This window comes from Oncorhynchus masou, chromosome 17, assembly GCF_036934945.1.
Source record: "Oncorhynchus masou masou isolate Uvic2021 chromosome 17, UVic_Omas_1.1, whole genome shotgun sequence".
Classification (NCBI taxonomy): Eukaryota; Metazoa; Chordata; class Actinopteri; order Salmoniformes; family Salmonidae; genus Oncorhynchus; species Oncorhynchus masou.
The window spans coordinates 35315993-35388081 of record NC_088228.1 but is presented as its reverse complement, the minus strand read 5'-3'; the positions used below and the strand labels follow the sequence as shown (position 1 = coordinate 35388081).

General features: G+C 41.3%; 3 protein-coding genes across 6 annotated transcripts; all 3 read left to right on the top strand.

The window, feature by feature from the left end:
- Window positions 1-18301: 18301 nt before the first annotated feature.
- On the top strand, window positions 18302-39060 carry LOC135558938 (nuclear receptor ROR-beta-like). 2 transcript variants are annotated; one of them, XM_064993172.1, is made up of 9 exons: window positions 18302-18746; window positions 29170-29255; window positions 29477-29618; window positions 29758-30276; window positions 30392-30519; window positions 30620-30752; window positions 32974-33081; window positions 33422-33645; window positions 34058-39060. In XM_064993172.1, exons 1-9 carry the CDS (start codon window positions 18740-18742, stop codon window positions 34220-34222), a joined length of 1512 nt encoding a protein of 503 aa, XP_064849244.1. In that variant the 5' UTR covers window positions 18302-18739; the 3' UTR covers window positions 34223-39060. The 2 variants fall into 2 exon arrangements, with proteins under 2 accessions (XP_064849244.1, XP_064849245.1); XM_064993173.1 differs by lacking the exon at window positions 18302-18746 and adding an exon at window positions 28688-28787.
- Window positions 39061-41403: 2343 nt separating this feature from the next.
- Window positions 41404-63327, top strand: LOC135558937 (endophilin-A2-like). 2 transcript variants are annotated; one of them, XM_064993170.1, is made up of 9 exons: window positions 41404-41591; window positions 53324-53392; window positions 53500-53716; window positions 53910-54043; window positions 54151-54309; window positions 59657-59760; window positions 59891-60021; window positions 60125-60184; window positions 60622-63327. In XM_064993170.1, the coding sequence occupies exons 1-9, from the start codon at window positions 41547-41549 to the stop codon at window positions 60804-60806; spliced, it is 1104 nt and encodes a 367-aa protein (XP_064849242.1). In that variant the 5' UTR covers window positions 41404-41546; the 3' UTR covers window positions 60807-63327. The 2 variants fall into 2 exon arrangements, with proteins under 2 accessions (XP_064849242.1, XP_064849243.1); XM_064993171.1 differs by lacking the exon at window positions 60125-60184.
- Window positions 63328-63772: 445 nt separating this feature from the next.
- stap2a (signal transducing adaptor family member 2a) lies at window positions 63773-68243 on the top strand. Of its 2 annotated transcripts, XM_064991939.1 has the most exons (11): window positions 63776-63938; window positions 64876-64947; window positions 65060-65179; window positions 65267-65323; window positions 65420-65574; window positions 65669-65800; window positions 65913-65982; window positions 66063-66165; window positions 66308-66403; window positions 66482-66616; window positions 66702-68243. In XM_064991939.1, exons 1-11 carry the CDS (start codon window positions 63816-63818, stop codon window positions 66755-66757), a joined length of 1119 nt encoding a protein of 372 aa, XP_064848011.1. In that variant the 5' UTR covers window positions 63776-63815; the 3' UTR covers window positions 66758-68243. The 2 variants fall into 2 exon arrangements, with proteins under 2 accessions (XP_064848010.1, XP_064848011.1); XM_064991938.1 differs by having other exon boundaries at window positions 63773-63938; window positions 66308-66616.
- The last annotated feature ends 3846 nt before the right edge of the window (window positions 68244-72089 follow it).

Genomic DNA, 72089 nt, shown 5'->3' with positions numbered 1-72089 from the left:
AGCAGTACTACTACTCTCTGAGAGTGAGGAGGATTTACAGAAGGAGAAAAACATGATTATTTGTCTCTATGACATGAAACCATCAAGGGATAGATTTGAAGCAAATACATCTGTCAATGAACAACCCCATGCCATTATTAGATAGTGAAAAAATACACCAATCTCTTCCATAATTTCTTGAAACAATAAAATAGGTAATTTACCAACATTTATGAAAATGGCATTTTGGAATGAAACACTTCATATGTTCCTTTTGATCTGTTGTTTGCTTTGCGTGTACCCAACAACCAGCTTTGTTGAGAGAGAGAGAGAGAGAGAGAGAGAAGAGAGAGAGAGAGAGAGAGAGAGAGAGAGCGACTCAGTGTTGTCTTTTCAAGGCAGGTCTGAACAGAGAAGTACCAATAAGGGTGTGTTGTTCTATGTGTTGTTGCCTTGTTTACATCTCACTAAACAGTTATAGGCTACCTGCTTGTAGGGGGTTCATTATCGTTCAATATGTTGTTAAACTAGAAGACATTGGTAAGCAGGGTCTAGGCCTGTTTCTCAATTGTACAATATACATATTGCTGTCAGATAAGATACATGAAACTGTGGTTGAATTGAATTAAATAACCAATTCTGTTTACGTAAAATGTGTCGTTATGGCTAGTTAATGTGTAGTTACATGGCTTTGCATAAAGACCAGGGTTGGGGAGTAACGGATTACATGTAGAGAATTACAAAAAACACTAACTACAATCCGTTATGTTACCAGCAAAAATATTGTAATCAGATTACAGACACTTTTGAAAAACTAGATGATTACTTCGATGATTACTTTTAAATTCCGAAAGAATTTTGCAAAAAAAAATCTTTGACACTTCTGTTTTCTCAATGACATTCAAATCAGCTTAGAAAAAAGACACGCATTTTATTTGTTCCACCTGAGCAGGGTCTGACCACAAGTCAGAGAACACTATGACCACACAACAAATGTGTAGAAATAGGCTTTTGTAGGCTATAGTCCAAGCTATATCTTCCAATGGTGTGACTGCTGTCGACATCCAAAGATTATCCAACTTGAATAAACGTTTGGAGGTAAGAATGACAGCAGAGGTGTCTACATGGCCCATCTACATGGCGCATTGATGTGAATCCCACTGCTGCTCCCTCATTTAGCTATTTGCACCTTACAGATTGTGGATGTTGTGGATGGCTGTTCAAGAACAAAAAAGTGTATTTGAACCCAATAATGGTTCAAAAGCTCTGACAAAGACCATGAGGCAGATATGTAAAGCTTATTAAAGGGGAGTGACACTATCAAGAGCAGTGTGCAGGTTCCTTCTTTTTCTCATCTTATTCAACTATTACCATGCACCTGCAAAAGAAAATGCTCAGATGTGCTAATGCCTTTTGAATTTTGAACCCAGTGATGGTTGAATTCAAGAAGTTTAAGCTGCATATCAATCATTGTTTTTGAAACCAGTGGACAGCCAGTGAAAAATGCACTCTTTCAAAAGCTGCATAGCGCGGAACCAAGCCCATGGAATAAATGTGGGGCACATGCTCAAACTTTCACACTTTTAATAGACTTAAAGGGGCAATCTGTAGTTACTACATTAATTTTTGCACTTATAAATTATATACACTACCGTTCAAAAGTTTGGGGTCACTTAGAAATGTCCTTGTTTTTTAAACAAAGCACATTTTTTTGCCAAGAAACTGAAGATCTCGAACAACGCTGTGTAGTACTCCCTTCACAGAACAGCGCAATCTGGCTCTAACCAGAAAAGAAAGAGAAGTGGGAGGCCCCCAGTGCACAACTGAGCAAGAGGACAAGTACATTAGAGTGTCCAGTTTGAGAAACAGATGCCTCACAAGTCCTCAACTGGCAGCTTCATTAAATAGTACCCGCAAAACACCAGTCTCAACGTCAACAGTGAAGAGGCGACTTCGGGATGTTGGCCTTCTAGGCAGAGTTGCAAAGAAAAATAAACATCCCAGACTGGCAAATAAAAATAAATGATTAAGATGGGCAAAAGAACAGAACTCTGCCTAGAACAGCAACTTGTCCAAGCCCCCCCCATTTCTCCTTCACCCAAATCCAGATAGCTGATGTTCTGATAGAGCAGCAAAATCTGGACCCCTACAAATCAGACGGGCTAGACAATCTGGACCCTCTCTTTTGTTGGCATCAACTTGGGGTCATGATAGGGGCTGCACTAAATGTTTATGTATAATAATAATGTATAATAATAATTGATTATGCTTATAATGTATAAGACCCCTCCACATTTATAGGGTCTAGACTACAGATTAACAATATATATATTCATTATTAGGTTTAATATTGTTCCAGTGGACATTTACTGCTGAGCCTTTAGATAACACTGAAACTATTGTTTGTATAGCTGTGTATGCATGGGTTTGGTCTCATGAGTAGAAGGTAATGCCGTATGCTGGACTTCGGGCTTAATAAAATAACTTGGACCCTTTTCTATTTTGCAGAACTCAGGAGAGACATCAGTTGTATTTGTGATGTTCGATTTTTGACTTCTGTCTACAGCTGTATTGTAATTAAAATTATTATGATTCATAAGTGCACTTTTTGAGGGTTCCTTATTTGTTAAGCAAAAACAGAGCACAGAAAAATGGAACCAACACTCTAAAATGATCCGCCACAATTGTTGCAACGCCTATTATTAGCCTGTTCAACCTCTCTTTCATATCGTCTGAGATCCCCAAAGATTGGAATGCCCTCTACAAAGGGCTCTAGACCCATACTGTTACAGACCTATATCTATCCTACCCTGCCTTTCTAAAGTCTTTGAAAGCCAAACAAACAAATCACCTGACCATTTCGAATCCCACCGTACCTTCTCCACTATGCAATCTGGTTTCCGAGCTGGTCATGGGTGCACCTCAGCCACGCTCAAGGTCCTAAACGATATCATAACCGTCATCGATAAGAGACAATACTGTGCAGCTGTATTCATCCACCTGGCCAAGGCTTTCAACTCTGTCAATCACCACATTCTTATCGGCAGACTCAACAGCCTTGGTTTATCAAATGACTGCCTCACCTGGTTCACCAACTACTTCTCAGACAGAGTTCAATGTGTCAAATTGGAGGGCCTGTTGTCCGGAAATCTGGCAAACTGTTCAATTCTCGGGCCGACTCTTTTCACTGTATACATCAATGATGTTGCTCTTGCTGCTGGTGATTCTCTGATCCACCTCTACACAGACGACACCATTCTGTATACTTCTGGCCCTTCTTTGGACACTGTGTTAACTAACCTCCAGACGAGCTTTAATGCCATCCTTCCGTGGCCTCCAGCTGCTCTTAAATGCAAGTAGAACTAAATGCATGCTTTTCAACTGATCGCTACCTGCACCTGCCCACCCGTCCAGCATCACTACTCTGGACGGTTCTGACTTAGAATATGTGGACAACTACAAATACCTAGGTGTCTGGTTAGATTGTAAACTCTCCTTCCAGACTCACATTAAGCATCTCCAATCCAAAATTAAATCTAGAATCGGATTCCTATTTCGCAACAAAGCATTCTTCACTCATGCTGCCAAACATACCATCGTAAAACGGACTATCCTACCGATCCTTGACTTCGGCAATGTCATTTACAAAATAGCCTCCAACACTCTACTCAGCAAATTGGATGCAGTCTAGCACAGTGCCATCCATTTTGTCACCAAAGCCCCATACTACCCACCACTGAGACCTGTATGGTCTCGTTGGCAGGCCCTCGCTTCATGTTTGTCGCCAAACCCACTGGCCCCAGGTCATCTATAAGTCTTTGCTAGGTAAAGCCCCGCCTTATCTCAGCTCACTGGTCACCATAGCAGCATCGAAATGTAGCACACGCTCCAGCAGGTATATTTCCCTGGTCACCCCCAAAGCGAGTTCCTCGTTTGGCTGCCTTTCTTTCCAGTTCTCTGCTGCCAATGACAGGAACTAACTGCAAAAATCACTGAAGCTGGAGACTCATATCCCCCTCTCTAACTTTAAGCACCAGCTGTCAGAGCAGCTCACAGATCACTGCACCTGTACATAGCCCATCTGTAAATAGCCCATCCAATTACCTCAGTCCCATACTGTTATTTTATTTTTTTTGCTTCTTTTGCACCCCAGTATCTCTACTGGCACATTTATCTTTTGCACATTTATCACTCCAGTGTTTAATTTATTCAATTGTAATTATTTCACCACCAGGGCCTATTTATTGCCTTACCTCCCTTATCTTACCTCATTTGCACACACTGTATATAGACTTTTCTATTGTGTTATTGACTGTACGTTTGTTTATTCCATGTGTAACTCTGTGTTGTTGTTTGTGTCGCACTGCTTTGCTTTATCTTGGCCAGGTCGCAGTTGTAAATGAGAACTTGTTCTCAACTGGCCTACCTGGTTAAATAAAGGTGAAATAAAAAAATAGAAGGTCATCCTCGGGAGTCGCCGCTTCACTGTTGACGTTGAGACTGGTGTTGTACCAGCTCTTCAGTTTCTTGGCAATTTCTCGCATGGAATAGCTTTAATTTCTCAGAAAAATAATAGACTGATGAGTTTCAGAAGGAAGTCTTTGTTTCTGGCCATTTTGAGCCTGTAATCAAACCCACAAATGCTGATGCTCCAAATACTCAACTAGTCTAAAGAAGGCCAGTTTTATTGATTCTTTATTCAGAACAACAGCTTTCAGCTATGCTTACAGAATTGCAAAATGTTTTTCTAATGATCAATTAGTCTTTTAAAATTATAAACTTGGATTTGCTAACACAACATTCCATTGGAACACAGGAGTGATGGTTGCTGATAATGGGCCTCTGTACGCCTATGTAGATATTACATTTTTTAAATCTGCCGTTTCCAGCTAGAATAGTCATTTACATTAACAATGCCAAGAGTGTACAAAGCTGTCATCAAGGTAATGGGTGGCTATTTGAAGAATCTCAAATATAAAATATATTTTGATTTGTTTTTTGGTTACTACATGATTCCATATGTCATTTCATAGTTTTGATGTCTTCACTAGTATTCTACAATGTAGAAAATAGTACAAATAAAGAAAAACCCTTGAATAAGTAGGTGTTCTAAAACTTTTGCCCAGTAGTGTATATATATATCCATTGATTATTGAAGAATATAACTTATGCCTCATGAACTGTCACAGTCCATGAGAACCCAAAATATATACTTGTTTTTCTCCAATGTTTGTAAATATTGTAATTGTAAGTAAACACTGTATAACCTCATAACATGGTTAAAACAATCATTTTGATATCATGGATGATCAGTCCTTGCATCCATAGCTCCGTTTACATATCTGAGAGTGGTAACATTTCTCCATGCCCATCCGTCAGCTTTTTACAAAAACAGGTGGGCGACGGTTTTGTTATTGTTTCTGTTTCATCTGTGGATTTGCCCTTTAAACAGCTGCATATTATCAAGATGTCAAAGTATCACCAACAATAAGGTAAACAACAGGCCTAAATAAAATGCAGCATATGGCATTCATTTTCCACATGTAAATAGCACTTTTCAGTAGAGCTGAAAGCATGCCATTCCATAAGCGGCAGCATTTATTTTTAGTCCTTAGTTTTGGGGTTATGCTCAGGTAAAAATATTTGGTTAATCTATTCTTCCACATTTGGCAATTTGGCAAATCTGGGCTGCCGAGTGGCGCAGTGGTCTATGGCACTGCATCTCAGTGCTAGAAGTGTCACTACAGATCCTGGTTCAATTCCAGGTTGTATCACAACGGGCCGTGATTGGGAGTCACATAGGGCGGCGCACAATTAGCCCAGCGTTTTCTGGGGTAGGCCATCGTTGTAAATAAGAATTTGTTCTTAACTGACTTGCCTAGTTAAACAAAGGTTAAATAACAAAAAAATAGATATATTTCATATTTATTTCCAAGTCCTATTTTTGAAGATCAAGGGGTATAACATTTATTGGAATGACTGGAATTCTGATAGACTTTGGTTTTTAATGGAAAGATATAACTGAATCATATTATTATATGTAGTAGAAAGCGGTGGGTTAGAAGAAGCCTACATAACCAACCCATATAGTTAAATTTAACATCCAAATATGGCCATCTATGTAAAGTTTAACATTGATTTATTCTGTAATAGATGTTGTTCAATTAGTAACATACATTTTTGTCTTCTTCTAATGCCTTTTAAGTGGACAGTAACCTAAAAGTAAGTGAATGTAATCATATTACGCTACTGAGTTTGGTTAATCCCAAAATGACGTTACTGATAATAATTTTGGACAGATAACTAGTAACTGTAACGGATTACATTCAGATAGTACAGCGGCAAGAAGAAGAATGTGAACCCTTTGGAAGTTGGAATTTGTGAACCCTCTGGATTTCTGCATAAATTGGATTAACAATTTTATCTGACCTTCATCTAAGTCACAACAATAGACAAACATAGTGTGCTTAAACTAACAACACACAAATCACTGCATTGTTCTTGTCTATATTGAATACATAATTTAAGCATTCACAATGTAGATTGGAAAAAGTATGTGAACCCCTAGGCTAATGACTTCTCCAAAAGCTAATTGGAGTCAGGAGTCAGCTAACCTGGACTCCAATCAATGAGGTGAGATTGGAGATGTTGGTTAGAGCTGCCTTGCCCTATAAAAAACATTCACAACAATTGAGTTTGCTATTCACAAGAAGCATTGCCTGAAGTGAACCATGCCTCGAACAAAAGAAATCTCAGAAGACCTAAGAATAAGTATTGTTGACTTACATAAAGCTGGAAAGGGTTACAAAAGTTTCTCTAAAAGCCTTCATCAGTCCATGGTAAGACAAATTGTCTATAAATGGAGAAAGTTCAGCACTGTTGCTACTCTCCCTATGAGTGGCCGTCCTGCAAAGAGGACTGCAATCACAGCACAGAATGATCAATGAGGTTAAGAAGAATCCTAGAGTGTCAGCTACAGAAATCTCTAGAACATGCTAACATCTCTGTTGACGAGTCTAAGATACGTAAAGCACTAAACAAGAATGGTGTTCATGGGAGGACACCATGGAAGAAGCCACTGCTGTCCAAAAAAAACATTGCTGCACGTCTGAAGTTTGCAAAAGTGCACCTGGATGTTCCACAGCATAACTGGCAAAATTTTCTGTGGACAGATTAAATTATAGTTGAGTTGTTTGGAAGGAACACACAACACTATGTGTGGAGAAAAAAAGGCACAACGCCAACATCGAAACCTCATCCCAACTGTAAAGTATGGTGGAGAGAGCATCATGGTTTGGGGCTGCTTTGCTGCCTCAGGGCCTGGACAGCTTGCTATCATCATCGGAAAAATGAATTCCCAAGTTTATCAAGACATTTAGCAGGAGAATGTTAGGCTATCTGTCCGCCAATTGAAGCTCAACAGAAGGTGGATGATACAACAGGGCAACGACACAAAACACAGAAGTAAATCAACAACAGAATGGCTTCAACAGAAGAAAATACGCCTTCTGGAGTGGCCCAGTCAGAGTCCTGACCTCAACCCGATTGAGATGCTGTGGCATGACCTCAAGTGAGCAGTTCACACCACACTTCCCAATAATATTGCAAAACTTAAACAGTTGTGTAAAGAGGAATGGTCAAAATTTCCTCTTGACCATGGTGCAGGTCTGATCCGCAACTACAGAAAACGTTTGGTTGAGGTTATTGCTGCCAAAGGAAAATGTGAATGCACTGTGAATGTTTCCACAGTGTGTTCAATAAAGACATTAAATCATATAACTGTTTGTGTGTTATTAGTTTAAGCAGACTGTGTTTGTCTATTGTTGTGACCTAGATGAAGATCAGATCAAATTTTGTGACCAATTTATGCAGAAATCAAGGAATTTCCAAAAGGGTTCACATACTTTTTCTTGCCACTGTAACCTCACAACCCTGATAAAGACCATGCAAGTTTATGTAGCTGTATATGTGCAGCTTGGAGGGTGAAAGCGACCATAACAGTAACGATTCATGTGGAATAAGAATTAAGCAATCACTGCAAGGCCTTTGGCTTGAATGGGTTAGCACAATGCCAGCTCTCCAGTCCAAGGATCAAAACATTGTCCTTTGTCATAATGTTTGCAATATAAACTATTTTCAGGAGAGTAGCTATGTGGGGACACTGTGTTCTTTCCACTGACACACTGTGTGTGTGTGTGTGTGTGTGTGTGTGTGTGTGTGTGTGTGTGTGTGTGTGTGTGTGTGTGTGTGTGTGTGTGTGTGTGTGTGTGTGTGTGTGTGTGTGTGTGTGTGTGTGTGTGTGTGTGTGGGTGATTGCTGAGAGTTTGTGTTTCTATTGAGCTCAGACTGAACTCAACCCCATCCATCTGATAAATATTTATCATGGAACATTGTCTCTGAGTAAAGAGAGAGAAATTGAGGTAAGAGAAGAGGGAGATAGGAAAGAGGAAGAGAGGAGAAGGTTGGAAGAGGAGTGGAGAGGATGAAAGGAAAGACAGAAACGATCATGATGTCAGGGATGAATAAGAGAAGAGGATTGAATAATGAAAGAGGAGGAAAAGGAAGAGAGGGACAGGAAGAAGGCAGAGAAGAGGTGGAAGAAGTGAAGAAGGAGACGCAGATGGGGAGGTAGAATAAGAAGCAGTAGTGGTGCATGGGTAAAATCACTGGGGAAACCAATCCAGAAAAAAAGCCATATTACAACCTATATGTTGTGATAATTATGTTGTTTGCTCTATAGCAAAAACCAGCAACTGTAATCTGTTACATTACCAGCAAAAATATTGTAGTCAGATTACAGATACTTTTGAAAAACTAGATGATTTCATTGAGGTTTACTTTTACATTCAGAAAGGGTGTTTTTGCAAAAAAACAATCTTTGACACTTCTCTATTTTCTCAATGACATTCAAATCAGCATTGGGAAAAAGGTGCAAATTTATGTTTGTTCCACCTGAACGAGTCTGACCACAGCTCAGAGACCGTTCGCTGCCTGCACCCGCATGCCTGACTCGTATCACCACCCTGGATGGTTCCGACCTTGAATATGTGGACATCTATAAGTACCTAGGTGTCTGGCTAGACTGTAAACTCTCCTTCCAGACTCATATCAAACATCTCCAATCGAAAATCAAATCGAGTCGGCTTTCTATTCCGCAACAAAGCCTCCTTCACTCACACCGCCAAACTTACCCTAGTAAAACTGACTATCCTACCGATCCTCGAAGACGTCATCTACAAAATAGCTTCCAACACTCTACTCAGCAAACTGGATGCAATTTATCACAGTGCCATCCGTTTTGTCACTAAAGCACCTTATACCACCCACCACTGCGACCTGTATGCTCTAGTCGGCTGGCCCTCGCTACATATTCGTCGCCAGACCCACTGGTTCCAGGTCATCTACATGTCCATGCTAGGTAAAGCACCGCCTTATCTCAGTTCACTGGTCCGATGGCAACACCCACCCGTAGCACGCGCTCCAGCAGGTGTATCTCACTGTTCATCCCTAAAGCCAACACCTCATTTGGCCGCCTTTCGTTCCAGTTCTCTGCTGCCTGTGACTGGAACGAATTGCAAAAATCTCCGAAGTTGGAGACTTTTATCTCCCTCACCAACTTCAAACATCTGCTATCTGAGCAGCTAACCGATCGCTGCAGCTGTACATAGTCTTATCGGTAAATAGCCCACCCAATTTTACCTACCTCATCCCCATACTGTTTTTATTTATTTACTTTTCTGCTCTTTTGCACACCAATATCTCTACCTGTACATGACCATCTGATCATTTATCACTCCAGTGTTAATCTGCAAAATTGTAATTATTTGCCTACCTCCTCATGCCTTTTGCACACAATGTATATAGACAATTTGTTTTCTACTGTGTTATTGACTTGTTTATTGTTTACTCCATGCGTAACTCTGTGTTGCTTTCACACTGCTATGCGTTATCTTGGCCAAGTCGCAGTTGCAAATGAGAACTTGTTCTCAACTAGCCTACCTGGTTAAATAAAGGTGAAATAAAAAAATGTAAATAAAAAACTATGGTGACACACCAAATATGTTTGATGGATTGCGGGAACAGAGCAGAAATAGGCTTTTGTAGGCTACAGTCCAAACTATGTCTTCCAATAGTGCGACTGCTGTCGGCATCCAAAGATTATCCAACTTGAATAAACGCTTGGAGGTAAGGATGTCAGCAGTGATTTAGTACAGACATCACTTATTATTGATATCTACATAGCGCATTGATGTGAATCACACTGCTGCTCTCTCATTTCACTATTTGCACCTTACAGATTGTGGTTGTTGTGGATGGCTATTCACAAATCTAAGTGTATTTGAACCAAATAATAGTTGAATTCAAGAAATTTAAGCTGTCTATCAATCATTGTTTTTGAAACCAGTGGACAGCCAGTGAAAACTGCGCTCTTGCAACAGCTGCACATTGCAGATCCAAGCCCATGGAATAAAAGTGTGGCTTTTACTGCTCAATCATGCTGATAAATGTAAAAAAAATCCATAGGCCTACTGGACACATGCTCAAACTTGTACACGTTTGATAGACTTAACGTGGCAATCTGTAGTTGCTACATCCATTTTTTGGTTATCCATTGATTCCTGAACAGTATAACTTATAAATGCCTCATGAGTTTAGTTCAACTGTCACACTTCATGAGAACCCAAAATATCAACTTGTTTTACTCCAATGTTTGTAAACATTGTAAATGTAAACAAACACTGTATAGCCTCATAACATGGTTAAAACAATAATTTTGTTATCGTGGATGGTCAGTCCTTGCATACATAGCTCTCTCGCTCTATTAGTCTTGAGAGTGGTTACATTTCTCCAGGCCCATCCCTCAGCTTTTTACCGATACAGAGGCGAGGCAACCATTTTGTTATTGTTTCATCTGTGGATTTGCCCTTTAAACAGCTGCATATTATCAAGATATCAAAGTGTCACCAACAAAAAGGTAAACAATAGGCCTATAGCAAAGGCAGCATATGGCATTCATTTTCCACATGTTAATAGCACTTTTCAGTAGTGCTCAAAACATGCATTTCCATGAGTGCAGCATTTATTTTTCAACTCGATTCCATACACCCAATCAGTCCTCAATGACAACAAAATCATAAACAGCAGCGTAAGGCTGGCTAACAAGTCCTTAGTTTTGGGGTCATGCTCAGGTAAAACAATTTGGCTAATCTATACTTCCATATTTCCAAGTCCTATTCTTGAAGATCTCAGGGGTATAACATTTATTGGAATGACTGGAATTATGATATACCTTGGTTATTAATGTAAAGAGAAAATGTAATCGTATTATTATATGTAGTAGAAAGCGATGGGTTAGAAGAAGCCTACATAACCAACCCATAAAGATAAATTTAACATCCAAATTGTAACGTGCGTTGTTTGAAGGAGACCAAGGCGCAGCGTAATTTGTGGTCATCATATTTATTAAATGAGAACCAGCAACAAAATAACAAAGTGAAACCCAAATGAACGTACCGTTCCATAAGCTACAAGGAGCTGTACAAAAACAAGATCCCACAACATAGTGTAACGGTCGACATATGAAGGAGAAGAGGAGGACCAAAGTGCAGCGTGGTACGTGTCCATATTTCTTAAAATGAACACGGGAATAACAAAGAGAAACAACCGAAAACAGTTCTGGCTGGTGCAGACACACAACAGAAAACAATCACCCACGAAACACAAACCTAACCTATCTGATTGGGAACCACACTCAGCCAAACACAAAGAAATACAAAACATAGAATGCCCACCCCACATCACACCCTGACCTCACCAAATAGAGAAATAAAACGGCTCTCTAAGGTCAGGGCGGGACACAAATATGACCAGCCATGTAAACTTTAACATGGACTTATCCTGCAACAGATGTTGTTCAATTGGTAACATACATTTTTGTCTTCTTCTAATGCCTCTAAGGGGAAAGTAATCTAAAAGTAAGTGAATGTAATCAGATGACGCTACTGAGTTTGGGTAATCCCAAAATGATGTTACTGAATACAATTTTGGACAGGTAACTAATAACTGTAACGGATTACATTTAGAAAATAACCTACCCAAACCTGCATGAAACAAACAGTTACATGACCTACAGCAGCATGATCAAGAAATTTCAACATTTTCTAATCACCTCTGCTTAGTCTAATACAGTTACAAATAAAAGACACCAATAAAGGTCCAATCAACTCAAGCTAAATATGACATGGCTGTCCATGGTTCTGATTTCTGTCCGTCCGCGCGCGTGTGCTTGCGTGCAAGTAGTAAAAACATGTTGACTCACCCTACTTGTAGAGAAATGCCAATGCTATCCTCTTTCATAATGCCTAAATGGTTTCTGACTCAATTTTAGCTAGCTAGCCACTGGAGGACAACAACACAACAAGATGCAACAATTAAAAAAATGTTTTGTTAATAATGAGGTTTGGCTTGTGATGTGATTGGTCTGAAGCCAAATCCAAACTGTCTTCCCCCGACACAATCCTGTCTCAAAGTTCAACGGACAATTCCTTCGACCTCATGGCTTGGTTTTTGCGCTGACATACACTGTCAACTGTGGGACCTTGCATAGACAGGTGTGTGCCTGTCCAAATCATGTCCAATCAATTGAATTTACGACAGGTGGACTCCAGTCATGTTGTGGAAACATCTCAAGGATGATCAATGGAAACAGGATGCACCTGAGCTCAAATAATTTGAGTCTCAAAGCAAATGGTCTGAATACTTATGTAAATAAGATATTTCCTGGGATTTATTGAAAAGAAAATCAACAAATCTGTTTTTGCTTTGTCATTTTGGGGTATGTCTTTTTGTTTTTTTCTTGGTAAATTTTTTGGGGAAGCCTGGCTTCCCTTGGCAGCCATGAATACAAGCCACTGGCTTTTAATTATTAGTTGTCTTAGGCTACCTGGCTAAAATACTTGCTTGCTAGCCTAACTTCCTTTCATGGGCAACGATGCGCAAGGCCAGCTAGTTAACATTAGCATACTACAGAGGGTGCACTGCTTTGTTCGCTCAGATGCTTTCTCCAGTGAGATACAGTTGAAGTCGGAAGGTTACATACACTTAGATAGGAGTAATTAAAACTCGCTTTGAATCACTCCGCAAATTTCTTGTTAGCAAACAATTTCTTGTTAGTTTTGGCAAGTTGGTTATGACATCTACTTTGTGCATGACACAAGTCATTTTTCCAACAATTGTTTACAGACAAATTATTTCACTTATAATTCACTGTATCACAATTTCAGTTGGTCCGAAGTTTACATACGCTAAGTTAACTGTGCCTTTAAACAGCTTGGAAAATTCCCGAAAAGGATGTCATGGCTTTAGAAGCTTCTGATGGCTAATTGACAATGCTTGAGTCAATTGGAGGTGTACCTGTGGATGTATTTCAAGGTCTACCTTCAGACTTAGTGCCTCTTTGCTTGACATCATTGGAAAATCAAAAGAAATCAGCCAAGACCTCAGAAAAGAATTGTAGACCTCTGCAAGTCTGGTTCATCCTTGGGAGCAATTTCCAAACGTCTGAAGGTACCACGTTCATCTGTACAAACAATAGTACGCAAGTATAAACACCATGGGACCATGCAGCTCAGGAAGGAGACGCGTTCTGTCTCCTAGAGATGAACGTACTTTGGTGCGAAAAGTGCAAATCAATCCCAGAACAACAGCAAAGGACATTGTGAAGATGCTGGAGGAAACAGGTACAAAAGTATCTATGTCCACTGTAAAACGAGTCCTATATCAACATAACCTGAAAGGCCGCTCAGCAAGGAAGAAACCACTGCTCCAAAACTGCCATAAAAAGCCAGACTACGGTTTGCAACTGCACATGGGGACAAAGATTGCACTTTTTGGAGAAATGTCCTCTGGTCTGATGAAACAGAAAAAGAACTGCTTGGCCATAATAACCTTCATTATGTTTGGAGGAAAAAGGCGAGACTTGCAAGCCGAAGAACACCATCCCAAGCGTGAAGCATGGGGGTGGTAGCATCATGTTGTGGGGGTGCTTAGCAGGAGGGACTGGTGCACTTCACAAAATAGATGGCATCATGAGGAAGGACAATTATGTGGATATATTGAAGCAACATCTCAAGACATCAGTCAGCAAGTTAAAGCGTGGTTGCAAATGGGTCTTCCAAATGGACAATGACCCCAAGCATACTTCCAAAGTTGTGGCAAAATGGCTTAAGGACAACAAAGTCAAGGTATTGGAGTGGCCATCACAAAGCCCTGACCTCAATCCTATAGAAAATTTGTGGGCAGAACTGAAAAAGCGTGTGCGAGCAAGGAGGCCTACAAACCTGACTCAGTTACACCAGCTCTGTCAGGAGGAATGGGCCAAAATTCACCCAACTTATTGTGGGAAACCTGTGGAAGGCTACCCAAAATGTTTGACCCAAGTTAAACCATTTAAAGGCAATGCTACCAAATACTAACTGAGTGTATGTAAACTTCTGACCCACTGGGAATGTGATGAAAGAAACAGAAGCATAAATAAATCATTCTCTCTACTATTACTCTGGCATTTCACATTCTTAAAATTAATTTGTGATCCTAACTGACCTAAAACAGGGAATTTTTACTAGGATTAAATGTCAGAAATTGTGAAAAACTGAGTTTAAATGTATTTGGCTAAGGAGTATGTAAACTTCCGACTTCAACTGTATATTCAGCATCTTGCAAATTGAAGGAAATATAAGTATATAAATATTTTTTTAATGGTCAATTTTTTGTGGAAGCATGGTTTCCCTTGGCATCCATGAATACATTCCACCGGGAAGAAGAGAAGTAGGAGTAGAGCAGGTTGATGAACGAGAGGAAATTGTTTTCTGTGCTAGCTGACACACTGACCTAGTGGCACAACGAGTTTTACCCGGGCCAGATTACATCCCCACAGCAGAGGGAGGGAGCGAAGGATTAGAGGGGCTCTGAAAGAGGGATTACAGAATGAGAGAGAAGTGGGAGAGGGATTATACCCCCATGGACGACAGGATCCTGACATATTCTCTGTGGAAATAGTAGTCACCAGTCCTAGTCCTGATAGGCCATTGTCAACGCAAGATTTCATTCCTGATTTAAACTGATCAATCTCTCTCTTTTCTTTCTCTATACAGTATCTAGCTACGCATCACTTATCCATGTATGTAATCTTTGTTTTCCCTGTGGCTGTCTGTCAGTCCGTCTGTCGCTCTGTCTGTCTGCCAAATACATCTCCATCTGTTCTGTTTGGCTTGTTTCGCAGCTGCTGACAACCTTCAAAACAACACTCCTGCCCTCTCTCTCTCTCTCTTTCTGTCCTTCTCTCTCTTTCTCTCTTTTCGCTCTCTTTGCATTTTTTCTCTGTGTATTTCAATTAAATTACATTTAAGGCACTTTATTTGCATGGGAAACATGTTTATCTTGCCAAAGCAAGTGAAATAGATAATAAACAAAGTGAAATAAACAATAAAAATGTACAGTAAGCATTCACTCACAAAAGTTCCAAAATAATAAAGATATTTCAAATGTCATATTATGTCTATATACAGTGTAATGATATGCAAATAATTAAAGTTCAAAAGGGAAAATAAATAAACATAAATATAGGTTGTATTTAAAATGGTGTTTATTCTTCACTGGTTTCCCTTTTCTTGTGGCAACAGGTCACAAATCTTACTGCTGTGATTGCGCACGGTGGTATTTCACCCAATATATATAGGAGTTTATCAAAATTTGATTTGCTTTCAAATTCTTTGTGGGTCTGTGTAATTTGAGGTAAATATGTGTCTCTAAAATGGTCATACATTTGGCAGGAGGTTAGGAAGTACAGCTCAGTTTCCACCTCATTTTATGGGCAGTGTGCACATAGCCTGTCTTCTCTTGAGAGCCAGATCTGCCTTCGGTGGCCTTTCTCAATAGCAAAGCTATGCTCACTGAGTCTATACATAGTCAAAGATTTCCTTCATTTTTGGTCAGTCACAGTGGTCAGGTATTCTGCCACTGTGTGCTCTCTGTTTAGGGCCAAGTAGCATTCTAGTTTGCTCTGTTTTTTTTGTAAATTCTTTCCAACATGTCAAGTAATTATCTTTTTGTTTTGTCATGATTTGGTTGGGTCTAATTGTGTTGCTGTCCTGGGGCTCTGCGGGGTCCGTTTGTGTTTGTGAACAGAGCCCCAGGACCAGCTTGCATAGGGGGCTCTTTTCTAGGTTAATTTCTTTGTAGGTGATGGCTTTGTTATGAAAAGTTTGTGAATTTTGGGAATCCTTTTAGGTGGTTGTCGAATTTAATATCTCTTTTCTAGATTTGGATAATTAGCGAGTATCGGCCTAATTCTGCTCTGCATGCATTGTTTGGTGTTTTACGTTGTACACAGAGGACATTTTTGCAGAATTATGCATGCAGAGTCTTAATTTGGTGTTTGTCCCGTTTTGTGAATTCTTGGTTGGTGAGCAGACCCCAGACCTCACAACCATAAAGGGCAATGGGTTCTATAACTGATTCAAGTATTTTTATCCAGATCCTAATTGGTATGTTGAATTTTATGTTATTTTGAATGACATAGACGGCCCTTCTTGCCTTTTCTCTCTGATCGTTCACAGCTTTATGGAAGTTACCTGTGGCGCTGATGTTTTTTGTGTGCTCTAGGGCAACGGTGTCTCGATGGAATTTGTATTTGTGGTCCTGGCAACCTTTTTTGGAACATCATTATTTTTTACTTACTGTCTTACTTATTGTCCAGCAGGGCCCAGGTCTGACAGACTGTGCAGAAGATTAAGGTGCTGCTGTAGGCCCACTTTGGTTGAGGACAGAAGCACCAGATCAGCAAACAGTAGACATTTTATTTCAGATTCTAGTAGGGTGAGACCTGGTGCTGCAGGCTGTTCTACTGCCCTTGCCAATTCGTTTACAGATATGTTGAAAAGGGGTGAGGCTTTAGATGCATCCCTATCTGCCCCTCCCTGTCTGCCCCCCCCCCCTCCGGCCCTGTGGAAAGAAATGTGTGTGTTTTTTTTGCCAATCCTCACCACACACTTGTTGTTTGTGTACATTGATTTTATAATGCAGTATGTTTTTCCACTAACACCACTTTCCATCAATTTTGTATAGATGACCCGCATGCCAAATTGAGTCAAAAGCTTTTTTTAAATCAACAAAGCATGAGAAGACTTTGTTTTGGTTTGTTTGTTTGTCAATTAGGGTATACAGGGTTTTTTCTCTCTCGCTCTCCTTGTCAACAGACTAGAGTAACATATTTGCATGCATGTCTCCCAGCTATGTTGGAGTCCTCCCTCCTTCCCTCCCTCTTTCCCTCCCTTTCTCCCTCCATCCTCTCCCCACTAGCCTGTTCTGTAGTTATGTAAGTCTTCAGGTCAGAGTGTCACCCCGGTTGTCAAGGGAGACAGAAAACAGAGTGGCTATGGAAGAGGGACATGAGAGAGGGAGGATAGAGAGAAAGGATACAGATGAGAGAAAGCAAAGAGAGATTTATGATTATACTATAATTATGTATTAGCAGTCATTTAAATAAATTAAAAGGAGAAGGAAGACAGATGAGGCATAGACAGGTTGGTTGTTTAGCAACAAAACTAACCCATGCTCAGCTATGGAGAAAAACAGATGGGGTTGGCTTAGATTGTTGACAACATGTAAACTATATTTCCTCTCCAAATGTTTATTGAAAACATAAATACATTTGCACAATGAGCACTTGTTGTCTCTCAAATATATCGTTACAGTTAATGGTTAGATAGCTAGTACATTTTTGCTATACTAGCATAGACATGACAGTCAAAACACATCAAAACAAGACATGGTATCAATAACAAGATATGACGATATTGAGTGGTGTGTGGCTTCGGGCTCCACAAACCTATTGCGCAATCTGCCTTCTCCCGGTTTCATAACTAAACTGCCAGAGCCTTGCATGACAAAGCACAACCCCCAAACAGCTCTCACACAGGAGAACTTCCCTGTGAATGGCATAAATCCGTAGTAATCATTAGTAATCATTGCAACACAAAGCTCTGAGTTTTTATTATCATAATGCCCATTGTTCTTCGATATGGCCTAATCCACCTCAACACAAAGTGCATTAGAAAAAGGGTGCAATAGCCCATAGTGTTATGTCCATGCCTTGCAAAAAATCTTGATTTGTGAAAAACTACCCCAAAAAAACGATATTTTAAAACCCACGTTACTCTAAATGAGAGTTAAAGCGTTAATTGTTGTTTGTTATTGCCAGTAGATCTGATTTTCCTTAAAACTCGATCCCGCGTACGCGCGGCCGCGAAGAGGAGCTATCTGGAGTGTGAGATCATATGAGAGTCCAGTCCACGCGTCGAAAAGTAGGTTAGCAGGGTAGACAGAGTGAAAGGCAGTCCGAACGAAAAAGGGGAGGTAGAGTATTTGGGACCTTGCTTGCAAGCTAAACCACCGTGGGAGCATTTTGTAAAAAGTTATCGAAATAGTGCATCGAGACAAACAGGACACAATTCAACTTGAACAGTCGATTTGCTTTGTATTTGATTCACCATTGCAAGACTTTGTCGAACGATAAGGAAACACTCGCGGATTGTTGCCTTGTTTAATATATATATATTTAAAAAATCTAGTTCGTCAGGCTAAATACGTTTTATTTTACGTGCCAGCAAATGCTTGTCTTTCAACAGTTGGACATATATTTTTATTCTGTTACACACCACATGAAGTCCAATTCATTGATCCAGAAACGATAATATTCAACATGAGAGGTACATTTATTATTAGGCTGTCATTCATATTCAAATGGCCATCGTATACCTTACTATGTCACATATACTATTGTTAATAAACATAGTATATATATGTGACATTGCAAAGTATACGATGGTCATTTCAATATGAAACAATGTATAAAACTATTTTAAAATGTAAGTTACTGTAGGCCAAACTGTGTAATTAACAGTGTAACTGCTTTCTTTTCGAAGTGCGTATGATGCTAATCTCATGCTGTTGTGCCTGACTGGTTTATCTGGCTAGTTTTGCCAGGTGCGCCACTGCCGCTGTGAATGGGCGTCCTGGCTGTTAGTGTATAGACTGGAGAGAGTTTTTCTGTCTGACAGAGAACTAGTGAAAATGCTTATATTCATCATAAAATGTTTTGGTTCAATATTTGAACAATGTTGCATTTAATTCCGGATTGAGACCATATGGTTGTAGCCTATGTGTTTTGTTTTAAAAGCCTATGATTTGACTTTTTGCATTAATGTCATAATAATCAGGTTGATTCCACCTGGGACTCTGTCTGTAAAATGTGCCTGGGGATCCATATTGGGTGATGCAACGAGTCGATAGGAGGTGCACACTGGTAAAAATGTGCACTACAGGTTCTAAAATAGGCTACACGTGATCAAAACATTATTCAATTGGAATAGCAGGACTAAAATTAGTTGGCTATAAATCAAACAATTACATTTGTAAATCATACTGGCATATTTATGGCATTTTATTTTAATATCTTTGCCAGAATATTAGCCATCCTGAGCACAAACGGTGCTATAAATCCATGTTAATGAATCCAGAATTGCACTGAGTGTTCAAAACCTTAGGCACACCTGCACTTTCCATGACAGACTGACCAGATGAAGCTATGATATCTCCTGTTAAATCCACTTCAATCAGTGTAGATGAAGGGGAGGAGACAGGTTAAAGAAGGATTTTTAAGCCTTGAGACAATTGAGACATGGATTGTGTATTTGTGCCATTCAGAGGGTGAATGGGCAAGACAATAATTAAGTGCCTTTCTATGTGCCAAGCGCACTGGTTTGAGTGTGTCAAGAACTGCAACACTGCTGGGTTTTTCACGTTCAACAGTTTTCTGTGTGTGTCAAGAATGGTCCACCACCCAAAGGACATCCAGCCAACTTGACAAAACTGTGGGAAGCAGTGGAGTCAACATGGGCCAGCATCCCTGTGGAACACTTTCGACACCTTGTAGTCCATGACCCGACGAATTAAGGCTGTTCTGAGGGCAAAAGTGGGTGCAAATCAATATTAGGAAGTGTTCCTAATATTGTGTACACTCAGTGTGTAATATTGTTCATGTGTGGTGTTCAGTGGGTTAATTAATCTAAAATGAATTGATTTCGGCATGTTGTTGTGATGGTGGTGCCAGCATGGCCGACTGTGTGGAGGGAGAGAATGTTGGCTGTTCCACTGACCTAATTGGTCGCGTTCCCCTGCTTATGTGTTGCTTGCATCAATCAATGGTTCTGGTTGCGTGCCACGTAATGATGATGTGGTTTAGGGATGGGCACGGTTATTCAAATATCCGAACTGACGTTAGTATTCGAATATATATGCGACATTGCTACACAGAAGGATATACCATGACATTAGAAAATATTAATTTAATAAAACAAACGTTTGAATGTCGGTTTTTGACGTGCGTCGCCCGAAAAGACCGTACATGTCACGCGTGTAGCCTGTTGTTGGCACTACAGTCAGATGTTCCATGTGTAGCAACGTGAAGTAAGATATCTTTATTCAATGAAAAATGGAATTCAAATTACATAATTCAATTAGCTAAATGAGAAGGTGTAGGCTACAATGAGCAAACGACAGGTAGGCTATCATCTAGCCATCTTGGCAAGCTATCATCTAGCCATCTTAGCTAGCTTCTTTACATCGATTTGATGCAGTAAAGACAGGCACTACCAGATGGGATGATAACCTATAGCATTTACAAATTTGTCTATCTAACTAGCGCCAGTCAGTGATGACTTTTTGTCTCTCTTCCTCCTATGTCACACACCACCGGCCCATACCCGCTCTGCTGTAGAGCGCACTCTTTCTCCTGAGTCGCACAGGTTGCGCAGCAAGTTTAAACAAAGTTTAAAAATAAATCAATACAAGTATGATCATGCAGATATCTGGAAAAATGTTATGATATTACTTGAATTGTGAAATTATGTAAAATAATCATCCCTAATGTGGTTAGCTGATACTAAAAATACATATCTAGGTGTTGTAAGATCTGACATGTCAGAAACGGGCAAAGGAACATGTCGACGTGACACAACATTTGGTTGACGTATTCAACGTCTGAGCAGGAGAACGTGACCTATGTCACCGAGCGAATACGGCATTCAGGAGGGCGGGGGCGAGAGAGAGGAGGGAGTGGCTTAGACAGAGGGAAGGATCAGCAAAGGACGAAAACGGTTGGTTGCAAGAGCCTTGCCTGGGGCATCTCGAATGCAGCGAAGTTGAACTCAGGCAGCAGGCTATAGATACATTTTCTTTAGCTCCTGGAATGGATGTAGTAGTTGATATGGTTGACAAAATCAACGAACAGAAAGATGATGATAAAAAGGTTCATACTTACTGCAATGCTACTGCTACTTTTGTTGCTGCCTATCTTCTCATGATGTTGCCTCTAAAATTGCAACGTTACTGCAATCAAAAGGCATACAAGGCTTGTTACAATTACAAGATAGACTAGCCTACTGTCTGTTGTTGTCGTCACAATAATGTAACAATACATTGTAAGACTGATAAACATATTGCTATTGTAGCGTATAAAGCATATATATATATTTATATTGTTGAATTACAGTATTTAGTGTTTGTTTGGAATGAGGGTTTTTGGCACAGAGGCTACTCTGTTCCTAATCTGCTTGGGGAGGGAGGGAGATTGTTTTGGCCTGTGGTTCTACATCTGGTAGGATATCGAAATGTATACGCTAACTCTTTGACACGTCTTTAAAAGCTATCACTAACACATGGATTTCACACCTCAGAATACGCATATATATATATATATATATAGTTATATTTGCATTCCATGTCAAGACAATGAAATGCAAATACTTATTTCACAGCCAAAGTGGAAATAAGCGTTTGTTTTGTAAGTGGGAGGGTAGAGCCATTTGAGTACAAAGACATACTCACTGTACTTTATTATTATTATCATCATCATCATGGTGATCTCGCTTCACCAGATTGCCCGTAAGCAACTCTGTGAGCTACAAAGCGAAACGTTCATAATGGGAAAATGACCTCAGTTGGGAAATGAACTTTTACACTATGTCCTTCACCTTGTCGGAAACAACAGACAACAATCAGACAACAATCACCTAAGGTGACTAGAGGGGCCTTGTATGTGGCAACAACTGCCGATATGTGCCATGTTATGTCAGCCTAGAAAAAGTGGTTGGAGTCCTGTTCCAGAAGGCTGGTTGGGTAAAGGGCATCCAATACATCTGAGTTTACTGGCCCACTGACAGCTTGACACACTGACTAACTGACACAATAAAATGACCCCCACATGTTCCATGTTAGATTCCAAGAAAGGAGAAGGGTTAGAGACCAGAGCCATAAAGCTATTGAACTAGCCTCTAGTAGAGAACACAGTTACGTGCTTAGGCTGTGACTGATAAACAGACAGAGGTAGCTAGTTTTATTCCCTTTTTAGTACGACAAAACCTATTTCCCCTCAAGAGACTGAAAAGTTTTGTCATGGGTCCTCAGATCCTCAAAAGGTTCTACAGCTGCACTGGTTGTATCACTGCCTGGTATGTCAACTGCTCGGCCTCTGACCACAAGGCACTACAGAGGGTTGTGCGAACGGCCCAGTACATCACTGGGGCCAAGCTTCCTGCCATCCAGGACCTACACCAGGCATGTCAGAGGAAAGCGCTAAAAATTGTCAAAGACTCCAGCCGCCCTAGTCATAGACTGTTCTCTCTGCTAACGCACGGCAAGCAGCACCAAGTCTAGGTCCAAATAGCTTCTGAACAGCTTCTGCTTCTACCCCTAAGCCATAAGACTGGAGTCTTAAAAAACTGTAGACCTCTACAAGTCTGGTTCATCCTTGGGAGCAATTTCCAAATGCCTGAAGGTACCACGTTCATCTGTACAAACAATAGTACGCAACTATAAACACCATGGGACCACGCAGCCATCATACCGCTCAGGAAGGAGGCACATTCTGTCTCCTAGAGATGAACGAACTTTGGTGTGAAAAGTGCAAATCAATCCCAGAACAAGAGCAAAGGACATTGTGAAGATGCTGGAGGAAACAGGTACAAAAGTATCTATATCAACAGTAAAACAAGTCATATATCAACATAACCTGAAAGGCCGCTCAGCAAGGAAGAAGCCACTGCTCTAAAACCTCCATAATAAAATCCAGACTACGGTTTGCAACTGCACATGGGGACAAAGATTGTACTTTTTGGAGAAATGTCCTCTGGTCTGATGAAACAGAAATAGAATTGCTTGGCCATAATGACCATTGTTATGTTTGGAGGAAAAGGGGGAGGCTTGTAAGCCGAAGAACACCATCCCAACTGTGAAGCATGGGGGTGGCAGCATCATGTTGTGGGGGTGCTTTGCTGCAGGAGGGACTGGTGCACTTCACAAAATAGATGGCGTCATGAGGAATGAAAATTATGTGCATATATTGAAGCAAAATGGTCTTAAGGACAACAAAGTCAAGGTATTGGAGTGGCCATCACAAAGCCCAGACCTCAATCCTATAGAAAATTTGTGGGCAGAACTGAAAAAGCGTGTGCGAGCAAGGAGGCCTACAAACCTGACTCGGTTACACCAGCTCTGTCAGGAGGAAAGGGCCAAAATTCACCCAACTTATTGTGTGAAGCTTGTGGAAGGCTACCTGAAACATTTGACCCAACAATTTAAAGGCAATGGTACCGAATACTAAATGAGTGTATGTAAACTTCTGACCCACTGGGAATGTGATGAAAGAAATAAAAGCTGAAATAAATAATTCTCTCTACTATTATTATGACATTTCACATTCCTAAAATAAAGTGTTAATCCGAACTGACCTAGACAGGGAATTTGTACTACGATTAAATGTCAGGAATTGTGAAAAACTGAGTTTAAATGTATTTGGCTAAGGTGTATGTAGACTTCCGACTTCAACTGTACATATTACCTCAACTAACCGGTGCCCCCGCACATTGACTCTGTACCGGCCCCCCTTGTATACATTGTTATTTTTTACTACTGCTCTTTAATTGCTTGTTACTTTTATCTCTTATTCTATCCGTATTTTTTTGAAACTGCACTGTTGGTTAGGGGCTCACTATAAGGTCTACTACACCTGTTCTATTCGGCGCATCTGACTAATACAATTTGATTTGATTGTTTGCGAGATACCTGGTTTGGGTGCCTTTCTTTGTTATGTAACTAGTTCAGTTACATTTTACTATGTTGTGGTTGCTCTCCAGGAGGATAGGTCAGAGGTTAAAGGGGATTGGAGGGATTGGTGTGGAAGCCCAGGTCAGGAGTCAACTGCAGAACTGAATGATGATGTCACGAAATGGGGGTCTGTGCATAGCAAATTTGTGGGTGTTAAAATCTCGGTGTTAAGGTAAATAAAAAAAAGTATTGTGAGTTACATCTGAGTGTTGATTCTAGTGGGGTTAACACCAGTGGGATTTAAATTGACGCCACCTGCGGTGAATAAATCAAGTGTTAATCAGTTGGTGGTGTTACTCGACTGAAAAAGACATGGGAGGGGCCTAATTATCGTGTTTCCCAGGATGTTTTGTTGCAGGTTGCTTTTTAGGATAGTTTGTTTTAATATCTATGATTCTGCATGCACATTGGTGGATTAATTGATTTTATACTACACAAAGATAAATAACATACATTTTTCCTAAACTAATCCAATCAGTAAATTATTGGACTTATTTCACCTGTTATTGAGATGGTTCTGCCAGTTTAGATGGTTTAGGTAGTCTCATTTATTGATCTTCCCTACCTTGGCAGTCATTCTAACTTCAGATTGCGGGTGATTAAAAGTTCCAATTGTTGGATATCCTAACTCTGGCTGGATTCCAACAGGAACTATATAACACTTTGCAAGCCAGCATTATATGACTTGTTGATATGACCTGCAAACCAGGAGGTTTTGACCAGTGTGTTAGGGTAATACTAGGCTGTCGAAATGTGTTATTGTAAAAAACAATGTTAAAAAACTAAAGTGTTCTATTGTCATAAATAATTAAATATTTATATTATCTTAGTCACTCAATTGGTAAAGGCTACAGAACTTAAAGTCATTGAATGCAACAACCATGTCTCTGTCACTAGCAAACAGTCATGGATGGTACTGGTACCTCTCAAATTCACTCAAAAGACACCCTGGGAAATAAATATGAAAATAAGGCACCCTACAGTGTTAAAACAACACCCAGAAAACAGTGTTAATGTAACACCACAGGTGTTAATTCCCTAACACTGAGAAAGTGTAATGGCATCAGCTCTAATAAAAAGTCAGTTTAAGTTGGAATTTGCAACACCCATGGCATTAGGGACCCAACACTCTTGGTGTGTTAGTTTATCAAGACTGGGTCACATATAATTACTAAAAGTGTTCAATTTAACACTGGGAGTTAAAATTCCGATCACACATTTGCTGTGTGTTATTCTGGCCGCTGCCTTCCCTCAAGCTGGGGACAAGAATATCAATACTTGAAGCAGAAGCTCCATGTCAGCGAGAGTAGTCAGATAGCAGACATGGTACTGCTGGACCTAGGGCTGTGGCGGTCATGGAATTTAGGATGACAGTTATTGGTTAGCCAAATGATGCGGTCACCTTAATAACCGTTCAAGTAGCAAAGTTAGTTTAATTTTGTACTTAAAGAAGTACATTTTCTCCTCTTTTCCTCTCCTGACTGCATGTGCTGCTGCAGGGGGCGTTCCTAGGCAGCCATAGCCTCGTTTGCTATAATACTTTTCTTGTTTCATTAAGGAGCAACAAAGTTTAATGACGTTGTAGAGTCCATGTTACAACAGAAACGGACTCAACCGCACGGATGCCCGGCCATCCTGTCTTCTTCAGTCAGCTGTTCTTACCAAACACAAAAAAAAACGTACGACTGTTAATATATTTTCATGACGATCTTCATCCATAATTGTCCGCTACACAGAGAAAGTGTGTCAGTGGGACAGAATAGTTTGGCAGGCAACCGCGCCTAAGTGATATCCCATACAACCAACCCCAGACAGGCCCTGCCCGCTCCTCAGCCAATGGGAGCTGTAGCGACAGAGTAGGCAGGGCGGTTGCGTTGCTAGAGTGACCTCCCTGAATGAGTGTGTTCGCGGAATGCTTGCAGATGAGAGTTATATAATCGAGAGGAAAGGGAGGGGGAGCGAGCAGGGGTTTGGAGAGAAAAGAGAGTGGGGGGGGGGGGAGAAGGAGCCACTTTTTTCCATTGCATGCCTGCAGCTGCCTCAGTCGCTCTGTGTATTTGAGTTATTACTTAGAGAGGACAGCAGAATTTCCCAGTTTAAAAAACACATTTAAATGGACATTTTCCTACATGCGATGCCACAATAATAATGCATTCAATTACAGTGTAAAGTGATTTTCCTTATGTCTGCCTCTTGGAAGACTAAAGAGCCCAAGCTTTATGAATAACACACATTTGTTCTCTCTTTATATAAAATAGACTGACAGATTGAGTAATGTCAGCATGTCACATTCATAAGTTAGTTGTTTTTGTCTCTGTTTAGTTCTGTGGTTGTGGTGAACTAATACAGCTGACCGGCTCAGTCTTTAAAAGGAAACATGTTTTTCTTCTTCACGTACTGCCCTCCATTTTAGCCTCTCATATCATATGGGCCCCGTGTATGTGAAGGGAGAGAGTGGGAGAGTGTGTTTGAGGGGACTGAGGTTTCTGACACATGACTCTGTCTATTTCTGTCTCTTTCACTTCACTGGGTCCACAGTCAGAGAGACAACTTTAGAGACACTCAGCCAAGTTCAGGTGCAAAACATTTCAGTCAAATCATCCGCCCGCTCCTTTTATTGCACTGTTTACTTTGATCCAGCAAAGAGAATAGTACAACTCCAATTTGTCTGGGGTGCAACTGTATTTGTATGAAATGTGGCACATACAGGTAACTGCCAAAATAAAGGAAACAGTGAGTCCAGTTACATGCACACAATAATACGATTATTGCATATAGTCAGATTAATATAATAGTTCAATTAAAACGTTTACATGCTTTGCAAGAAGAAGGATTTCTCTAATAATCCTGTTTACATGGACACATCTGAAATCAGGCTACCCGATAAATGCAGAAAATCGGCAATGAAAATAAAGGTTCTACTACAGCGACCATGTTATTTTTGGGAAGCGTATTTGATTCTGAGCTGGGACATGTACAGTTTGTCTGTGAAAACGCCCTTTAAGACGCATACGTTCAGTTCCGAACTCAGTCCATTCACGATAATGAGGGAGGCTCGCTTGGCTGGTGCTGGCACGTACGCAGATCAAATCCACCGCTGGAATGCCGGTTTAAGGCGTTTACATGTCCTAATAATTCAAAAGATTGTTCAGGAAACCAGGTGTTTTAATTGGTGTATGCTTACTTCGATTTTGACCTTAAGCAGATTTAAGATAAGCAATTACTGTGCTTGTTAACTTATTTTTTCACCTTTATTTTACCAGGTAGGCTAGTTGAGAACAAGTTCTCATTTACAACTGCGACATGGCCAATATAAAGCAAAGCAGTGCGACACAAACAACAACACAAAGTTACACATGGAATAAACAATGGAATTGAATACAGTCTATAATACAATAGAAAAAGTATATATACAGTGTGTGCAAATGAGGTAGGATAAGGGAGGTAAGGCAATAAATAAGAGCGTCTGCTAAATGACTTAAATGTAAATGTAATAAATAGGCCATAGTGGCAAAATAATTACAATATAGCAATTAAACACTGGAGTGATAGATGTGCAGAAGATGAATGTGCAAGTAGAGATACTGGGGTCCAAAGGAGCTAAATAAATTAATAGCAGTATGGGGATGAGGTAGTTGGATGGGCTATTTACAGATGGGCTATGTGCAGTGATCTGTGATCTGCTCTGACAGCTGGTGCTTAAAGTTAGTGAGGGAGATATGGGTCTCTAGCTTCAGTTATTTTTGCAGTTCGTTCCAGTCATTGGCAGCAGAGAACGGGAAGGAAAGGCGGCCAAAGCAGTAATTGGCTTTGGGGGTGACTGCTGGAGCACGTGCTATGGGTGGCTGCTGCTATGGTGACCAGTGAGCTGAGATAAGGCGGGGCTTTACCTAGCAATGACTTATAGATGACCAGGAGCCAGTGGGTTTGGCGACGAATGAGAAGCGAGGTTAAACTTACTCCGTAACACCAACAATAAATGTCTTAATATGGCGTTGGGCCACCACAAGCAGCTAGAACAGCTTCAATGCGCCTTGGCATAGATTCTACAAGTTTCTGAAACTCTATTGGAGGAACGCAACACCATTTCCCCATGAGAATTGTGATAATTTTGTGTTTTGTTGATAGTGGTAGAAAACGCTGTCTCAGGCACCCCTTGGGTTCATATATGGTGATTGAGACACACATATACCCTTTAAACCACCTATGCCCCTTTAAAACCCCTCTTTCAAAGTCACTGAGATCTCTTCTTCTAGCCATGGTAGCCAAAATAACGGGCAACTCTGCATTTTTATTCATGACCCTTAGCATGAAGAGATGTTAATTTCTATATTAACTCAGGAACCACACCTGCATGGAAACACCTTTCAATATACTTTGTATTCCCCATTTACTCTCGTGTTTCCTTTATTTTGGCAGTTACCTACAGTAGATGCACCATGATTTCAAGTCAATATTTTCCCATTTGAATGCCTTTGTCTGCTGTTGCTACACTGAGAGCATGCAAGGCAGAGCCAAACTGACAGCCTGCCTTACACTTTCACCAACTCTTCCTTCACACTGTGCTAACCATAGCCACATGCCAGGTGGAAACCTGTTAACCGGTTGCAAACGCCAATATTCCTCTGACTCGAAGCCAATGCTAGTCTTGCAGAGTGTCTATAATGTATGTGTGAACGTTTGCAACACCTTATGCAATCACATCTGGTTTTGATACAAACTCTTCTTGGCCGTGCCCCAAGAGAGATTGGCCTCAGCGGGGGTGTTATTCAATAGTGAGAGGAGTGTGTGTGTAGGCTGTATCAGTCGAATTTCCTGTCCTTATTTTGAGATCTACTAGCTGTAGACTTGTCAGGAAATTATTATTTTTCTGCATTCTCATTAGGTTTTGATACAGGTTTGATAACTCACTTTTTTCAATATGTACTCTCTCTCTCTCTCTCTCTCTCTCTCTGTGTGTCTCTGCAGCTCAAATAGAAGTAATACCCTGCAAGATCTGTGGGGACAAGTCCTCAGGAATCCACTATGGAGTTATTACCTGTGAAGGCTGCAAGGTGAGCTAGTACTAGAGTATTTCCACTTCACCATGTCACAAAATAGGTAATGGGAGACTGACTGTCTTAACAATGTAAAACCAAGACAAGCTACAATATAAAATATCCTTTGTTGTCATCAGTGATGTAATACATCCATGCTATAACATCTAGGTTTACGATGCTGGAATTATATACATTATGTAATCATTTGACTCATTCCATTGTGTTTCTTTGTGTAGGGGTTCTTCCGCCGCAGCCAGCAGAACAATGCCATGTACTCTTGTTCCCGCCAGAGGAACTGTCTTATTGACCGAACCAGCCGCAACCGCTGCCAACATTGCAGACTGCAGAAGTGTCTGGTGTTAGGCATGAGCCGGGACGGTGAGTCTCTCTAACTCACACACACACACGTGCAAGTATTCTAACCCAGAGGATAACTCATGACAGCATTATACAACAGTTATTTCCAATCCACACAGACATGAACTTATATTCTTCCCCATCGCTTGTCTCCGTCCAGCGGTGAAGTTTGGCCGTATGTCTAAGAAGCAGCGCGACAGCCTGTACGCTGAGGTCCAGAAGCACCAGAAGAACCAGGAGTGTCTGAACCAGGGTCTGCCACTGTCCAGGGAAGACGTGGCTGGGGGAGAAAGCAAGGGGGACAGGCACGGGGAGCTCAGTCGCTCCTACAGCAGCGGGGGATCCAGCTCCACCCTGAGTGACCTGGATGACATCGCAGCGCTCCCCAAACTGTTTGACCTCCCCTTGACCCCACAGGAGGCCCACGAGTACTGCAGCCTGGACCTGCAAGAAGACCACGGCGGAAGCACTGGGAACACCTCCAATTCTTCATCACCATCATCATCCTCGCCCATTTCATCCAATCAGAATTCTCCCCAGCAAAATCTACTGGATGTCACCGACGCCAATGGGATCAAACACGAGTACCAGATGTTGTCGCACACACACGTGCTCCTGGCACACACGCACGCCACACTGCTAGAGACACTGCCTGATGACTGCACTCTTATGGATATAGGTAAGAAATCTATTACTATTGCTATAACTAACATAACCAACAAAGTTTCCCAGTATCAAGTAAACATGTTGTCTGTAGTGGTCTTGTATTCATAAATGTGCCTGTGTTGTTTCAGAGCGTATCACCCAGAGTGTGGTCAAGTCCCACTTGGAGACGAGTCAGTACAGCTCTGACGAACTGAAGAGGCTGACATACAATCGGATGCAGTACTCACCTGAGGAGACTCGCAACTTCCAGTGCGAGGTGAATACACACACTCACACACATTGCACTCACCATCACAATACATAGTATAATATTGCATTATCGTCGTATTAAATTATTATTTCTCTCTTTCTCGCAGTCTGCAGAGTCTGTGTGGCAGCAATGTGCCCACCACATCACCAATTCCATCCAATACGTGGTGGAGTTTGCCAAACGCATTACAGGCTTCATGGACCTGTGTCAGAATGACCAGATCATTCTGCTCAAAGCAGGTCAGTACCTATATACACTGCTCAAAAAAATAAAGGGAACACTAAAATAACACATCCTAGATCTGAATTAATGAAATATTCTTATTAAATACGTTTTTCTTTACATAGTTGAATGTGCTGACAACAAAATCACACAAAAATGATCAATGGAAATCAAATTTATCAACCCATGGAGGTCTGGATTTGGAGTCACACTCAAAATTAAAGTGGAAAACCACACTACAGGCTGATCCAACTTTGATGTAATGTCCTTAAAACAAGTCAAAATGAGGCTCAGTAGTGTGTGTGGCTTCCACGTGCCTGTATGACCTCCCTACAACGCCTGGGCATGCTCCTGATGAGGTGGCGGATGTTTTCCTGAGGGATCTCCTCCCAGACCTGGACTAAAGCATCCGCCAACTCCTGGACAGTCTGTGGTGCAACGTGGCGTTGGTGGATGGAGCGAGACATGATGTCCCAGATGTGCTCAATTGGATTCAGGTCTGGGGAACGGGTGGGCCAGTCCATAGCATCAATGCCTTCCTCTTGCAGGAACTGCTGACACACTCCAGCCACATGAGGTCTAGCATTGTCTTGCATTAGGAGGAACCCAGGGCCAACCGCACCAGCATATGGTCTCACAAGGGGTCTGAGGATCTCATCTCGGTACCTAATGGCAGTCAGGCTACCTCTGGCGAGCACATGGAGGGCTGTGCGGCCCCCAAAAGAAATGCCACCCCACACCATGACTGACCCACCGCCAAACCGGTCATGTTGTGGATGATGTTGCAGGCAGCAGAACATTCTCCACGGCGTCTCCAGACTTTGTCACGTCTGTCACATGTGCTCAGTGTGAACCTGCTTTCATCTGTGAAGAGCACAGGGCGCCAGTGGCAAATTCGCCAATCTTGGTGCTCTCTGGCAAATGCCAAATGTCCTGCACGGTGTTGGGCTGTAAGCACAACCCCCACCTGTGGACGTCGGGCCCTCATACCACCCTCATGGAGTCTGTTTCTGACCTTTTGAGCAGACACATACACATTTGTGGCCTGCTGGAGGTCATTTTGCAGGGCTCTGGCAGTGCTCCTCCTGCTCCTCCTTGCACAAAGGCGTAGGTAACGGTCCTGCTGCTGGGTTGTTGCCCTCCTACGGCATCCTCCATGTCTCCTGATGTACTGGCCTGTCTCCTGGTAGTGCCTCCATGCTCTGGACACTACGCTGACAGACACAGCAAACCTTCTTGCCACAGCTCGCATTGATGTGTCATCCTGGATGAGCTGCACTACCTGAGCCACTTGTGTGGGTTGTAGACTCTGTCTCATGCTACCACTAGAGTGAAAGCACCGCCAGCATTCAAAAGTGACCAAAACATCAGCCAGGAAGCATAGGAACTGAGAAGTGGTCTGTGGTCACCACCTGCAGAACCACTCCTTTATTGGGGGTGTCTTGCTAATTGCCTATAATTTCCACCTGTTGTCTTTTCCATTTGCACAACAGCATGTGAAATGTATTGTCAATCAGTGTTGCTTCCTAAGTGGACAGTTTGATTTCACAGAAGTGTGATTGACTTGGAGTTACATTGTGTTGTTTAAGTGTTCCCTTTATTTTTTTGAGCAGTGTATATGCAAATTAGACTTGACTGCTCAAATCACTTCAGTTCTTACAGGACATAGACACAATGATACGCAAAACCAGGTGGGCATGTTTATACAGATAATTGTTTCTGTGTGACATGCACACTCTCTCACATATGCAAGCAGCCATTATTTCAAACCGTATACCATAGCACCACGTGAACATTTCTGTAATGTGAGAGAAGAAATGCTTTATCTTGCTAACTTTGGCTCTTGTACTTCTTTTCTCCAACCTTCTTCCTTTTGTGCTCCTTTTATTTGTATTGGTTTGGTTTTTTACAAACCACACATGACTGCTCTGACCATTTAACCATCTCTGGAACCTACATTTCTGTATATAATTTATCATTATATCTGCAACACACAAACACATTTATTTTACAATACTCCATATTATACCATTTGTAAATGTTTGAAACCCCTTTTGACAAATCCATCCTACCCTGCTGATTTTCTAAATGTTCAAATGCCTTACGTCTGCTGTCCTCCAATCTGAAATATTTACTTTTCATTGTGTGTTTTTGCATGTTGGAGCATTTTCTGTCTTCTCTGTCTTCCCCTCCCTCCTCTTCCTCCATCTCTGTGGCTCTCTATGGTTACCATTGCAGGCTGTCTGGAGGTGCTGTTGATTAGGATGTGCAGGGCATTTAACGCCACCACCAACACCATGTTCTTTAATGGCAAATTTGCCTCTGCCCAGCTCTTCAAAGCCCTCGGTAGGTGACTTTATTAATAGGCTACTCTTTCTGCGATACAGTATAATGTATAGGGCTTTCCTAGCCACCGTGCTTCTACATCTGCATTGCTTTCTGTTTGGGGTTTTAGGTTGGGTTTCTGTATAGCACTTTGTGACATCAGCTGATGTAAAAAGGGCTTTATAAATAACATTTGATTGATACTGTTAGCTACTGCAAATTAGCCTGATCAAAGACCAGCCTGACCGCTGCTCTTTATGTAAGCTCGCTCGATTGGGATAGTAGGTGAGGCTCACTCATACAATTCAATGAAAACTCAACATGGTGTCTGGATATCTAATATTGTGATATTTCTCTGCAGGTTGCGATGACCTGGTCAGTGCCGTGTTTGACCTGGCTAAAGGGCTCTCCCGCCTGCAGCTGACCGATGAGGAGATGGCTCTGTTCAGTGCCACTTGCTTGCTGTCCCCAGACCGACCATGGTTAGCCGACAGCCAGAAGGTCCAGAAGCTACAGGCGAAGGTCTACCTGGCTCTGCAACACAGTCTGCACATGAGCGGGGCTGCCGACGAGAAGCTAGACCAGGTCAGGCCTAGCACACTCCACAGCACCATAACATACCCCACAGTCTCTAGTCATGGCCCAGTTGTCATTAGCTGAGATCCACCATATTGGAGTTACTGGTGTAGCATATGTCTCCTCTCCAAGAACTTTATGATACGATCCTCTCCAGAATATCCCAAACAGCTGCATATGCACATTTTATAGGGCCTTATGGGCTGAACTATCTTGTGCTGTAGACATGCTGGCATTCTTTAAATCTAACAAAGACAAACAGTTAACCAGTCTAGTGCTGTAGACCGGATCTATCCCATTTTAGCGTAGCTTAAGTACATACACATTTCATGCATTCTCCAGATTTTTCCCATTCCGTCACACCAAGTCCACAAATATTGATTGTGTTTTCCTGACTGATCCTGGTGTGTCCCCTCTGTAGATGGTATCCAAGCTGCCGATAATGAAGTCCATCTGCAATCTCCACATCGACAAGCTGGAGTTCTTTCGTCTGGTCCACCCCGAGACCGCATACAGCTTCCCACCACTCTACCGAGAAGTGTTCGGGAGTGAGATCTCTCTCCCCGACTCTACAAACAACTCCTAGAGAGAACGATGGAGTGAATGTGTTAGAGAGAAATAAGTATGGAGGTAGGGAAGTGAAAGGAGAGAATGAATAAGTGAGGGATATAAATAGTGACCTCAGAAATAACCAGCTGTTAACGAGACAATCCAGGACTTAAAATACTCAGTCTCCCAGCATCCTGTTGTGTTAGTCCACCACTATCCCAGCAGGCCATACATCTTACACTACAGACTTCACCTTCATGGTCCTTTTGTACCGTAGCACTTTGGACAAACTAATGGGCGATATGCATATTCTACAGTATGCACATAGATCATTTAGCATTAGAACATATTTTTTTCAATGCTCCCCAACCCTGTCATGAATGTACCTCACTGACAAGCACCAATGCACCAGCTAGAGCCCCACACCAAATGTAAATACTAACACCCTGCTTCAGTTTGATTGTTCAATTTAGAATCGTTGTAATTCTTTGGTTCTACTCAACATACCCAGGGTTCATTCATTTTTAGTCCCACAGACAGTTCTTGGCGGTACCATATACAATTGAAGTTGGAAGTTTATATACACTTAGGTTGGAGTCATTAAAACTTGTTTTTCAACCACTCCACAAAATACTTGAAAACAAACTATAGTTTTAGCAAGTGGGTTAGGACATCTACTTTGTGCATGACACAAGTAATTTTTCCAACAATTATTTACAGACAGATTATTTCACTTATAATTCACTGTATCACAATTCCAGTGGGTCAGAAGTTTACATACACGAAGTTGACTGTGCCTTTAAGAAGCTTGGAAAATTCCAGAAAAATGATGTCATGCCTTTATAAGCTTCGGATAGGCTAATTGACATCATTTGAGTCAATTGGAGGTGTATCTGTGGATGTATTTAAAGGCCTACCTTCAAACTCAGTGCCTCTTTGCCTCATACCGTTCAGGAAGGAGACACGGTCTGTCTCCTAGAGATGAACGTACTTTGGTGCGAAAAGTGCAACTCAATCCCAGAACAGCAAAGGACCTTGTGAAGATGCTGGAGGAAACGGGTACAAAAGTGTCTATATCAACAGTAAAATGAGTCCTATATCGACATAACCTGAAAGGCTGCTCAGCAAGGAAGAAGCCACTGCTCCAAGACTGCCATAAAAAAAGACAGACTACGGTTTGTAACTGCACATTGAGACAAAGATTGTACTTTTTGGAGAAATGTCCTCTGGTGTGATGAAGCAAAAATAGAACGGTTTGGCCATAATGACCATCGTTATGTTTGGAGGAAAAAGGGGGAGGCTTGCAAGCCGAAGAACAACATCCCAAACGTGAAGCACTGGGGTGGCAGCATCATGTTATACGGGTGCTTTGCTGCAGGAGGGACTGGTGCACTTCACAAAATAGATGGCGTCATGAGGAATGAAAATTATGTGCATATATTGAAGCAAAATGGTCTTAAGGACAACAAAGTCAAGGTATTGGAGTGGCCATCACAAAGCCCTGACTTCAATCATATAGAAAATGTGTAGGCAGAACTGAAAAAGTGTGTGTGAGCAAGGAGGCCTACAAACCTGACTCAGTTACACCAGCTCTGTCAGGGGGAATGGGCCAAAATTCATCCAACTTATTGTGTGAAGCTTGTGGAAGGCTACTCAAAATGCTTGACCCAAGTTAAACAATTTAAAGGCAATGCTACCAAATACTAATTGAGTGCATGTAAACTTCTCACCCACTGGGAATGTGATGAAAGAAATAAAAGCTGAAATAAATCATTCTCTCAACTATTATTCTGACATTTCACATTCTTAAAATAAAAGTGGTGATCCTAACTGACCTAAGACAGGGAATTTTTACTAGGATTAAATGTCAGGAATTGTGAAAAACTGAGTTTAAATGTATTTGGCTAAGGTGTATATAAACTTCCGACTTCAACTGCATGTAGGCTACATATACAGTACCAGTCAAAAGTTTGGACACACCTATTCATTCAAGGTTTTTTTCTTTATTTGTACTGTTTTCTACATTGTAAAATAATAGTGAAGACATCAAAACTATGGAATAACACATGGAATCCATGTAGTAACCAAAAAGGGGTTAAACAAATCAAAATATATTTTAGATTCTTCAAAGTAGATGACAGCTTTGCACACTCTTGGAATTATCTCAACCAGCTTCATGAGGTAGTCACCTGGAATGCATTTCAACTAGCAGTTGTGCCTTCTTAAAAGTTAATTTGTGGAATTTCTTTCCTTAATGCGTTTGAGCCAATCAGTTGTGTTGTGAGAAGGTTGGGTTGGTATACAGTTTGGTAAAAGACCAAGTCCATATTATGGCAAGAACAGCTCAAATAAGCAAAGAGAAATGACAGTCCATCATTACTTTAAGACATAATGGTCACTCAATATGGAACATTTCAAGAACTTTGAACGTTTCTTCAAGTGCTGTTGCAAAAACCATCAAGCGCTATGATGAAACTGGCTCTCAGGCTACGTGTATCACGCCTTCATGGTGGAATTGCTGCAAAGAAACCACCACTAAAGGACATGAATTAGAAGAGTCTTGCTTGGACCAAGAAACATGAGCAATGGACATTCGACTGGTGAAAATCTGTCCTTTGGTATGATGAGTAGAAATGAGATTTTTTGTTCCAACCATTGTGTCTTTGATGCAGAGTAGGTGAATGGATGATTTCTGCATGTGTGGTTCTCACTGTGAAGCATGGAGGAGGACGTGTGATGGTGTCGGGGTGCTTTGCTGGTGACACTGTCAGTGATTTATTTAGATTTCAAGGCACTCTTAACCAGCATGGTTACCAGAGCATTCTGCAGCGATACGCCATCCCATCTGGGTTGCGCTTAGTGGGACTATCATTTATTTTTCAACAGGACAATTACCCAACACACCTCCAGGCTGGGTAAGGGCTATTTGACCAAAGAGAGTGATGGAGTGCTGCATCAGATGACTTGGCCTCCACAATCACCGACCTCAACTAAATTGAGATGGTTTGGGATAAGTTGGACCGCAGAGTGAAGGAAAAGCAGCCAACAAGTTCAGCATATGTGGGAACTCCTTAAAGATTGTTGGAAAAGCATTCCTCATGAAGCTGATTGAGAGAATGCCAATAGTGTGCAAAGCTGTCATCAAGGCAAAGGGTGGCGACTTTGAAGAATCTAAAATATATTTTGATTTGTTTAACACTTATTTGGTTACTACATGATTCCATATGTGTTATTTCATAGTTTTGATGTCTTCACTATTATTCTACAATGTATGAAATAGTAAAAAATAAAGAACCCTTAAATAAGTAGGTGTCCAAACTTTGGACTGGTACTGTATCTTGTGCAGGTATGTACTCACCAATTTTCACCAAGGGACCAATTTTATGATTCAGTTATTTATCTGTTAAATATAAGAAGATATAAACCGGTATGACATGCCACACTACTTGGTGCTGATCATTGTCTGCCAGTAGGTTAATAACAAACTCACAGAATGGTTACACACACATAGACATAGGCACTTGTTCTGACAGTGTTTGGTGCTGCCCTTTGTAGGCTTTTAAAATGCAATGAGAAACCTCAGTCCCACACCCCCTTCCCTTGTTAATGCCACTTAGAGACAAGAAAATAAATTATCTTTTAATTTATATACAAATTTATAATTGAATATTTTAATTAAGAATGTATATAGATAAATGTGTGTGTGTGTGTGTGTGTGTGTGTGTGTGTGTGTGTGTGTGTGTGTGTGTGTGTGTGTGTGTGTGTGTGTGTGTGTGTATATTTAGAGAGCATGGGGGTGTGAGGGAGAGAGGGAGATGAGCGGAGAGAAAGAGAAAGAAATGGACTTGAGTGATCTCATAAAAAGCACTCTCAGAAAAGTATTTTTTTCCTGGACTGTTTTCCTCTCACTGGTCTCCACGTCAACACCCACCCCCATTACAACCCAATGGGGTTATGTACTGTATGTCATGTGACCAATGGGGAGGAGGCAGAACACTCTGCCTAGTGGATACTCCCGGGGAAGGCAGTCCAATCACACAAAGGCAAAGGTGGAGACACGTTCTTGGGCCAGTATCTGAACTGCACAGACTATGGCCCAACATTGTCAATGACCCAATATTGACGGAAACTTTGGACCCTTGCCTCAGGAGACCGCTGAAATATGTTGAGGAGAAGAGTTTCTCTGTGAGAGTACCTAACCAGTAACAGCCAGCCAATAGGAATAGGCTCCCCTTCACTCATTGCTTTTCTTTGGGCTACAATTAAGTTTGTATGTATCATAAGCTTTCTTTGCTGGTTGGATCAACTGTATTATTTTTGTACATTGATGTTCCTGTGTCCTCCACTCACTGTATGTCAAAGATATTTCCTATCCACTGTCCCACTGGGTGGGCACAAGTCTAATGATGGACTGAGCTACCAGCTACCCCTGAGTTAGGCTTTGATGTTAATTAGGTTTATGATTCAGACAGAGCATCACTTACCCCTTTGAAGAGTATGGACAGACAGCGTATCCTGATTCTAATTCAGTCCTTATTGAACTGTAATGTTCCGGAACAGAATATTGAGAATAAGGTTCTAAGAACTCACTCCAGAAAGGGTTCAGAGTGACTATTTTGAGTGACTCAGGGAGCTAGCTGAGTTCAGTCTGGGTCCTCTCACTAGTGTTTTCTACTAGCCTTGTATTCTTCTCACCTTGCACCTAAGACAAGACCCATAACCTTGATCATTGTGTACGTAAGCTCTATTTTGGTGAATGGTACTCAGTGTCAAATATCTTTTCTCTTTATTCTTGATATTATAACACAATCTGAATTTTAAAGGACAAAATCAAGAAAATACAAATAGAATTAAAAAATTATTTTGTTCTTGTGATTTAATGTTACCGTGGTTGTGATTTTTATTTCTCTGTTGATCTTTGATTTTTTTTTCATGTCATAACTGACTTTACAAGACAAAAAAGTGATCTATTTTTTTAAGAACCTAGGGAAATTAAATTTAAAAAAAATCAATAACATTTCTGTCTTCCCCCCAAAATGTACAAGAGGTATTTTGTTAGTTAAAGAGTAAACGAGTCAGTCAGCTCAATATATATTGTACATTGGGTTACATTACATGTGCTTTAAAGAATGTAATGAAAGTATTTATTTTGAATCAGTGAAGTCTGTCTTTTAAAAATGTCAATTCTTGGTTTATTCACATTAAAAAAATAATACCACTTCCATCATGTAATGAAGTGGCAATAGTATGGCAACAAGTTCACAATGAAAACATTATTTGCCTAGATATCCCTTAAATTTCAGTATAATCATATTATTGTTTTCAGGGTAATACACAATATACTTGTATGTGCTACAGTATAGAGGGGGTAACAAAAATAATATTTCTGAAAGGACGAGATAGGTGTGAATATTATCGTGATGGCTCCCCCTAGTCTTCCAACAAGCTAAGTGGAGCGTCTGCCATATTGCTCTCGCTGATCCTGATCTGTGAACACTGAAGTTGTAAGAACTTAAAGGGCTAGGGACCAAAATGGGCCTATGTATAACACATTATCCTGGTCCCAGATGTGTGCTTTTGCCTACTCCGTTGTCATTGTTTGGCATGACAATTCCTTAAGAAGTTGGCAAGAGAGCAGAAACAACACCACATTGCATTCCAAACTGCAGAGTGGGACCTGGGCCCTGTTTCAGAAAGCATGTTTAACAAACTGAGTTTAAACCTGAACTCTGGGTTGACTATCTCTGAGCTGTCAAACTCAAGAGGGTTTTCGGTTTCAGAACAGGTGATAACAATTAGTTCACTAAACCTGCTTTCTGAAATAGGGTCCTGGATCATTCAGGATGGAATTGTAAAATGTTCAGATACAAATAGATTGCACTGAACAGACATGATTGCCTGCATGTAGAAAGGTATTGGCCAACTGACATCAGAAACCATTTTTAAAATATAATATGCAGCAGTGTGAATATTGCACCCTTCTGAATAAGGCACAAATGTTGCCAAAAACATTCACCCCTTGACACTGGGAAAGGAAAGTGAGCAGACTGAGTTGCATCCATTGTCCTCCGTAGAGCTGTCACATCTACGGCCCACAGCTAGTCCCTTCACCAATATCTAATTTCCTTTACCTGTATGGAGGATTGGGTAAAGGTGAAAGAAGATTCCAAGTGGCATCCACCTTTCATTTGTAGCAACCACCTGTCCTCTCACAGTTCAGCAGATAAAGAAGATGGCTAACTCCTCTTGACATCAGTCTTGAATGGGTCTTTGATGTTGTTGGCACAACCTCGGTCTTTCTCACTCAAAATCCCACACGCATCACCTTATCTTTACAACGGTTAGATTTTCAAAATGCAAACAATGAGGTATCAACCCCGAGAAAAAAAATACATTTTCTGACAACCAATCAAACCCCTGGCACAATTTCTAAACTAATATTGCATTAACACAGATTAGGCCTAGTCCTGGACTAAAAATACAATTTCGGTAGAGATTTTCCATTGTCAGCCACAGTGAATGCTCATAACACCTATAAACACATAAATGGTTCCAATGGTTTTTCCACCATTCATTTTTCACATCGTGAATATTACAAAAAAGCTTACCTTAACGTGACATTTTTGATAGCCATGTAATTCTCTCTTGGTCAAGGTGAGTTTTCTCAACATATTCACCTCAATTTACTTGCAAAAATGTGCAATGCTAATTATTGCTAAAAGTTACCTTGTCCAGAGAGATTTGCGAAGTTAAAACAACACACCAGGGTAAACCGACATGAAACACAAACCGACATGAAACAAAATCCCAGATTGAAAAATGAATGGTGGAAAAAACGATTGGAACCATTTCCGGGTTTTATGACTCATACATGCTCTACAAATTCAGAACTAGGTTTTAGCTTAATCCGTGTCTGGAAAACTGGTTAGATGTGTTCAAAAAGAGAAGGGCTGTCATCATTATGCCATGTAGTGGCACTGGGTTTACACCAATCCAACACAGAAACGTTTATTTGTAACATACTTAATTAAAAACATTTTGGAAGGAAAACTATTTAACTCATATTGTAACTATAGGTCATATTTCATATATATCTGGGAACACTGGACAGTTACTTTAATCCCCTTGGGCAATAGTGGGAGTTGCAAAATCGTCATCTAGCCACAGATTTTACTACTCCTTACAGGAAGTACGGTTGCCAGGCAAGTTCCACTCACTAAGGCATAAGGTAAACCATCTGGAAGACGTGTATGGTCAAAGCTGCAGAGAAACTTCAGCGAGCTATTCCTAAAATCTAACTTTCAGCATTTATTTTCAAAGCAGCTTGCACGTAAAGAAATAAACTAATATCCTGCTGCAAAATGTCTGTCGCAGGCTTCAAGAAACAATTTTATAAAGCCAGCCAGGTCAGTGAACAACAACTTTTTTTTTACTTCGGCTTACGTTAGCTTGCTAGCGGTAGCTTTACTTATGCAAAAGCTATTAATGTTATTTTTTACGAGGAAATATGTGACCCAAATGTTTATCTAAATTATTCAACTTTTAGTCTAATGGATAACTTCGGTGGACGGGTAAAGTCCTCGCAAAGTTAATAAATCGGCATAGCGCCGGTGAGTTGGGTATGTTCGTTAGCTACTGTTAGCAGCTAGCTAGATGTCAGTTCAGCACGGTTTAGAAACTCTTGACTGTGCAGTTACTTTGTGGCGTCGTTATGCGATTGACACAATGTTTAAATTTGCTACTACAATGTTTCACTTTGCCATAAAAAAACGCGTTTGAAAACAGCGCCATTGCAGCGATGTCATTATATATGTTTGCATAGCTAGCTAAATTAGCTGTGAGTTTCGTATCAGAATGTTGACTTGACTCAATTTAAATACCCCCCCCCCCCATTCTCTGCTGAGTTCAGCATAAATATTCAGCCACTTTCTCCTGACATACATTTTGGCCTGGGTTTACGGCCAGCTTTCCATTGGACGGATGGGTAAAGCAGGGTAGACTAGAGGCGAATTAAACTAGCTGTGTGAGTGAACGAGACATTAAACCTTTTTATCTGACCTCAACCAACACGTGTGTGTCGGGATGATGTCATGGACATTTTATTATAATAGCTAAATATATTGGTAAAACTACAGATGCTTATCTGTACAGCCTGCATTGCCATATCAATTGTCATGACTACAGAGAATGCACCTCTGAAGTTACCATCATGTGTCCGTTTGTTGGGAGGGATGGAGGGAAGTGTAGTGTTTCTGGATGGAGAGGGAAATTCCATTCCTTCTAGACTAGAGGTCGACAAATTATGATTTTTCAACGCCAATACCGATACGGATTATTGGAGGACCAAAAAAAAACGATACCGATTATTATTAATAATAAAATAAAAAACACAGGTATTTGTAATAATGACAATTACAACAATACGAACACTTATTTTAACTTAATATAATATGTCAAAATCAATTTAGCCTCATCAATAATGAAACATGTTCAATTTGGTTTAAATAATGCAAAAATAAAGTGTTGGAGAATAAAGTAAAATTGCAATATGTGCCATGTAAGAAAGCTAACGTTTAAGTTCCTTGCTCAGAACATGAGAATATATGAAAGCTGGTGGTTCCTTTTAACATGAGTCTTCAATATTCCCAGGTAAGAAGTTTTAGGTTGTAGTTTATTATAGGAATTATAAGACTATTTACCTCTACCATTTGTATTTCATTAACCTTAGACTATTGGATGTTCTTATAGGCACTTTAGTATTGCTAGTGTAACAGTATAGCTTCCGTCCCTCTCCTCGCTCCTCCCTGGGCTCGAACCAGAAACACAACGACAACAGCCACCCTCAAAGCAGCGCTACCCATGCATAGCAAGGAAAACAACCACAGACTCAGAGCGAGTGACGTTTGAAACACTATTAGCGCACGCTAACTAGCCAGCCATTTAACTTCGGTTACACCAGCCTCATCTCGGGAGTTGATAGGCTTGAAGTCATAAACTTCAAGGGGCCGAAAGTGCTGTTTGAATTAATGTTTATGCGCCTGCTTCTGCCTACCACTACTCAGTCAGATACTTAGATACTTGTATGCCTGTATGATCAGTCAGATTATACGCAGCGCAGGACACGCCAGATAATATCATCAACCATGTGTAGTTAACTAGTGATTATGATTGATTGATTTGTTTTTTATAAGATAAGTTTAATGCTAGGTAGCAACTTACCTTGGCTTACTGCCTTCGCGTAACAGGCAGTCTCCTTGTGGAGTGCAACAAGAGGCAGGTCGTTATTGCGTTGGACTAGTTAACTGTAAGGTTGCAAGATTGGATCCCCCGAGCTGACAAGGGGAAAATCTGTCATTCTGCCCCTGAACGAGGCAGTTAACTCACCGTTCCTAGGCCGTCATTGAAAATAAGAATGTGTTCTTAACTGACTTGCCTAGTTAAATAAAGGTGTAAAAAAAAAGAAGTCAAAATCAGTGTCCAAAAATACCGATTTCCGATTGTTGAAAACTTGAAATCGGCCCTAATTATTTGGCCATTCCGATTAATCGGTCGACCTCTATTCCAGACCCACCACACTGTTGTTCTCTCTACAAACTATTCCCTTCCCCCTCTACCATTCCCTTCATCTGGCCATCTCCATGACAAATGATTTTGTAGTTGGAGTGATAGTGCTAATTTGCATATGGATGGAGATGATTGGTAACCATGATTGACTCCATGGGTCTACCAGCCATAACAGGTGAATTCCTCACTCACGCGCTATGAGTAGCATGGTCTCTACTTGCCAGATACAACATGCCCTTTTGTGGAATTTAGTGTGTGATGTAGTTGTCACACTGAAAATAGCACTTATCTAATAATAGGTTTGTTATTGAACGATATGAAACACATTGTAGCCCTTGCCGATACGAACAGAATCTGCATTTGGCATCAAGGGAAATAACTATAGAACAGTTTGTATAGTCCTAAGGAAGTCATCTGACAGCTTTGAGAGAGAGAAACTGTTGAAATGGGCCTATTAGGTTTTTGTAAATACACTTGAGGCCCTCCATAAATACTGCTGTAACACAATGTGTTTGTGTGTATGTGTGTGAACTGGAATGGCCTCTGACTGTACCACTCACCTCTACAGCATATCCTAGTCTCACAGGTCATTTTGCATAGACACCAATTAGGCTGGGCCTAGTCACCCTCAAGCCCCTGTCATTAAATGTCCCATGAGTGTGCCGAGACTCAGGCGTACCCTTATTATGAGGCCATCTGCTATGTTATAGGGGCCTGTTTTGGAAATACGAGTGCAGTCTGTTGTAGTGTTGTCACGATTAAGGTTGGGTGATATTTGGGAGACCTCTTCTATGATATTCTGCTCCAAATATCACAATATCCAATATAACTGTTTTGCCATGTTAATGACAATGTTTCCAGACTGCAATTGTTGTGCTTATTTACAATATTATAGTCCTATTCACATGGTGAAAAAATAAGGCGTTGTTGTGACGTGGCTATCATTAATGTGATGAATGCTATTCATCGAATAATTACCACCTACGTTTAATTATTACTCAATTAAATTTACCATGTAACAGTTAACTCATTAGGAATTTGGGTCACCACGGGAAAAGTTTAACTCAGGAATATATCGATATCATACCAGTCATCAATCAATCATTTCCTCATATCACTCATTCTGAATGTTGTTGACTTTGTAAATATGGATGAACCCTAAACTAAGTGATGAATCAGCGAAACACGAATTTGCTTAATTATGTATTTACTAACTAAATAATACATACATAAACACACACACACACGGTATAGGTTATTGATTACTAACATAATGCAATGAAAACAGTCCCTAGTGGACTAACCCGATATGACAGCTTGTTACACAATTGAAAGGGGGTGGGGAAAGAAAGAACGGGAGAGACAGAGTGGACTTATCGTACATACATTTGGAAACTAAGCTCATTGTAAGTATGAATATTTAGCGCCCTAACAACCGCTCATTCGGATTAGAAATGCAACATATACTTACTCGTAGATGTCTTTCTCTGCCGTCTCTCTGAAACCACTCGGTCTGTTTATGGCAAGTAATTTGATGTAAGTCTCTTGCTGTCCACCAGAGGTCACAATGTTCATAGTTGTAGGCTTATTTTGTTCTGGAGTGTTCTTAGAATGGATACATCAGAGGTGTACCACACGGTGGTGAAAGGGATCTGTGTTCCCTCCCGTCTTTGGTCAATTGTCCTAGACTATTTATATACCAGCTGCAGACAGGGAATGTTTGGTCTTTTATTTATTTATTTATTTTTTATTTCACCTTTATTTAACCAGGTAGGCAAGTTGAGAACAAGTTCTCATTTACAATTGCGACCTGGCCAAGATAAAGCAAAGCAGTTCGACACATACAACGACACAGAGTTACACGTGGAGTAAAACAAACATACAGTCAATAATACAGTAGAAACAAGTCTATATACAATGTGAGCAAATGAGGTGAGATAAGGGAGGTAAAGGCAAAAAAAAAAAAAAGGCCATGGTGGCAAAGTAAATACAATATAGCAAGTAAAACACTGGAATGGTAGATTTGCAATGGAAGAATGTGCAAAGTAGAAATAAAAATAATGGGGTCTAGTCTTCACCTTCAGGGTTTGGCATGCAGCCTAGTGGTTAGTGTTGGGCCAGTAACCAAAAGGTTGCTGGGTCAAATCCCCGAGCTGACAAGGTAAAATTCTGTCGTTCTGCCCCTGATCAAGGTAGTTCCCTGTTAGGCTGTCATTGTAAATAAGAATTTGTTCTTAACTGACTTGCCAAATTAAATTAAGGTTACATTGTCACTTGGTCTTTACCATTTTGGTCTTGAAGTTTTAACCATTTTAACGTGTGGACTAGAGGTCAACCGATTATGATTTTTCAATGCCGATACCAATTATTGGAGGACCAAAAAAACCGATACCGATTAATCTGCCGAATTTTATTTGTAATAATTACAATTACAACAATACTGAATTAACACTTATTTTAACTTAATATAAAACATCAATAAAATCAATTTAGCCTCAAATAAACAATGAAACATGTTCAATTTGGTTTAAATAATGCAAAAACAAAGTGTTGGAGAAGAAAGTAATATGTGCCATGTAAAAAAGCTAACTTTTTAAGTTCCTTGCTCAGAACATTAGAACATATGAAAGTTGGTGGTTCCTTTTAACATGAGACCTCAATATTCTGAGGTTTTAGGTTGTAGTTAATATAGTATTTATAGGACTATTTCTCTTTACCATTTGTATTTCATATACCTTTGACTATTGGATGTTCTTATAGGCACTATAGTATCGCCAGTGTAACAGGATAGCTTCCGTCCCCCTCCTCGCCCCTACCTGGGCTCGAACCAGGAACACATCGACAACAGCCACACTCGAAGCGTCGTTACCCATCGCTCCACAAAAGCCACGGCCCTTGCAGTGCAAGGGGAATAACTACTCCAAATCTAAAAGCGAGTGACGTTTGAAACAGTATTAGCGCACACCCAGCTAACTAGCTAGCCATTTCACATTGGTTACACCAGCCATTAGGCTGATAGGCTTGAAGTCATAAACCTCACTGTGCTTGCGAAGAGTTGCTGGCAAAATGCACGAAAGTGCTGTTTAAATGAATGCTTACGAGCCTGCTGCTGCATACCATCGCTCAGTCAGACTGCTCTATCAAATCAGACTTAATTATAACATAACACACAGAAATACGAGCCTTTGGTCATTAATATGATCAAATCATTTCGAAAACAAAACGTTTATTTCAGTGAAATACGGAATGGTTCAGTATTTTATCTAACGGGTGGCATCCCTAAGTCTAAATATTCTTGTTACATTGCACAACCTTCAACTATGTCATAATTACGTGAAATTCTGGCAAATTAGTTCGCAAAGAGCCAGCCAGCCCAAACTGTTGCATATACCCTGACTCTGCGTGCAATGAACGCAAGAGAAATTATACAATTTCACCTGGTTAGTATTGCCTGCTCAAACTGGATTAGTAGTTATAACTAGTGATTATGATTGATTGTTTTTTATAAGATAAGTTTAATGCTAGCTAGCAATTTACCTTGGCTTCTACTGCATTCACGTAACAGGTAGGCTACTCGTGGAGTGCAATGGTTAGAGCGTTGGACTTGTTAACTGTGTGGTTGCAAGATTGAAACCCCTGAGCTGACAAGGTGAAAATCTGTAATTCTGCCTCTGAACAAGGCAGTTAACCCACAGTTCCTAGGCAGTCATTGAAAATAAGAATGTGTTCTTAACTGACTTGCCTAGTTAAATAAAAGGTATTAAAACTTTTTTTTAAATAATCGGAGATCGGCGCCCAAAAATACCGATTTCCGATTGTTATGAAAACATGAAATCGGCCCTCATTAATCGGACATTCCGATTAATTGGTCGACCTCTAGTGTGGACCAAGTCCTCACTTTTTCTGGTCTGTATTTAAATTCTCAGCAAACTCTGGCCTTGGAGGGTGTTCTGTCCTGTTGACACAATGTCTGTGCTCACATGCGCGTGGTTACTGACTGGGCCCAGGTTTAAAGGAAAAGCCATTATCTAATTTAAAGGCTAAAATCACGCTTCTATCGTTTCAAAAGTTTTCTTATACATAATTTATTTTATACAACATTTAGATGTAAACCTGATAACTGTAACTCTGAAAGTGTACACGTCCTAGTTATCTTGTTATACAGTCTATCTGATAATTTTAATGACATCACAAAATAGACATTTTCCTTATTCCATCCCTCATCATCCCCAATGTTTGGATGTGGAAATATATTGTCCCGGTGTCTGATGTTGAAGTTTTGGCAAGAGTCTCTCTCTATACACAGCACATTCCTGTGTTCAATACTGCAGGGCAAGAGAGAGAAAGTTTACGACCTGCGTAAAGTCATAAAACCTGCCCAACTCCCCCCTTCCTCTCTGGTGGGGGGGGGGTCTGGCTGTCAGCCTTGTGCCGAGCTGATCTGGCGCCTTTGATCCTTACTAAGGAGAGAGAGTCATGACAGTTTAGTTCATCAATTTAGATGTAATTTTCAACATATTGATACAGCATAACTGATAAAACTGCCTAATTTTGTGTAGTACATTTCAAATAGAGTATAGTCTTACACTACACGATATATCGTCAATGTCAAATATCACGATATTCTATTGAATTACATATCGGCCCAACCCTAGTCACGATACCCAAATTTTAGTATCACTACTTTATACCAGGGGTATTCAACTCTGACCCTACGAGTGCTGGAGCCTGTTGATTTTATGTTCAACATTGATAATTAATTGCACCCACCTGGTGTCCCAGGTCTAAATCAGTCCCTGATTTAGAAGGAAGCACTGGGGGGAAAAACACAGTGGAACAGGCTTTGAGGTCCAGGGTTGAGTTTGAGGGCTCTATACTATCACGATACTGCAGAAGGAGAAAAAAAACTAAGTGGGGAGATGGACTGATTTTTATTTTTTTGTGGGGGGGGGATTTGCTTTCAAAATTTCACTTTTTAAAAATTTATAGAGCATCCAATGCTTCTGTTTTTTTAAGTCCACAACCATGCTGAAATCACATAGGAGACCATTTTTGAGGTTTGGTAAAACTCTAAATATTGATTTGAGTGTAGTTAGCCTTTCTTTCAAGTGCTCATGCACCTAGGGCTGTTTTTGTTTAGCAGTGTTTCTTTACCTCACATGGAGTTTGCAAAAAAAATGCCCACCTGATTGATGCAAATGATCCTGATTCTGCCAGGTAGGTGTAGGCTAGTTTGTACTTAACTTTTGAGAAGGTTTTTGGAAAGCCTTTCCATCTACCAGAAAACGGTTATCATTAGCATTCCTAATGGCTACACAAGCTGGTAGACATACTCACACCGCTAACACACACAGACTTCAGGGAATACGAATCACTGATGCGTTCTGTTCATGTCTTATGATAACTTTGGGAAAATGTGTTGCTTTTCTAATTAGTTCAGTATATTTAGTTGATTTCCAAAAGTGAGACGCGTTTGAAGGAAGAACAAAAACATTCTAATACCGGATCGTTCTTAATGTTGTAGTATTCGAAAAAGCTCTGAAGTATTGGTACTAGAGGTCGACCAATTAATTGGAATGGGTGATTTAATTAGGGCCGATTTCAAGTTTTCATAACAATCGGAAATCAGTATTTTTGTACGCTGATTTTGCAGATTTTAATTTATTTATATTTATTTAAATATATATATATACACACACACAGTGCCTTGCGGAAGTATTCGGTCCCCTTGAACTTTGCTACCTTTTGCCACATTTCAGGCTTCAAACATAAAGATATAAAACTGTATTTTTTTGTGAAGAATCAACAAGTGGGACACAATCATGAAGTGGAACGACATTTATTGGATATTTCAAACTTTTTTAACAAATCAAAAATTGAAAAATTGGGCGTGCAAAATTATTCAGCCCCCTTAAGTTAATACTTTGTAGCGCCACCTTTTGCTGCGATTACAGCTGTAAGTCGCTTGGGGTATGTCTCTATCAGTTTTGCACATCGAGAGACTGAAATAATTTCAGTGAAATTTTCGAAATGATAGTTTCCGGATTCGACCATATTAATGACCAAAGGCTCATATTTCTGTGTGTTATAATGTTATAATTAAGTCTATGATTTGATATTTGATAGAGCAGTCTGACTGAGCGATGGTAGGCAGCAGCAGGCTCTTAAGCATTCATTCAAACAGCACTTTCGTGAGTTTTGCCAGCAGCTCTTCGCAAGCACAGCGCTGTTTATGACTTCAAGCCGATCAGCCTAATGGCTGGTGTAACCGATGTGAAATGGCTAGCTAGTTAGCGGGGTGCGAGCTAATAGCGTTTCAAACGTCACTCGCTCTGAGACTTGGAGTAGTTATTTCCCTTGCTCTGCAAGGGCCGTGGCTTTTGTGGAGCGATGGGTAACGCGGCTTCGAGTGTGGCTGTTGTCGATGTGTTCTTGGTTCGAGCCCAGGTAGGGGCGAGGAGAGGTACGGAAGCTATCCTGTTACACTGGCAATACTATAGTGCCTATAAGAACATCCAATAGTCAAAGGTATATGAAATACAAATGGTATAGAGAAAAATAGTCCTGTAAATACTATATTAACTACAACCTAAAACCTCTTACCTTGGAATATTGAAGTCTCATGTTAAAAGGTTCTGAGCAAGGAACTCAAATGTTAGCTTTTTTACATTGCACATATTGCACTTTTACTTCTCCAACACTTTGTTTTTGCATTATTTACACCAAATTGAACATGTTTCATTATTTGAGGCTAAATGGATTTTTTTATGTATTAAGTTAAAATAAGTGTTAATTCAGCATTGTTGTAATTGTCATTATTACCAATAAATGTACAAATCGGCTGATTAATCGGTATCGGCTTTTTTGGTCCTCCAATAATCGGTATCGGCATTGAAAAATCATACTCGGTCGACCTCTAATTGGTACACCGTGCAACACTAGTCTGTTGGTGTGTTACTTACCCTGTATCTGGTGGGGTGACTTTTTCGCTTGTGGGTGTGGGCCATGGTGTGTTTCGTAAATCTCGCTACGCAACAGTAGTGCCCAAACCGGATTCCTGGGTCGTTATTTTTACCAGGAGAACCGATCAGGTCAACAGCCAGCCGATAAACACACACACACACACACAGTCACTTCCACACACACACTATCACACACTCACTCACATGCCAAGTGTTATGCACGTACAATACAACGTCAGTAACAGACTGTTGGCACACGCATATACAGACACTCTTGCGCTTCCTCTTCTCTCTCTGACACAGTTCAAGCTCATTTGTTAGTCACGGTCAGCATGAACTTGATATTATGTAATGTCAAATTTCAATGCCTATGACATTGAAAACCAATAAATAATTGCTTAATTTTGTGTCACTGAACTCCATACATTAGTCTGTTCCATTTCATAATATTGACTCTACTGTCATATGAGGAATTATTTTGAGTTGTTGATCATTTTGCTGCTGGGGTTTTAAAATTAGCAGCCTACTTGTTGCTACATCTTGAACCGCAGATCATGGAATAGGCTATGGCAGCATTAATGCACGGAGGGAGAACCTGCAAAATGGCTGGTGCTCATCATGTGAACGTACACCAGAGAGATGTGTTGATAACATGAACAAACGCACCAGAAATATGTTCCCACTCCCAGGCAGGCCCACCCCCAGTACTACATGTTATGTCATATAGCATCATGTGGATTACAGCTATCAGTAGCTGAAACCTGGCCACTGAGCATGTAATGTGACAGCATTGAGCACGCCGGGTTATGTGACTAAGGTAACTGCAACAGTTATTGCACTTCAGGTGCAACTTGTTTCACGATTCATGGCAACAGCTGAAGCAGGACTGAAGCAGGCGTACACTCTTTGAGAGTGTATTGCACACTGATGGGCAGGTTATTAAGGTTGATGTGTAGTTACTAGTTGATACGTTTTAATCAGTGGTGTAAAACTTTCGGAATGGAGCGAAAGCCTGCATACACTGGGTCTCCATGACTTAGATGATAGAACACAACTAATGTAAAGACTGGTTGACTAACCCATCTGCTGTGTGCATGTAGTGAGAAATGCCCTGGAGACAGCTGCACTGAGTCACATGGTGGAGGAATATTTAAAAAAGAGTGATTTTTACCTGCCAATCAACCAAAAGCTTCTGGTGATTGTGTGTGCATGTGCACATGGGTGTGTGTGTGTGTGAGAACGTCTCTGTCTGAAAGTGTTCCTGTCTGTCAGTGACTTGTGGGGTCTGCTCTGGTGACTTTCTACCCCAAAATGAATTAAAATAAAATTATGCTGACAGCAAATTGTATTTTTTATTAAACCACGTTTTTTATGTATTTTTTTGTTTTGTTGGGGGTGGAGTTACAGGTACATTATCCCTTTAAATGTTAACGTTTATAAAACATGTACCCATAGGCTGCCACTCCAAAGAAAGAAAAAAAAACTGGCAAGAAATAAATATAGTATGAAAAATACTAAAAACAAAGTGGTCATCTGTGTGCTCATCGTCCTCACCAGGGTCTTGACCTGACTGCAGTTCAGAGTCGTAACCGACTTCAGTGGGCCAATGCTCACCTTCGATGGCCACTGGCACACTGGACAAGTGTGCTCTTCACTGATGAATCCTGGTTTCAACTGTACCGGGCAGATGGCAGACGGCGTGTATGGCTCGTGTGCGTGAGCGGTTTGCTGATGTCAACGTTGTAAACAGAGTGCCCCATGGTGGGGTTATGGAATGGGCAGGTATATGCCGTAGAAAACTAACACAATTGCATTTTATCAATAGCAATTTGAATGTACAGAGATACCATGATGATCGTGCCGTTCATCTGCCACCTCATGTTTCAGCAAAATAATGCACCGCCCCATGTCGCAAGGATCTGTACACAATTCCTGGAAACTGAAAATGGCCCAGTTCTTCCATGACCTGGATACTCACCAGACATGTCACCCATTTGAGCATGTTTGGGATGCTCTGGATCAACGTGTACGACAGCGTGTTCCAGTTTCTGCCAATATCCAGCAACTTTGCACATCCAGACAACATTCCACAGGCCTCTCAACAGCCTGATCAACTCTAAGCAAAGGAGATGTTGCGCTGCATGAGACAAATGGTGGTCACACCACATAAAGATTGGTTTTCTGATCCACGCCTTTACCTTTTTTTCTAAAGTATTGCTGACCAAAAATGCATAACTGTATTCCTGGGCTTGTGAAAATCCATAGATTAGTGCTTAATCAAATTATTTCAATTGACTGATTTCCTTTTTATATGAACTGTAATTCAGTAAAATCTTTGAAATAGTAGCATATAGAGGTGAAATGTTGTATTGACCATGTTCAGTGAAGACTTTCACTGCTAGGAGTAGACATGTCCGGTAATGAACCAGCAGAGACTGGAGAAGAGCAAACCTTCTCCATCACATGGGCAATACCACGTTTCACTTCTGTATGCTACTATTCTGTCTGAATTAGGCCTGCTTTGTTGTGGTTGAAAATTCATGTCCCGTGCAGAATGGATGTGAAAGAGACTTGTAAGTCAACTTATTATTCTCCTCCCTTGTCCTTTGTAGATGGTGAGTGAGAAGGTGGGGGGTGCAGAAGGAACCAAGCTGGATGAAGACTTCAAAGATTTGGAGAAGGTAAGGGCTCTTTCTCCTTAACAAAACGACCCTCCTGTACTACAAACAACCGTTTTTGTTAAAGGAAGTTGTACATAATTGTCTTACCCTTTCTCTCCTCCCCACAGAGGGCAGATGTTACCAGCAAAGCAGTGGTGGATCTAATCTCTAAAACCTCTGAGTACCTGCAGCCCAACCCAGCGTCCAGGGCCAAGCTGACTATGCTGAACACAGTGTCTAAGATCCGGGGCCAGGTGAAGAGCCCTGGCTACCCCCAGGCTGAGGGGCTGCTGGGGGAGAGCATGGCCAAGTTCGGACGAGAGATGGGAGAGGACACCAACTTTGGTAAGAAAGAAATTGGTTTCATAACTCGCCATAAGTTTTTTATTTTAGCCTTTGCCCCTCAAAATACAGAATTCCAGGTGTGTGCGTATGTATGAAGTAATGACCACTCAAAACAGTACTCAATAGAAGGACATGGTCCTTTGTGGCAGTTGAGTGGATTGTGTACCCACTCGTGTAAATGTTTGTCCTGTAGGTGGGGCCCTGGTGGACGTGGGTGAGTCCATGAAGAGGCTGGCCGAAGTCAAGGACTCTCTGGATATCGACGTCAAGCAAAACTTTATCGACCCACTGCAGGCCGTCGTCGACAAGGACATCAAAGATATCCAGGTACAGATCTAGAATGAGTGATTCTCAACTCTCCCCCAATGTTACACATTTTTGTTCTAACCCTGCAAAATCAACTAAGGGAGGGCTCTCTCCTTCTCCCTGCCCAGCATCATCTGAAGAAGCTGGAGGGCAGGCGTCTGGACTACGACTATAAGAAGAAGCGGCAGGGGAAGATCCCAGACGAGGAGCTGAGATCGGCCCTGGAGAAGTTCCACGAGTCCAAAGAGATGGCTGAGAGCTCCATGCACAACCTGCTGGAGACTGACGTGAGTCATCAAATAGTCACATGCGCCGAATACTACAGGTGTAGTACAAACCACTAACCAACAATGCAGTTAAAAAAAATATGAATAAGAAATAAAAAGGAACAAGTAATTAAAGGGCAGCAGTAAAATATATATACATATACAGGGGGGTACCGGTACAGAGTCAATGTGCGGGGGCACTGGTTAGTCGAGGTAATTAAAGTAATCTGTACATGTAGATAGCGTGATTATGCATAGATAATAACAGAGTAGCAGCGGCGTAAAAATGCGCACATGACTGTAAGTCGCTTTGGATAAATGTCTGCTAAATTATATACAGGTAACTGCCAAAATAATGGAAACACTTTTGTAAATTAGGGATACAAAATATATTGAAAACAAGTGCCTCCACACAGGTTTGGTTCCAGAGTTAATTAACCAATTAACTTCCCATCATGCTTAGGGTCATGTATAAAAATGCTCGATAGCCACAGTAGCCAAAGTAATGGCCTATGCCCCTATAGGATGACAATGCCCCCATCCACACGGCACGAGTGGTCACGTAATGGTTTGATGAGCATGAAAACGATATAAACCATATGCCATGACCGTCTGTCACCGGATCTCAACCCAATTGAACACTTATGGGACAACCAAATTATTGAATTTCTAGTGGAAGAATGGTTTCGCATCCCTCCGATAGTTCAAGACACTTGTAGAATCCATGCCCAGGTACATTGAAGCTGTACTGTCTCGTGGTGGCCCCCATCGCCCTATTAAGACACTTTATGTTGGTGTTTCCCTTATTTTGACACTTACCTGTATACAGTGGTGATTTTAGCATATGAATCTTGGTGGGGCAAACTTTTTTTTAATGCATGCCAGTAAGGCCACAACACTAAACATTGCATTATAACGGTGACAAACTATGCCCACAAACTGTTAGGGCCTACATAAACCTCTCCCAACAGCAGAGCTTTATTTTAAGCACCATGTAGTGAATCCTTACCAGCGAAACAGTTCATTCAGCCTCATTTACTGCCTTTTTTTAAAACATAGCTGATATGGCTGACTTGCTTAAACAAATGTGGTTTCTACTGACAATTGAGATGTACAAACTATGGCATAAGGGAACGATGAGCGGAAAATAGGCCATCCGTAATTTTGATTTAAGACAATGAGAGCGCTAGGACGGACGTAACAATATAACTGTTTGTTCAGCACTTTTGAAATGTACAGCGACAGAATTCAGGACATGGGCTGATCTTAGTATTCTCCCTGTACACCAAGTCAGAACTGTAGGATAAATAAAGGGAGCATATAAGCAGACAATGAATGCTCTTACAATATTCAACAATATTTCTCTAAAACAGGCAATAGGCTACATGTGCACCACCAAGTCAAAACAGTAAGGGGAAAGGGACCAAATTATTAGGGTGAGGCACATGGGCTACTAACGGCTTACTCCACAACATATACTTCGTATTACTTCCTTAGCTACGGGGGGAGTTCCCAGTTGTCTTGAACTCACTGAAGTCAGAAGGATTGAAACGTTGGACCACCACACACCCTCTCCATCGGCAGGGGAAGGAAAATAGTCATTGCCATGCAATGCCTGCAGTTAGCCACGGATTCCTTCCTAACCATTCATTGTTGAATTTGCAATTTCCAACTTGTTGTATAATGTTTATGGCTGAATAGCACAGATAGATAAAACCTATCATTTCACTTCATATGACAAAGATTGAAGAGGATTTGCCAGTAGATTGTCGATGTGATTCATGACTGCTTGTCTGGCTTGATAGCTAATATTTTGAAAGTATGATGTCGACATGAGTCCAATCAAAGCTACGGTAGACATAACATGATTTGACATTGTTTTATTTGTGGCCAATGACCTTCAGCATTCTTAGATGGACACTTCTAATGTAAATCTATCGCAGCACCCAAGGGGCTTGGAACTTTCTAGCTCTCCCTGTAGATTTTGCGGTGACGTAATGTCCCCATAAGTAAAGAAGATTACCAACCCCTACGCTCTGTATTTTCCACTGGCTGCCCCACCACCACACTGAGCTAGGCTGAAACGCCTGCATTTTGGAGCTGCCTTACTCAAGAAAGCAAAAAATAGATCATGTTTGTATGCGGCTTTATTATCTCAATTATACATTTTTTACATAGTTTGCAAACTGATAAGTGACACGTAGTAATTTTTTATTTTACCTTTATTTAACCAGGCAAGTCAGTTAAAAACACATTCTTATTTTCAATGACGGCCTGGGAACAGTGGGTTAACTGCCTGTTCAGGGGCAGAACGACAGATTTGTACCTTGTCAGCTCGGGGGTTTGAACTCACAACCTTCCGGTTACCAGTCCAACGCTCTAACCACTAGGCTACCCTGCCGCCCCAGGTAATGCCAAAATAACATGCAAAACACACGTGTGTGTGACATGTATATATATATATATATATATATATATATAATACTCATATATATTATATATTATATATATTATATATATGGGTTGCCACTGCCTGTATACTATATATAGTGCTCCTTACAAATGAATTGGTCATAAAGTGCTCCCTTAACAGAAACATACAGTATGTGCCTAAACTTCTCAATAGCAAGTATAAAGGGAGCCTATTTTCCATTGGTTGTCTGGGTAGATGATCTTTTACATTAAACTACAGTGCCTTCGGAAAGTATTCAGACCCCTTGACTTTTACTATGTTTTGTTATGTTACAGCCTTATTCTAAAATGGATTAAATAAAAATAACATTTACATAAGTATTCAGTCCCTTTACTCTGTACTTAGTTGAAGCACCTTTGGCAGCGGTTACAACATCGAGTCTTCTTGGGTATGACGCTACAAGCTTGGCACACCTCTATTTGGGGAGTTTCTCCCATTCTTCTGTGCAGATCCTCTCAAGCTCTGTCAGTTTGGATGGGGAGCGTTGCTGCACAGCTATTTTCAGGTCTCTCCAGAGATGTTCGATCGGGTTCAAGTCTGGGCTCTGGTTGGGCCACTCAAGGATGTTCAGAGACTTGTCCCGAAGCCACTCCTGCGTTGTCTTGGCTGTGTGCTTAGGGTCGTTTTCCTATTGGAAGGTGAACGTTCGCCCCAGTCTGAGGTCCTGAGTGCTCTGGAACAGGTTTTCATCGAGGATCTCGCTGTACTTTGCGCCGTACATCTTTGCCTTGATCCTGACTGGTCTCCCAGTCCCTGCCACTGAAAAACATCCCCACAGCATGATTCTGCCGCAACCATGGTTCACCGTAGGGATGGTGCCAGGTTTTGGTTTTTCTCAAGGTGATGCTGGTCATTCAGGCCAACGAGTTCAGTCTTGGTTTCATCAGACCAGAAAATCTTGTTTCTCATGTTCTGAGAGTCCTTTAGGTGCCTTTTGGCAAACTCCAAGTGGGCTGTTGTGTGCCTTTTTACTGAGGAGTGGCTCCACAGAGGAACTCTGGAGCCCTGTCAGTGACCTTCGGTTTTTGGCCTGACCAAGGCCTTTCTCCCCCAACTGCTCAGTTTGTCTGGGCGGCTAGTTCCAAACTTCTTCAATTTAAGAATGATGGAGGCCACTGTGTTCTTGGGGACCTTCAATGCTGCAGACATTTTTTGGTACCCTTCCCCAGATCTGTGCCTCGTAACAATCCTGTCTCTGAGCACTACAGACAATTCCTTCGACCTCATGGCTTGGCTTTTGCTCTGACATGCACTGTCAACTATGGGACCTTTTTATATAGACCGGTGTTTGCCTTTACAAATAATGTCCAATCAATTGAATTTGCCACAGGTGGACTCCAATCAAGTTGTAAAAGCATCTGAAGGATGATCAATGGAAACTGGATGCACCTGTGCTCAATTTAGTGTGTCATAGAAAAGGGTCTGAATACTTACCACCCCTAATGCCAAGAGTGTGCAAAGCTGTCATCAAGGCAAAGGGTGGCTACTTTGAAGAATCTAAAATATATTTCGATTTGTTTAACACTTTTTTTTGGTTACTACATGATTCCATATGTGCTATTTCATAGTTTTGATGTCTTCACTATTCTACAATGTAGAAAATAGTACAAATAGTACAAAAGAAACCCTGGAATGAGTACTGGTACTGTGTTTTTTTATATATATAGTGCAGTCTGACATTATTGAGATTCTTGATAAACATGAGCAATAAGGACGATGAATTAAATCATTGAAATACTGAGCTTTATTGTATATTCAAAACAATTACCATTAACAGTGGAGGGTAGCATGTCTTGGGGGGTATGATCTTTCAGTAACTGCCAAAATAAAGGAAAAACCAACCGTGTTTCAATGAAACTTTTGGTTACTGTATGACTCCATGTCTTATTTCATCGTTTTCATGTCTTCACTATTATTCTACAATTTAGAAAAAAGTCCAAATAAAGAAACTCTTGAATGAGTAGGTGTGTCCAAACTTTAGACTGTTTTATTTATTTATATTTATATATATATATATATATATATATGCAAAAATATCTAAACCTGTTTTCGCTCTGTAATTATGGGGTATTGTGTGTAGATTGAGGATAAAATAAATCCATATTAGAATAGGGCTGAAACAAAATGTGGAAACAGTGAAGGGGTCTAAATACTTTCCGAAGGCACCATGTATACAACTACTGTAAGTAGCCTACTGTTATGTCAATGTTTTTGAGTAGTTTCAGAACTTGAGGGCAGTCCAGCATATTTAGGATTGGGGTAAAAGTCGATCTAAAACATTATTGAATTCAAACGTTCTGCTGACTGATCCACAACAATTAGCGGCAGATTTTATTTAAGAATCTGTCAGTCCTTTGCCAAATACTGCATACATGACTGTAAAAGATTAAAGGATTCTGCCAACACCTTCAACGACATTTTGATCAAATTTGCCATTGCTCTTTCTTTTAGAAACCGACGTGGCCTAATTCCAATAGTTCCAGATTATGCCGCATATAAAGGGTGTTTTCACAATAAAAGGTGAATGAAGGGCGTTTTCCAGGTTGAATGAAGGGCGTTTTCCAGGTTATAATGCTTGTTCACGTGCGCACGGTTTTAAGACGGGTCTGATTTATTTTTAGACATACGTATTCATTTCAGAAATTGTGCACGCAGAAATTGTGTGAAATTTACGCAACTGTTATAAACGAGGCCCATGTTAGGTATTTACCTTTTGTTCCATCAAGGTATGGAGTGAGTACAACACGTGTTAGAGAGTCAGAAAATAGGCCTTGTGAGGGGAGAGAATGAAGAACAATGAAGCAAACGTGCCTAAGTGTTCCATGGTAATGGCATTTCTTGTCCCGTCCCCCTGTAGAAATAATACATCTGACTGATTTCTGTGCTTGTGTGTAGGTGGAGCAGGTGAGTCAGATGGCTTCTCTGGTGGAGTCCCAGCTGCAGTATCACAAACAGGCCGTGCAGGTTCTGGAGGAGCTGACTGACAAACTCAGAGACCGGTATTTAAGCTCTGTGTGTGTGGACATCTACAATTCAGTTGAAGATGTTTGTGTTGATTGTCACCCTGTGTGTATTTGCCTGTTTGTGTGTGTGTGACCGGAGTCATCTCCTCTCCTGTGTGTGTATCAGGGTGAACGAGGCGCAGTCTCGCCCCAGACGTGAGTACACTCCTAAACCCCAACCCTCCTTTGACTACGGAGAGCCGGAGCACTCAAACGGAGGATACTCCCCCACTGCCAACTCCCCTTCCTACTCATCAGGTAAGATTGGCCCTTAGCTGCGTGTGGTGTGCGTGCTTTTGTCCCTGTCTGTGTGTATCTATTGTCTCACCAGCCCAGAACTGATCTTTCTATGTATGTATAGCCCCCCTTGTAGAAGTTCCATCCTTCCACAGAACACCGTCCATGAAGAACAATCAACACTGTGAGTGTGTGTGTGAGTCTGTGAAAGAGTGACACTTAAATGGTATTTTATTGACTCCCTTCGGGAGTTTTTTTTTAAATAACATGGAATGGTGTGTGTTGGATGCTTTAACCATCCCATCCCCTGCATGTCACCACAAAGAGTATATGGTTGGTCACTAACACACACTCCCACTTGCCCCAGCCTCTACAACCACTAAACTAACCCTGTGCACTGGATCTGGTAGCTGGTAACGGTTCCCTTCAGCCCTCTGAACCCAGAGGTTTGGAGGTTTCTGAAGTGTTCTGGTTCCGGAAGTGTTCCTCTCCTGCATCTCCCTCATTTAAACTCTGGAAGTGGTCCTGGTTTGAAAAAGCGAACCGTGTTTCAGAAGAATGCAACATTTTTAAGTTTCCTTTTTCTCTTTCCAACACATTCCTCTCCTTCCCTGTCCCCAGGCTCTGAGCCGTGCGCTAAGGCATTATATGACTTTGAGCCGGAGAACGAGGGTGAGCTGGGCTTCCACGAGGGCGACATCATCACGCTGACCAACCGCATCGACGAGAACTGGTTCGAGGGCACACTCCACGGCCAATCAGGATTCTTCCCCAACAACTACGTAGAAGTGGTGGTGCCCCTGTAACGCTCAGAGAGTAGAAGAGGGAGGGAGAGGGAGACGAGAGGGCATCTCAATTGTCTGAAGTGGGTCACTGGTCTAAATACAAGGAGATCTCGGCATGAGGAAAGTAGCTGAGGAGAGAGGTCACTTTAGATTGAGATTCACCCAAATATGGATGGACAGAAAAAGTGAGGGAGACATGATAAGGATGCTGATGGAAGCAAAAGTTAGTACAACATTGGGGTTGGGTGTGTCTTTGTTTTCATTCTCTATGCACCTGTGCACTTTCTACCCTTCACCTCCCTTACTGGGAGATATGAAGAAGGGGTTCCTAGAGGAGATGTTTGTGTTATTATGCGTGACCTGTACCTATGAACACTACCAGGCTATGCTGTAAGCAGACCTGGGGGGGGGGGGGAAACGGCAGCAAAATTGCCTTGACATTGTTGCCTTTAATCACTAATTTACTTTACGTTGTCCTCATTTCTAGGCAGAATTGTTTAAATATGTTTAATTTTCATGCACACACGCCCTTTTCTTTTATATACAAACACAAGATGTGGAGCGTTAGATAGAGCTCCGTTTTAGCACTTATATGCTGCCCTCTGCTGGTCTGTGTGTTATACCGTCAGGAGTAGGATGGAGTTGCAATAGATACTGATCCTTTTGCGTGTTTCCACCCCTAATGGTTTATTTCATGGTCCTTTTTTCAAACTCATAATCTATCCCATACTTGTATGTGGAATAACTAGCCTGATTTCCAGTCTGTTTCTACTGAAGCCAACGTGGCCATTGTCTTGGTAAGGCAACAATATGGGGTTGGGCACCTAGGCTAATGAACTGTAGTGAATGGTCCTTGGTCCTTTTCTGTTGGCATACACACAGCTCTGCTGGTCAGAGTTGTACTACGTCTCTGAACACTATCTCTGTTTAGTACTGTTACTGCTGCTAGGCTGCCTTTCATAGACTCCGTCTGCAATACCTCTCTGCCTTCCTCTCCTCTGTATCTCTGCCTTACACTAACTTTTACATGGTCTAATTATCAAAAAGGGGACATTTTGCATTTCTTACCCAAAGTCCTTAGTTCTGAATGTGTTTGTGTTCTAAAACCAATTTGTAGTAATCTGCATCCTGTGACAATAACCCTAGTCTCTGTGCCTGAGGGCTGAAACCAAAGTTTTAAAAAAAAATATATATATATATAAAATTGCGTGGAGATTGATACCACAGTGGCCTATAATTTACTTGCGACAGTTAGTCTATGTACAGTCAGTAAGGTGTATGTCAATCAGTATGCATCGCTTGTCGACACGGCTGGCAGTGTCTTGGAGAATGTTATCAGGTTTTCTAGAGTATTTACGTGTCACCCTCAGTATGTGTGTGGGAGAGAAAGAGTGGACAGAGTACTGGATATGACCAAACACTGGTGTTTTTCTGGGTGTTACAAACGGTTCTAGTTTCAGTTCCACCTTTAACCCAGAGCCTCAGAACTGTAAAGCTATGAACTCCACACAGACAATAACTGATTCTCCTTGTTATCTCGTTGTTTCACTCATTCATGGCATCCGTGGAACTGGAGCATAATCTTTTGTATAGAAATAGCACAGTTTATCCCCTACCCCCACTCTCTGGCTCTCTGCCCCTATCCCCTGCCCCCATTCCTATGCCCCCTTGCCTCCCCTGCTACCCCTCTCTCACACCTGCCCCTGGTCCCTCCCTATTGTCATCCCTACCCCCCCCCCCCACTCATCTCCTAATCCTCCCCCTCAAGCCCTGCCTTTCTCCCATCACTACAGAACTCTCACTCTCTCTCCACTCCTTCCCTAGAACATTTTGGCATGTTCCTGTTATCTTAATGTTTACATGTTTCTCTTGTCTATTATATTTGTTGAGTTGACATGGTTTTGGGTTTAGGGCCTCTGTCAGTGAGTAATGTTTAGGTGCAGGTGCCATGGTCCTTTAGCCTAACTGAAAATAACTAGGCAGGGGGAAGAGAGGATCATGTTGTGCCAAGTACCTCGTTATACCTGTGTCGATGTAATAATATAACAAAGGGTTCAGACCACCCTTTGTCAGTTTTTGTGGATGTGTGTCGTTGTCAACTATTCTAATGCCACTGGTGAATAATTATATGTGTATGTTTTTCACACTACATTCGGAGCTGGGGTAAGATCTACCAACCCCCCTACTGGAGTACCATATTATTTAGATATTGTGAAAATAAGTATTATCTTAACTTTATTTTAATATCCAGAATCATATTGGAAGGTGTCCTGTGTAAATTGCTAGTAGCCTGCATGTGTCTATAGGTAATGCCTTGGTTTAGCGGTTTAATGGCTCATTATGAGGCTTTTTTTTGTGTGACTGTGACACTCCAGGGATTGAGGCTTGAACCAATTCAGGGTGATCTTTTTGTATGGATTCTCTCTATATTATCTTTGTATTGTCATAATCTCCTGTGTATTGTATATTTTTGTTATGATGTAAAGGGGAAAGGATGCTGTCCTTTCACTTGTTAAATAAATATAAAGGAAAGTGAAGTGGCCCTCCTTGTGCTAGTTGTGTCTTCAGGGTTACAATGCATGATTGGATGGATTTATTTTTGGGGGATGCACATTATGCATATGAATTACACTATTTTCAGCCTTTCATTAATACAGTGTAGTTTCAATATTATACACATGTTGAATGAAATTATGTTAACTGTAGCCTAAATTCATAAAATAATTTAATCAGTGGTTTCAAAAACAAGTCTTGTCAAAATAATAGGTCAGTCAGGCTCTGGAATAAGTGTCCAAGCAGGTGGTGTTAGACAAGAAATCCATTTGAGATGTCACAACCAATCTCTCACCCTACTGAAGAAGCCAAATCAAAGCAAACTTCACAATAAACCACACAATGACATATCCTATACTGACTGACACATAAGGACGTGCACGACAGCCAGCTGTTGGCGGATATCCATGGTGATATCTCTTCGGAGGAAGGCGTGTCATCTCTCCCAATTACTAAGCGCCCCTTTGTCCTCTGTCTATGCCCAGCCAGCCAGCGATACTCATGGCGGCTGCACCAGTCAAACAGCGCTCGGGAACAAGAGCTCAGCTCCCTCCCTGCTACTACGAAGGATACCTGGAAAAACGGGGACCGAAAGAAAAGGTAGGTGCAGCCATACCGCCAATGTGCAAATGTCGGTGAATTGCATTGCATGCTGTGTGAGTGGCTGCATAGTGTCGCCCAGATAGCGCGCACCGGGCGGGGGCGAATTCCTTGGAAATCCCAGTCTGCGAAAGCTGTCAACTTCCTTTATTGTGTGCGAATGGGCGAGTCTTGAAAAAGCTGGCAGTGATTTTCATCTAGCGGTACACTTGCTTATTGCGCACGATTACTAGCAGACGACTGGAGTGCGAGTTAATTAAGCGCGTATACTAAACGTCCTCATATTAACCTCGGGTTAGAGTGGCCACTGAATTTAAAAGGATAACACTACAGGCATTTCCCGGTGAATGTAGCCTAGTCAAGACATTATTTGTCATTATGTCAGTAACACAAATGATTCAATGTATTGGCCTATTCAACCGAAAAGGAAGGCTCGGGCTGGCACAGTGATTTTTGACGACTGTAAATGTTTGACAGCTGCTTGTACTATGGCCATGCCTATCGCCGAGTGGTAGTGCCGCTATGCTATGGAGTATGGGAGAGGAGAGAAGTATGGGGTTGTGTCAGTGGTCAGCCCAGCTGAGCTGTGTGGGTTGTGGTGCTGCATGATAATGACACTGCCTGGGCACAGCTGGGAGGGAGGTGATGGGGGAATGTGGAACAAAGACACACACACACAGACCAGATATTTGGGCTGGGGTTCAGGTGCACTCTGTTGAAGGGAGGATCACATGGCCACAGATTGACAACAGCTGTGGTGCAGATTCATCCCCTGAGACCTGGGATCACTATTGGGCCAAAGTGTGTGTGAGGGAGACAAACTGTGTGGGAATATATCTAATACAATTCATGTTATAACCATGATAAATGTTGAAATTTTCAATGAAAATATTAAACCGCTCTATTTCCCTCTGTAACTGTCCATATGTGTTCCCAGATCTCTCGGCGGTTGTGGACCTGTCTGTGTGGGAACACCCTCTTCTTCTTTAATAATGCCAAGGACACTCATGTAAATGCTCTGTGTGTGTGTGTGTGTGTGTGTGTGTGTGTGTGTGCATTAAACACTTTGTACATTTTCAGGGATGAGTTATTGTATATGTTAATGTGTCTATCTGTTGCAGTATGTGGAGAAGATGGATCTCAGTGGCTTTGTCTCACTCAAAGACGACTGCAGCCGAGACAGAAACCTGGAGGCAGCTAGACTCATACTGCGCATGAAGGATGGCGAGACAAAACTCACAGTAATAAAACACACAGATACACACCCCCACACACACAGCCAGCCAGCCAGAGAGAAACAACCACTTCTCTGTTCTCCTCTTATCCAGGTTGCCAATCTAGAGGCTCGAGAGCTATGGAAGGGCTTCCTCCAATCTGTCGTAGATGTAAGTATCATACACCCTACATCAGAGTATAATCCTGTCTGATTGGTGGTTGATCCCTGAACTGTCAGTAACCCCGTGTGTGATTGGTTGTTGTAGCTGAGTGTGCCTAGCTGTCTGACATTGCTGCCGGGGCAGGTGCAGATGCTGAGAGAGGTGGTGGACCGAGAAAGGAACAGACGCAGAGCAGCACGCACCCCCACCCGCGCTCCCCCCTCACCCCTATCAGTACCTCTACTAGGGGAGATCCCATCGTGAGTCACACACACTGCTGACAATGAAGTGAGTGCAGGTGTGTTACACTTAGGTGTCTATATGAAACTGCGGTATGTTTTTGTGTGTCTATAGGTGTTTCCGGCCTGTGTCGAGGACTGAGGCAGAAGTTCTGTTAGAGAGACATCCAGACTGTGGCAACATGCTGCTGAGGCCCGGCAGAGACGGATCTTCATTGGCTGTCACCACCCGCCAGGATCTCAACGGGTAACGGCCACTCAGCATAGATATACACACATAAATCTGCAAGCATTTTCTTGATTGATTTGATCCATCAATTGCGTTCTCTCTCTCTCTCTCCTCCTCTTCTCTCTCTCAGGTCAGTGTTCAGACACTATCGTGTGACTCAGAGAGAGCAGGGAGGATATGTGATAGACGTTGAGAACCCAGTAAGTTCAACACACACATGCTACATTGTTGTCTTGCCTCATATATTCCATGGGTCCTAACTCTGTGTTTCCCTCTCTAGATTCCCTGTGCTACGCTTCATGATGTCATCGATGCGCTGGTGGAGAAGACAGCAGGAACCCTTCAGCCCTTTCTTCTGGAGGAACCTTATGAGGAGAACATCAGTGAGACACACACGGGCACACTTTAATCCTCAACACATTTCCACTTACACTGTGTTGATTGAAATCCTAAGAGATACAGTATCTGAGGTTCTGTCCAACGTTCATGTAGTTTTAATTGATGTTTTGTATTTGTCGCCTTCAGCATTTGTTTCGTCCAATGAAGAGAATGGAGAGAGAATATTACACTGTGCCCCTTCCAGCCCACTACCCAAAGCCCCTGCCCTACCCCCCAAACAAGGTACCCAGAAATCCTACCACACACACACACACACACACACACACACACACACTAACCGCTCTGTTTGTCCTGGTGTAGAGCGATGGAAACCCCTACCCAGGTCTCCCGCTCCCGACCGCCGTATTCTGTCAGCTGTGACATCACCAGTACCGTCATCACCCAGCAGCCCAATGAGACGGCTTGTTCTCTCCCCCTCCCCCCTCCTCGCACAAAGTGAGTGGCATGTGTCCTGATCAATGTATCCACTCATTCCCACACGCACTCTCATACTACAGAGGTCTCACTCCTCTCTCCCTAGGCCTCACAGAGGAGCTCAAAATGAAACTGGAGAAGAGACGGACCAGTCAGGATTGACTTCCTGTAATTTCTCAGCCAACTAGCGGTCAAAACTCTTCCACCAGCAGCAGCAGCTTTCTTCTCTTCCTGTGCCTTCTGATTGGTGGACTACAGAATAGGTGGTCCTCATGGATCACAGTTCTACAGTACCTTTCAAAGTGTTTCCCACCATGTTTGGGTAACATCTTATCCACCTGAGTTGTGTTCAGCAGCCTAAATTGCAGCCTCAAAACAGTTTTCAAGAAGGGATAACAAGTGGGGTTGAGCATTAGATGAGCACACAAATACAAAGGACCAATGACTGAGCCTGTCACTCCATTGTTCCGATTGAGCCAACGTGTCTGTTGTCCTGCTGCTGATGTAACTGACGCCACACTGGAGATTAGAAAGAGTGACACCAAAAGCTTGAGAAACCAGACTAGAGAGAGAGACTAGAGCGGTAGTCACCAACCCTGGTCCCGGAGTGCTACTGGGTGTGTGTGCAGGCTTTTGTTCAACCCCAACACTAACACCTGGATCAACTAATTAAAGTCTTGATAAATTAAATCATGTGTGTTATTGCTGGGCTGGAACAAAAGCATGCACACCTTGAACCTGTACATCACTGCAGACCTTCCAGGTCCTGGGTTAATGACTACTGGATTAGAGATAAACATGTGTAGTTGTTTTTGTGCATCGAGAATGCCAACACTCTAATCTATTGTATTATGTTGGTGCAATGACGGTATGGTGCTCCACTTGACTAAACCTTCTCTACTGTGTGTGTCGTTGCTACAACTCACGTAAAACCTTATTTTCTAGTGTGTGTGTGTGTGTGTGTGTGCGTGCGCGCTAGGCCTAGGCTATTGTTAGCCGACTATTCTCAACTAAACTCCATGATTCACAATGGAGTTGAGCAGCAATTAGTGTAGGCGGACTGGAGCTCAAAAACAATTGATTTTAGCACCCAAGGAATAGCAGCAATTACACAGAACAATGTTGTGTGTAATTGCAGACTATTCTTTGGGTGCTGAAATCAGTAGATCTGGATAAAAACGTAATTTTGTGTGATGTCGGAGCTCCAGTCTGCCTAAACTAGTCACCACTCAACTCCATTTTAAATTATGGAGTTGAGTTTAATCGGCTAGGCTACTGTGTGATACTATGACCTACTGGTGCTAGGACACTTTTTACTCCGCAAAGGTTCTTTGTCCTGTTGCAACAAATAACAAAGTATGAAAGTATTTTAATTTAGGCTTACTGTACACCATTGATTGCATTTGCTCCTCTTGTTCTTTGGTGTTGTGGGCTGGTACACAAGCACAATCCAGTGGAACTCAAACCCTGTGATCATTGGCTGATTTGTTCAGAGGGAGTGCATCCTCTATTGGACTCTCAGAACGACACTGTACATTGTCTTGTACAATACTCTCTATGTCCTGGGTGTTGGTCAGTGTTGTTTAAGAAAAACATCAGTGGTATTTATAAGATGTCCTATTCAAGGATATTAAATAAATGGTTTGCATGAAACAAGAATAATTAATTGGTATTTTATTAGGATCCCCATTTAGCTGTTGCAAAAGCAGCAGCTACTCTTCCTGGGGTTCACACAACATGAAACATGAGACTATAGAACATTAATAGACAAGAACAGCTCAAGGACAGAACTACATAAAACATTTTTTTTAAAGCACATGTAGCCTACATTTCAATGAATACACACAAAATATCTAGGTCAAATAGGGGCGAGGCGTTGTGCTGTGAGGTATTGCTTTTTCTGTTTTTTGAAACCAGGTTTGCTATTTATTTAAGCAATATAAGATGGAACGGAGTTCCATGCAATAATGGCACTATATAAAACTGTACGCTTTCTTGAATTTGGGGACTGAAAGACCCCTGGTGGCATGTCTATTGAGGTAAGTGTGTGTGTCAGAGCTGTGTGTTAGTTGACAATGCAAACAATTTGGGATAATAATGTTTCTTATAAAAAAGAAGTGATGCAGTCAGTATCTCTTGGCTCAAGGTTGAGGAGAGACTGACTGCATAGTATATATATATCAGCCCACTGATTACAATGAAGAGCAAGACGTGCCGCCTTGTTCTGGGCCAGCTGCAGCTTAACTAGGTCTTTTCTTGCAGCACTGGACCACACGACTGAACAATAATCAAGATTAGACAAAACTAGAGCCTGCAGAACTTGCTTTGTGGGGTGTGGTGTCAAAAACCAGAGCATCTCTTTATTACGGACAGCCCTCTCCCCATCTTTACAACCATTGAATCTTATGTTTTGACCATGACTGTTTACAGTCTAAGGTAACGCCAAATAAATGTAGTCTCTCAACTTGTTCAACAGCCACACCACTCATTACCAGATTCAGCTGAGGTCTAGAGCTTAGGGAATGATTTGTACCAAATACAACGCTCTTAGTTTTACAGATGTTCAGGACCAGTTTATTACTGGCCACCCATTCCAAACAGACTGCAACTCTTTAAGGGTTTCAGTGACTTCATTAGCTGTGGTTGCTGATGCGCATATGGTTAAATCATCAGCATACATGGACACGTATGTTTTGTTTAATACCAGTGGCAGGTCATTGGTAAAAAAGAAGAAAACAGTAGTTTGTGTTTTGTTACACCAACAGAATCGGCTCTTGCAGCCTTTACTCTTCTTTCATCGGAGTCTTGCACACCAGCAGGTGGAAGTGCAAATTTGAATGAGAGCAATATCCTCTTCAGCATAACTTCCATAATTGTTTCAAAAATGTTTTGTAACATTTTGCTCATTGTCTTTATTTTGTTAGTCAGTCTCAGTCAGATATCATATAAAAAAACTGCAAACATTTCTCTCCACCCTATGGAGAAAAAAAATTGAATCGCAGGAAATTAGCTGTAAAATAGCTCAATGTCCTCTCTGCCCCATGGCAAAATGTTTAGAATTGCAGCAAATTTGCTTTAAAAAAACAATTTCTCTACACCCCATGGCAAAATGTGTAGAATTGCACTAAATTAACTCTAAAATGTAAAAAAAAAAGATATATCTCAGCTGTCAAGAGGGAGGCCACTAAAATGTTTCGCTCGCAATGTGGTGGTGGTGAGGGGGCAGGGGTATGGATGTGGGTACGCAGACCAGCGAGCAACTGTGGCCCCTCATGAGTTCTGTTTTTTTTCCGTCCCAACCTGCTGTAAAATACTATACTACACACCGTAGTATCCCTTGATCGTACAGTGATTACTATATAATATTGTAGTCTACTGTAGAACAGTGTTTCTTAATCCTGGCCCTGGGGACTCAAAAGGGTGCACATTTGCGTTTTTGCACTACCACTAAACAGCTGATTCAAATGATCAACTCATCAAGCTTCGATGATTCGAATCAGGTTTGTAGTGCTAAGGCAAAAACTAAAATGTGCAATGCTTTGGGTCCCCAGGACCATGAATAAGAATATGCTGCTGTAGAATTCTATACTCCACACTGTAGTATCCCTTGATCGTGTGTGGTACTTACTATAGAATTTTGTAGTATACTGTAGAATACTATACTACACGCTGTAGTATCCCTCAATCGTAATATATATATATAATATATATATATATATATATATATATATATATATATACAGGTAACTGCCTAAATATGGAAACACTTGAGTAATTGAGGGATACAAAGTATGTTGAAAGCAGGTGCGGTTCCTGAGTTAATTAAGCAATTTAACATCCCAATTGCCCATTATTTTGGCTACCATGGTTAGAAGAAGAGATCTCAGTGACTTTGAATGAGGGGTTTTAAAGGGGCATAGGGGGTTTAAAGGGTATGTGTGTGTGTGTGTGTGTGTGTGTGTGTGTGTGTGTGTGTGTGTGTGTGTGTGTGTGTGTGTGTGTGTGTCTTAGTCACCAGATCTCAACCCAATTGAACACTTCTGGGAGATTCCAGTGCGGCGTCTGAGGCATTTTTTTCCACCAACATCAACAAAACACCAATTGATAGAATTTATTGTGTAAGAAGGGTGCCACATGCCTCCAATATAGTTCCAGACGCTTCTAGAATCTATGCCAACGTGCATTGAAGCTGTTCTGGTGGCTCATGGTGGCCCAATGCCCTATTAAAACACTTTATGTTGGTTTTTCATTTATTTTGGTAGTTACTGACAGATCATACCCCCAAGACATACTAACCTCCACTGTTAATGTTAATTTTTTTAAATATACAATAAAGCTCAGTGTTTCAATGATTTACACATTATGGAATCATGTAGTAACCAAAAAAGTGTAAAACAATCTAAATATATTTTGTCATTCTCTCAACCAGCTTCATGAGGTAGTCATCTGGAATGCATTTCAATTAACAGGTGTGCCTTGTTAAAAGTTAATTTTCATGCGTTTGAGCCAGTTGTCTTGTGACACGGTAGGGGTGGTATACAGAAGATATTTGTAAAATACCAAGTCCATATTATGGCAAGAACTGCTCAAATAAGCAAAACCATCATTACTTTAAGACATGAAGGTCATCAATCTGGGAAATATCAAGAACTTTGAATGTTTCTTCAAGTGCAATTGCAAAAACCATCAAGTGATATGATGAAACTGGATCTCATGAGCACCACCACAGGAAAGGAAGACCCAGAGGAACCTCTGCTGCAGAGGATACGTTCATTAGAGTTACCAGCCTCAGGAATTGCATCCCAAATAAATGCTTCACAGAGTTCAAGTAACAGAGATATCTCAACATCAACTGTTCAGAGACTGCATGAATCAGGCATTCATGGTAAAAATGTTGCAAAGAAACCACTACTAAAAGACATCAATACAAAGAAGCAATGGAATTTAAACCAGTGGAAATCTGTCCCTTTGCCTTTTGAGTCCCAATTTTAGATTTTTGGTTCCAACCGCCATGTCTTTGTGAGAAGCAGAGTAGGTGAAAGGATGATCTCCGTGGAGGAGGAGGTGTGATGGTGTAGAGGTGCTTTGCTAGTGACACTGATGGTGTTGGGGTGCTTTGCTGGTGACACTGTCTGTAATCTACTTAGAATTCAAGGCACACTTAACCAGCATGGCTACCACAGCATTCTGCAGCGATACGCCATCCCATCTGGTTTGCGCTGAGTATGAGTATCATTTGTTTTTCAACAGGACAATGACCCAACACACCTCCAGGCTGTGTAAGGGCTATTTGACCAAGAAGGATAGTGATGGAGTGCTGCATAAGATGACCTGGCCTCCACAATCACCCAACCTCAACCCAATTGAGATGTTTTGGGATGAGTTGGACCGCAGAGTGAAGGAAAAGCAGCCAACAAGTGCTCAGCATATGTGGGAACTCCTTCAAGACTGTTGGAAAAGCATTGCAGGTGACGCTGGTTGAGAGAATGCCAAG

Coding starts and splice junctions, on each gene's coding strand:
- LOC135558938 (XM_064993173.1), top strand. CDS start 28,703: ATGCAAGGCAGAGCCAAACTGACAGCCTGCCTTACACTTTCACCAACT. Junction 28,788..29,169: donor TAACCATAGCCACATGCCAG/GTGGAAACCTGT, acceptor GTGTCTCTGCAG/CTCAAATAGAAGTAATACCC. Junction 29,256..29,476: donor TTACCTGTGAAGGCTGCAAG/GTGAGCTAGTAC, acceptor TTCTTTGTGTAG/GGGTTCTTCCGCCGCAGCCA.
- LOC135558937 (XM_064993170.1), top strand. CDS start 41,547: ATGTCTGTCGCAGGCTTCAAGAAACAATTTTATAAAGCCAGCCAG. Junction 41,592..53,323: donor AATTTTATAAAGCCAGCCAG/GTCAGTGAACAA, acceptor TGTCCTTTGTAG/ATGGTGAGTGAGAAGGTGGG. Junction 54,310..59,656: donor ACAACCTGCTGGAGACTGAC/GTGAGTCATCAA, acceptor GCTTGTGTGTAG/GTGGAGCAGGTGAGTCAGAT.
- stap2a (XM_064991938.1), top strand. CDS start 63,816: ATGCCCAGCCAGCCAGCGATACTCATGGCGGCTGCACCAGTCAAACAG. Junction 65,575..65,668: donor CTACTAGGGGAGATCCCATC/GTGAGTCACACA, acceptor GTGTGTCTATAG/GTGTTTCCGGCCTGTGTCGA. Junction 65,801..65,912: donor ACCCGCCAGGATCTCAACGG/GTAACGGCCACT, acceptor TCTCTCTCTCAG/GTCAGTGTTCAGACACTATC.